Here is a 72,089-nt window from a genome sequence, read left to right as displayed (position 1 = left end):
CTTGTGTTATTTTTCAAAACTTATTACAATAGGAAGAAGTTAAGCTAATTCAATTTGGTACTCTTAAACCAAGCGAACATGCATTTATGTCTAGGAATTCAAATAATAATAATATTCGTTCAAATAATAATAATAATCATAATAATATCAACTCTAATCATTCCAATAATAAATCTAATGTCAAACATAGCAATAAGAACAATAATCACAATAATAATCGTAATAATTCCAACTATAATAAAAATAATCAAATGAATCATTCAAATTCCAAACCTCATTGTTCTTATTGTGGCAAAGATGGTCATGTTGTTAATAACTATTTAAAAAAGCAAAATGATAAAAAACCTATGAACAACAGTAATAACCATAAAAAATCCAATCATAAAAAGGTAACTCTAATGGTTCTCATTCTCGTCATGCTTTTACTTGTGGTTATAATGTTGGCAGACCATTAGAATGGATTGTGGATAGTGGTGCTTTGCAACATGTTACTTCTCATAAGTTTTTGACTCTCTGCAACCTGATCTTGCTAACATTCTTATTAGTTAGCTAATAATCATACTTGTAACATTGAAGGTTTAGGTGATGTAAATATTCCTAATAGTAAACTGCATGATGTGCTTTATGTCCCTAATTTGAAAACTAATCTACTATTACAAAGTTATGCCAGGACTATAAATTTGAATTCTATAAAGATGTGTGCTATGTGATTGATCTATTAAGGGGTTTTCTTTTCTTTCCCCTTTCAAATCCTTGTCTTCGTTGTTGAACTACCTTGATGTATGCTCTTGGATATTGTTTATCTCATGGTAACATTATTTCACTCTTAACTTACTTGGATTGTTTTCTTTCCTTGCTCTAGTTTATCATTTCTTACAAAGGTCAAACTTCCACGCAACTTTGAGTTGGAAAGGTTGACACAAAAAGAGGATGAGTACCTTATCACTATCCTTAACTAAAAAATAGAGGAAATACATAAAGAACTCATACAAGTGAAAAGAGGGAAAGAAAAATTCACCAGTTAGTACTCTTTAGTGGTTATATGCCCATTCCATTTTGACATGAGTCTACGTATGTAATTATTTCCCTTAATTGTAGAAATAAATGAATATGAAAGAAATAGTGGGCAACAAGACCATGTGAGGGAGTTATTCACCCTTTGCATGAAACTCATGCATGAGAAAACATACCTTTTGAGACTCTTTCCTTAGAATCTTGGAGGCCAAGCCATGAAGTGGTTCACAAAAATCACTCCAGGGATCAAAACATTTACAAAACTTATACAAAATTTTATCCAACAACACTTGTACAACATCTATTATAGTTACAATGCTTTGTCTATGCAATACTAAACAACATTGTGGTGAGACTTTCATCATATTTTGTCAAAGATGGATGTTCAAAGTATTTTGTCAATCTCCCAAAGAGATCCTCGAGTCTAAAAAGTGGACATATTTTCTAGCAACCTAGTATCTGGGATAAATTATGCATTATATATATATGAATGGAGAAGACCTTTAACAAAATGGTCAAATGTTCACTTAAAATTAAATATGCCCTTGTCCAAAAGGGGAAACATACCCTATCAAAGGATAATAAATCATCTAATTGGTCCAACAACAATGGAAATAAGGACAAGAGTAAATATTGGAACAAAAATAAGAATATGGTTATAGACAGAGTCATTGAGTCTTCTCACGTAAAACCAAAAGAGCAAATATTTAACTTATCTAGTAGTATTAAAGTTGCCAAGAATAATAATAATTTAGAAATAAATTTTTTAAACATCAAATGATACAAACAAGGGTAGACCAACTTTGGCACCAAGAGCCACTAGTACTTTCACACCCCCAAGGGAATCTCTAGATGTTGTCTTGAAAACACTTTTGTTTAACAAGAATATATCATTACTAGACAACTCAAAACCTCGAGAACTAGATATTAAACCAAAGTAGTGGAACAATAGCCACTATTGTGATTATCAAATAAATATAAAAGCAAAGCTAAGGTCACTATAAAGCCAAGCAAAGACAAGCCAAGCAAAGCCAAGGTGCATGAGAAAGGGACATACAATAAGTCAGTAGATGCCTTAAGAAAAATGATACTTGCAATACAAGAGGTTCAATTACTATGCGTGAGAATTGAATCCCTTAAGGAGATGCATAAAGACAATATTGAATTTAAGAATATATATGAGGTATGCTCAAAATTTTCAAGTTCTTGTCATTATAATATTTTTGAGTATATTTTGTAGGAAGGATTGCATGGAGGAGAAAATAATACACCAACCCTAAAGGTAGGATTAGGCCTTCAGGGGATGTGTGACTCCCTTCTAACCACCTCACTTTGACAACTAGGACTGTCAAGAAGACTCTAATTTATTGATGATAAGTGACTGGAAATGAAACATATGGATGATTAATGTAAAAAAATGATCTAATTTACAAATAAGTTAAATAAAGTTAGGAATTTCTATCTATGCCTACATAACTTCAAAAACAAAATATAAATTAGTTATGGATATTTTTACTCCATATATAGTAAGTAAATACAACATGTAATACCCCTCTAATCCTGACAATTATAAGTAGAGTTGGAGATAGTATAAGTACACTTGGAATATGTTGGAAGATAATATTACTTCTGGTACTCTTTGATTTGACAACTTGCTTAAGTAAAAACTATAAAATTACATTCAACTAGTGGTACTATAATATTCAAGCACAATGATTCCTATCCACAAGACAACCTACTACGAGAAATAAAATTAACTAGACTCTAATGATATTAAATTTTTTTGAGACATTTTGATCCCTATCATACACATCCTTGCAACTCTACGTAGAGCTTGTTTAAAATGTCTACAACTTGATTGGCATTATATATTTGATCATGCTCTATATTATGTTCTTAGGAAATTGATTATATGGTTTATTATTTAAATTGTACATTGGATCATCCTTTATAGGTTGCTTAGAATTATAATTCAATATCATGCTTTCAATACCTTGCGTGGACATATTGTTTATGATTTCTTTTAGTTCATGATTATGATTTGTTATTAATCTAACCCCACTAGCTCATTGTACTTTATGTATATGTGTGTGTTTAATCTACTTGGGATGTCTTTTGGATGAGGAGAGGTAGTCATAGTCACTCCTATGAGAGATCTACATGATGTCACACTCCTCCTTCCTTGCCTATCATTGTTTGTATACATGCATATATGTATTGTACCTAGTCGGTCAATGATGCAAGTGTGTGTAGGTACAAAACATTTACTCCATCTAGCTATACTGGTCTAAGCATGCCTCAAAATCCTCAAACCAGTTGTTGTTAAAAGGGATATGGAACCATGATCCATATAAGCATACTTATATCTTTAGCAATCTAATAGGAAGTCGATAACCTAGTCGGAGGATTATGTTTTTTTATTGTTTCTTTTGATTGTGTGATCAATAGATGATAGTGTTTTAAATTATGTGTTCATAATCTAGACATTTGATTTTCATGATAATTATCTATGATATATGCTTATATATTTATATTAGCATATATGGGCGCACACATGTATGTCTTTATAAATATATATTGACATAATTAGTGTATTTGATTATTTTTGTATGTTGTTAATTGTATGTGCATGATTAATTAATACACTTAGATAATAAAGAGAAATTTAATAGAATACAACAATAAAGAAATTAAAATAGATAAAATAAAATGAATGAGTATTTAAAAAAGGAGTAAATTTCCTAACATACAAAGGATGGCTATAAAATGCATTCAAAGAGCAAAATGTATATGCAATATGTGTTGCCCATGTGGAAGAATATGAGAAAAGAACATAAATATAATGACAAACATTAGAAAAATAGGTTAAAAAGCACTAGAAAGGGTATTTACATCATTTTTGGATCATTTATCCATTATATACCCCTAAAAACAACCTCAATATACCTCTAAATAACTTGTTAAATGGTAATTAATTACATAAACTATGATAATTTTAGATTTTGAAAATCTTTTTATTTAAAACGGTGGTGCCTTTTCACCTAAACGGGTATGCAAGTTATTTGAGAACATATATATGCGGTGTAAAATGTAAATATGAAGCAGAAGGGTGACTGAAAGGTAGACAAGCAATTGGTTGTATTTTTCATGGATATTTTTATGGAGAAAAATTAATGATATGTGAGTGAGGGTTTTGAGTATAATTTTGCAAGGATTTGTAAGTTTCTTTTTATTTTGGAGAGAGAATTATATATGAAATTTCTAAGGGCCAGAAGAGGGAGTTATTGTTGTAGAATTGTTTCTTCTTCTTCTACCATGGAGATTTGTGAAAATTAGAGTGGGTTTGAATGATACGTCTCAAGTTGGATTTATTTTTCTCTTTGTCTCCTTGTTGTTGCTTCCGTTGAATCTTTGTAGAACTTGAGGTATGGATTAAACTTATTGATTGGATTATTTATTTGATAAAATATAGATCTATTTATATGTTCACATGATGCATTGCATTTGTACATTCAATTCCTATCGATATTTAAAGTTTTTGAGTTCCTTTTGTGAAATAACTATGTATTTTCCTATGGTATTTAGCCATTAATCTTTTGGAGATATATTATTTTCTACTAGAGGGTTGTTGGTAACTAGAGACATGGAATTTTGTATTATGATATATTCCTTGTATTCTTATCTATGCTTTCATGTACATACTATATGTTTTTGTTATAAGTTTTAGAATTATACATGCCCAATTTAGGGGTTTTTAACCAATTTGACCTATTGATAGAATAGAATTAAGAATAGACTGGCAGTCTTTTTTTTCCAGATCCGAGACTATATTTATTTTTCTGACTTCCTCTTGTTGTGGAGTACTTCTGTCTTGATCGTAGATGAATGGAAGTTCAAGGACTGCAAAAGACAGTGGGCCCAAATAGGCATGACAAATGTCGAGGATATGAGTTTAGCCAAATTGAATACTATGTAATGTTTTCATTTATAGAGGTTAAATTTTTGGCCGTTACTTTATTATAATTATTAATTTTATTTTATTGAGTTTTAATCAGATGAATGTATTTTTAAATTATGACATTCAATTTTTCAATATATATGAATAGTTGTTTAATTATTTTTAATATTTTTTTAATGACAAAGATAAAATTATTTAATTTGTTTTCAAAAATTTTAAAAATCTTGTTTTGTTTATGGTATGTTGATTTCAATTTGGTTTTATCGCTTTTAGTACTTTGTTGGATCTTAGAATACAGTCTCTCTTTTTTTAGTTATTTTATTTTCAATTTGAAATTGTCAAAGCAACCTTAAATTACAATTTAAAATTTATTATTAGCTTTTTGAGTTGACTTTAAAAATAAAATAAAAATTAAACTTTTGTCGCAATCTTCACATTATGAATGAGACTTAGTGTTGTCAATCAGGATTTGCGCCTTTAGCGAGATGTAAAATCAAGCTATCCTGTGAAACAACTGAAACTCTCTCGGGTGGTGGGTTGTCCTAAAATGAGAGAAGAATCTCCGGAAGCTAGGCCAGTTCCTAAGTTGTGATCACCTAATCCTAAATTGTACTTGAGATAAGGGTAATAAATGAATGAATGAATAATTAAAACTAATCTAAGTGAGGTGATACACCGATGGTTATTTATGTAATTTTGATTACTTCAACAGAAACTACGAAAAGACAATTGTTTCACAATATCAGACAATCACGTAATCACAACAGTGTTTCTATGTAAGGATTGGGATCTCCTGCTTTAAAAGGGATACCTAAGTTTCACAAATTTTCTGCAAGAAAACAATAGTCACAAACATAGACCTGCAATCACATGTATCACGATTCAAATCTACAACTAGGAACGTAACTATAATGAAGGCGAACACAACATTAAAGCAAGGAATTCACAAAATTACACAAGAATCTATGATAAGGAATCGCTGTATCTCTATAATCAATGCTGGAAGAATAATCTCTGTCACAAGTGTCCTTACAATCAACTCAAAATCTACAATTTGCAAAAAATCTGAATCCGAAAGAAGGTCCCTCATAATGAGGTGAAAGTACAATATATAGAAGAATAAACCTAACTCGGATTCCAAAATCATGCTTAAGAAAAATCACCAAAAAATGATGAAAACTATGAAGGAGTCACTGAAAACTGCACTTAACCATCTGCCCAACTGCTGGATAACTCAAAACTGCCTCTAGCTCTGGAGAATCATGCACAAAAAGGCTCAAACTTGGATATACTGAATAACCCTCAAAAATATCATGTGAAAATGCTGCAAATTATGCAATATATGCATAAAATAAGCCCTCCATCTGAACAGTATGCATAACTGATCATAACTGCCCCATAGGATGCTAAAATATGTCATCAAATGAGTCACAAACCTGTATGTGGAACTGAAACTTAACTTAGCCTCAATGAGTACTCCTTGTTAATTGAATGTCCACCTGTTCCAAAAATAGAGTTCCCATTTTCTCTCCTTGCATTTAGGCATTTTAGCTCATATAATTCCCTTTAAATAATAAAATCAATGATTTTATAATTATAATCTTTTGATTTATCATTTTTACAATTAAATCTTTTATTACATTTAATATTAATGTGTTTACTTTTTATTTATCAATTTTTTTATTATTTATAAACACATTAGTATCGAATATAATAAAGGAAAATAGTTCTTCTATTTTTATTAATATTAATGTGTTTATTATTTATAAAATTGATAAATATATTAGTAATAATAAAAATAGAAGAACTTAATAGTTTATTAAAACTTTGTTAGTAATGTATGTATGAAATTATAATTGATATTAATGTGTTTATTTCATACATATAAAACTAAACATAGAGTCTTCTTAAAAAACACATGCCTATAGAGTTTTTGGCATGGACCCAAAATTTTATAGAATATGGCAAAGGGCAAAGATGAAATACGTCCAAGGTAAAAAGTTGAGTTATTTGTTTCATTTTGCTCATTCATGCATTAGAAGAAAGGGCTGAGGGTTTTCAAACCCTAGCCGACTGCATATTGTTGTTGTTGTGATGGTTGTAATGCGAAGCTTTTTTTTTTTTTTTTGCATTCTTGGACGCCATGTTGAGCTTTGGCGGCGGATTCTTATGGGCTATTGTTTGTTGGATAGATGTTTCATTCTGGGCATGAATATTGAGTATTTTTGCTAGACGCCATGTCTGCTCCATCTTTGACTGCAAGTTTTTTGGCTGTGGGTTTGTTGGACTCCATGATCTGAGCGGGTTATTGGTTTCATTCTCCATATGCTAGATGTGAGTTTCTTCCATCTTCTCATGAATTGTTTTATGGTTGCTATACTACTTTGTTTTCATCTGTTACACACATGGCCCCTTCATATTTGTGTGCCATTATGGAGCACCTTTATATTCAATAGCTGCCTCTTGTACTCATGGACATGTTTAGCCTGTATATCGAACATAGTATTTGGATTAATTACATGTCCAGTTTTCTCCTTAATGTACGAGACAAGCTTGATTTTGTTGGCTCTTTCTATAGCTATCCACTCTTTGTGTAGATTTCTGTTTTCAGCAAACTTCTGCAGCTCTGCTAATTGTTCAGTTTGAAGAACCCAATCTTCTGTTCCAATCCACTTAGCAAGAATTTGTCTCAATTTTGGGTTGCAAAATCGAATCTATCTCTTGGGAGTCACTCCATTGGTCTTGTTTTTTTTGGAATTTCTCAGGCCACATTTGATAAAACTTATTGAAGACCTCCTCCTTCACAATTTCACTGTAGATTCCAGCAACTCCATTGACAGCATGGCCAACAATAACACATAAATTAGCCATGCACACTAATTTAGGTGGTTTGGCAACCACATCTTCAAACGTGTTCTTAGACTCTCTTACTTCATTATCTAATTTAAGCTTAGCAAGTCCAGGATCTACTTTTTGTAGATTTTTCTTTAGAAGCTTTTTCCTTGAGAGCAGCTTCTGCCTCTGCTTTTCATAGGTCAGCAAATACTAGCACCATTGATTCTAGAAAATATTCATTTTCAAGGATTCTCATTTCCTTGATCTTCTTCTCCAGTTCTTTAAGGTCCGTAGAGCCCCTCTTTGCAATGACTTCCTTAATGGACTTGAATTTGCTTCTTTAGGAGCTTTTGCTGTAATTGAATTATCCTTTCATGATTTTATCTTTTGTCATTTTATTGGCTTCAATATCTTTGTCTTCAAGCTGTTTTCTTCACTGTATTTACCAATTAGTTTGATTTGTCAACTCCTTCCTCTAGCATTTCCATGTAGTCCAATAATTCTTGAATGTGGTGTCTCAGCTCAAGATTTTGATTCTTTTGCAGCTTAAGCTTCATACCAAGTTCATGTATCTTCCCCTCAAAAACCATCATTCCAATCTCATCGTTTTCTTCCTATAGAGTCCTTCATCAATAGCTTATCTATTATACTGCAAGGTTTTCTTCTAATTCCTTGATTTTCTCATCTTATTTCTTCCTTGGCACTCTTTAGTGAAGGAGGTTTTAGTTGTGACTTAAGATCCCGAACAGCTGCCTTTAATTTTGTGATCTCTTGTTCCCTTTATCATACTGTAGCTTTTATTATGATTTTTGATTCTGATATTTCTATTTCTTTTATTTATTTGGCACTGATAAGTAATTTTGATTGACCTTGTGACTGATTGCATATGTACCTTCCTGATATACACTGAAATATGCTTGTAAAAATAACTGAAATTCCTTTAAATTCAAACTTTGAAACTATACACATCCTCCATGATTTGACCGGAAGGTCCCATACTTGAATTTATGTATGCCCCCTCGACGGTCTCCTCTCGTCCTTTGTCGCTACATGATTCAACCAAAAGGTTCCATGCTTATAATGTATGCGTGTTCCTTCAATGATCTCCTCAATGTCTTCTGTCTTCGCCCCTCCTTGATTTGACCAGAAAGTTTCGTGCTTGTAACTTATGCCTGTCCTTTCTATGATCTCCTCAATGTCTTCAATATCTTCTATCTTTGCCCGAACAATCTCAATCAAAAGGCTTCATGCATGTAACTTACGCATGATCCTTCTATAGCCTCAAGTCTTCATACCTGTATCTGCACATGGAACAAACTAATTAGTAAAAACAGGTTTTATCTTCTTTGGATTGTTCTTGGTTCCTTGCCTTTTATCATAGTTATCTGGATAACCATGTTGTATAAACAACAGAGTATAGATGATAGGAAAGTTTTCCATTGCTCAGTTCGTATGAACTGATCCATTTCTTTACTCATTTTTTGCAGATTTTACTCCCAGATGGAGATGTGGGATTAGCCCTTCAGCGTTCAATGCAACAACCTTCCATTCAGGCAATGGATGCCTTTCCTTTCTATCTCTTTTTCAGTACTTTTTTGTTTGTACAATGTGTTTAATTCAGATATTTATGTTAGGGGCTGAGAGCACTAGTAATATCTGAATGCATTGTATTCAAGTACAGTGTAAACATGAACACTTTGTAAAAATATTTTTTGGATACTTTGAATATTATTTTAGTACTTGTATCCTGAAAAAGTGATCAATTCTCTTTCTTATGCTCCCTGTACTTTGTTTGCTGCATTCTTTTCGTTCTGTACTATATACTCTCAATAACTAAACACATTTAGTCAACAGTTTAAAACATAATCAGTTTAGCGTAAAACATAACAATTTAAAAGGCATGTTAAATTGGTAACATTTTTGGCGACCTCTCAGGGTTGTTTGCCTGCTAAACAGTAACAGACTAGTTGTCTTGTCAAATCCATTGGGCATAGAGTCATCTTCAGCACTTAGAAAACTGAACCTTTTCAAAACTTTAAAAAAAAGTCGAAACTATGAAAACTGAAACACACTTGCTGAAATAAACACGCCTTACTGAATTGAAAACTAAAAATTGAAACTGAAAAAAACTTTTTTCCAATGGATCTGTTAGCTGCCATAGGATCTTGTAGCTATTCGTTTTGATAACATGGATAGAATTGTATCACAGTAAAGGGGAAAATGTGTTTCTTTTATGATCCCTTTTCTGTGATAGTAATTGTATTATGGTTGTGAAGATTGCTAGCTGCTGGCTGTTATGACACCTTTTAGATTTGATTGAAAATTTATTGAAAAAACTACCATAAAACTTGAACTATCAGCTTGAATGTGTACCTTACATCGTAACAACAATGTGGTATGATATTCATGATTTGTACTAGGGTGGTATGCCGGCTGTCTTGGAGCGACCATTCCTCCTTTTTTTTAGTATTTCTATGTTATACACAGCGGTATATCAGTCTAGTATGATGGTGGATAGCCCATCATCTTGCTGCTATGAGGTAAGGTATTATTCAAGCCAACCAATAGTAAAAACCAGAATTTATGATTGTTGTTTTTCTGAAAAATATTCTGAAAAGACCTATACCAGCAATGTGCTTGAGTGCTTTCTGATTTCTTTACGGCTGAATGGCTGGGAATTACATCATGTTATCATGAGCCTGTCATGAACCCGTGAGGCATGTATGATTAAGAGCATTGGAATTCATTCCATGCTTTGTATGATATGTATCTCATGTGTTGATGGCAGATTGATAATAATGTGGTGTAGTTTCCAGCTTTATTACTAACCATTAACATACTGAAATTTGAATCTAGATGTGTTGGAACCGCACTTATTAAAATCTGAAATAAATCACACCTCTACTCTACTGTGCCAAAGCACTTATTATAATATGAAAAAATACCTCAAAAGCATCGCTTGAGGTGAATCCCATTAACCGGGATTTTCAACTCTTCTCCTTCAAGTGTAGACAAATGGAAAGCATTATTTTGTGTGGTTTCGATTATGATGTATAGGCCAGCCCACATGGCATCAAATTTTGAATGCTTTCCAGGCTTGCTTTTCAATTCATCCCATTTTAGTACTAAGTCTCCCAACTGGAAATCCTTTGGAGATGCCTTTTTGTCAAATGTCCTCTTCATTTGAGCTTGATGATTCTCAATGGTTCATAAAGCATCTTTTATTTTCTCTTCTAGTTCATTGAGTTGGGCCAACCTTACCATCATTGGTTCTTCATCAATCATATCTAACTGATGCATAAAATATAATGCTGGAAACTCAACTGAAACTGGTAGTCTAGCTTCTTTACCATAAACCAACATGTAAGGAGACATACCAGTTGACCTTTTGGAAGTTATCCGATCAGCCCATAGTGCTGATTTCAACTTCTCGTGCCAAGAACGTTGATTCCCTTCTAATGTTCTCTTTATGATGCGAATCAGATTCTTGTTGGTGGATTCAGCTTGCCCATTACCCTGTGGGTAATAATTTGATGAAGTATTCAGATACATGCCATTCTTAACAACCCATTCAACAATCTTATTTCGTGTAAAAGCAAGTGTGTTATCTGAAATAATTGAATCTGGTACACCAAATCTGCAAATTAAATCCTCGTAAAAATTTAAAACAGCAGTTTCATTTGCATCTTTAAGGGCCACTGCTTCAGTCCATTTTGTAAAATAATCTGTGGCTGTCAATACCCATTTATGACTTGCACTTGAAGGTGGGTTAATGACGCCAATGAAGTCTAGACCCCATTTCATGAATGGTTGGTCCGCTTGAATAGGTTTTAAAGGCATTGTTGATAACTTCTCTTTACCTGCAAAAATTGCACATTGTTTGCATCTTCTTACACAAAGATCTGCGTCTTTGAATATGCTTGGCCAATAGTAGCCTGCCTTCATCATCTTAAGAGCTGTGGCTCTTGGTGAGAAGTGACCTCCAACTGGTCCTTCATGAAATTGATGCAAAATGTGCTCAATCTGATCTGGTTTTATACATCTCAACAATACACCCTGCAGATCTCTCTTAAATAAAATACCATTCATCAAGCAATAAGGAATGGCTTGCAGCCTGTAATACCTCTATTTGGCTCTATGTAAACCTTCAGGACAGCGTCCAGTTTGTAAGAAATTGACCATATCATCTATCCAATCATTCTGATCACTTAGAACAGCAGGCTGTTCTTCATCCTTCTGAACTAGGATAGCATTTGAACCTTTGTTTAACTCATCCTTTCTTGTTTCAGCAAGCTGTTCACATAGCCCTTTACCTCTTACTAGCTTGGTGACCTTGATTTCAATATTGTATTCCATTGCTTTGGTAATCCAGCCAGCCCTCTTGGTATTCAGGTCCTTATTCAGCAAGAAATCTTTAACTGAAGGGTGTGCAACCATTAGCTGTATTTTATTATTTGAAAGCATATGTCTAAATTTTTTTAGACTTCTTATGACAGCAAGGACGTGCTTCTCTACAAATGAGTAATGCAATTCATAATCTTTCAGTCCTTGGCTGAAAAAGGCTAATGGTTGTTCAAAGCCTTCATCGTTTTGTTGTACTAACATGGCAGCGATGCTATCATTATTCCCGTAAGCATATAGAATGAAATCCTTTGAAAAATTGGGATTTAACAATGTGGGAGCTAAAGCCAATGCTTCCTTTATCTGTTCAAAACTTCGCTTACCTTCTTTAGTCCTACTGAAAACCATGCCTTTTCTAAGCATAGCTGTTAATGGAATCAATAATTCAGCAATATTTGGAATGAATCTTCTCACAAAATTGATCTTACTTAAGAAACTTTGCAATCCTTTCTTATGAGCTGGCAACGGTAAGTCTAAGATAGCACTTACCTGTTCTGGTTCAACGGTGACACCTTCCTTGGAAACAATAAATCCTAATAGTTTGCCTTCATGAACTGAAAAAACACTCTTTTTGGGATTTAATGAAATACCGTATTCCCTACATCTTTCAAATATTATCCTTAGATGCTGAAAGTGATCTACTGCATTTTTAGAGAAAACAGTAATGTCATCAAGGTAAACAAGAACAAACCTGTACATCAGATTCAAAAAGGCTTTATCCATGGCTTTTTGAAATGTTGCACTAGCATTTGACAAACCAAATTGCATCTTGAAATAAGCCATAGTGCCCCATTTAGTGGTAAAGGTTGTTTTAAATCTGTCTTCTTCTTTGACTAATATTTGGTTGTAACCAGAAAAACCATCCAGCAATGAGAATCTCTCCGAACCTGAAACAACTTGCAAGATTTGCTCCATTAAAGGTAAAGGATGCCTATCCTTCAAGGAAGCTCGGTTCAAGTCACGAAAATCAACACATAACCTGATTTCACCATTTTTCTTTCTTACTGGAACCAAGTTTGAAACCCAAGAAGTATGCTTGATTGGAATAAAATTACAAATAGATCAATCCTTCTAAAAGGAGATCAAAACCCTAATAGCTAAAACATAGGTTGCATGATAATAATTAACAAAATAGTTATTATTATATGCCTAAAGTTTAGCTTAAGTAAACTATAGATAATAAGTGACTTAATAATTAAATTAAAATGATTTAATTAACAAAACAATATCTTGTTACTCTAAAAATAACTAATGATGAGAAATATAAACTTATGAAAAAATGAGATTGGTGAGATAATGCTTGAACCTCCTCGTATGAATAGGGGACATTTTGTGATAGATGAAATGATCAAGATAAATATTCCATATGAGGCCATTTCCTCATGTCATTTTGATGCAAATTTGTTTATTTTGATAGTTGACATATATGTAATATTGTCTACAAATTGTTATATACTCAACATTGATGGTTCTTGCATTTGTTTGTTTGTTCATCCTTTAGGCAAATTACAACTATAGGAAACTTTGCTTCACAGTAAATAGAGTTATCCAATATATTTCAAGATAATGAAATATTGGTTTTGTGGTTGTGCTTTGGAGAAAATGTAATTATTTATTTGCTATGGTCTTGTAGAATTTTACCAATGCTTCCTTCATAGGAAGAGCACTGTCTGCTCATAGGTTTTATGATATGGATATTTGATACAGATTTTGAAGCACAAAAATTGGGAAAAAGCTCAGGCCCCTTGTTGATTTTGGAATTTTATTTCATTTTGGACATTTTCATATAATCTCTAAAACATTCATGTATTTGGCCTCACTTGTTTTAAATTCAAAAAAGTAGTTTGGTTTGTAGTATGGTTTCCTTTTTCATTTTCTTTCTCAAATTGGGAAAGTTTTATCCTTGAAATTTTTCTACTCAAGTTTACACGAAGGAAAATATTTTAACATGTTGCTCTTGGAATTTTGCAAAGTACATAATTCATGGGTTTGAAGTATAGGGGAAACTTGGTAGGACAATTAATTTTATTAATTCACAATTCATGTCATATTGATAAAAACGAGCCCTATCAACTCTAACATAATTTCTTACAAATTTTCCCTAAAAATTTATTGCAAGTTTCATTTCTTGACCTTAGTTTTCTTTATGATTAGTTTGGTAGCTAAAAGTTACTTCTATTTTCATAGCATAATAGTGTTCCATTTGCTACCAATTCAAGGCCACTCTTTCTAATCATTCATCATGACATTACAAGAGAAATACTGACTCATCTAGAGAGGCTGCAATATACTTATTTTTCTACCTGACTAGTTATGGATTTCATAAACAATTTAAATAATTTCAACAATATTATCTTACATTTTTTTAAGTACTTTTAGTTTCTTATGAATGTTAACTTGTTTGTCGCTGAAGTGGATGTGAGATCATTGCTCTTTCACACCATTCTTATTGGAAAATAATATCAATTTCTATATAAATGTAGAAAAGAAGGTGGAATAATACAATGAAATCATTTTCCCTTTAGGTGTGTGCTCACCAAGATACTATGAAACACTCTAATGAGGTGGAAGAAATATCCTTAGATTGATGTTAAGAATTAGAATATTTAATATGGTAAGAGGAATCTTATCCTTCCTTATCGAGCTAAGCTTAGTTTTCCTTTGCTAGGATTAAGGAAATATAATTGGTGAGTGCACCCTTGTTATTTATGTAGCATATTACTGTATTCCTATAGTGGTTGTTGTTTCAGATAGTTGTTAATTGTGGGATGATTTGTGCAACATGTTGTTGTATTCCAATAATGGTCACTCTTTCACAAAGATGTCAATTATGAGAAGATTTGTGCAACATATTGTTGTATTTTTGTAATGGACGGTGTTTCATATATTTTATTAATTTTGGGATGATATATGCAACCTATTCTATTTTTGATACAGTTGTTGTTTTGCAATGTTGTAAATTGTGGCATATTTATGCAGGGTATGGTTGTATTCATTTATGAATAAATACCTAACATCATCTTTCAAAAAAGAATGGATTTTAGAAGAAAACTATGCAAGACATTAATTTTTTCCATGGAACAATTATGAACAGATGGAGCCAAAACATTCTTCCAAACAAACAAACTCAACAACCTCCAAACACTAAGAAATACATATAGAAGTGTACTCGTAAGGGAAATGGCTATACAATAGCAAAACCAATAAAGTCACAAATAAAAATGAACAATAAATAAACCCAAATCATAATCCTTCTAAATACACCAAGATGTCCTATATATAGGGAGTAGTGGGACATCTACAAGACATACACAATTGTAGCAGTTTCTCTACAATGACATAGTAAATGACAAACAAAAAGGGAACACAAATAGGATAGTGTTATAGTTCCATTTCTTTTCTAGGAAAAAATGCCTTGATGAAACATGTTTAACAATTATGTCAAGCAAAGCAAAGGCATGGCCTATGAATAAAATAATATAAGATTAAAAGCAAATCAATCCATGTGATCAAAAGAAAGTTGCAAAGTATATCTTATCGGAGCATGAAATAGGTGAAAAGTAGGGCTACCAATATGAGAATGTAGGCGACTCCTAGATCGGTGGTGCTCCTTACATTCAGTAAAAGTATTAAAAAATAACACAAATAAAGTATTTTCTAGGATATTTTATTAGAAGTTTGGTAGACCTCGTGTAAGATGGAAAAAAAATCCATTTGTCCATTATGACAACTGTTACTATTATTGTTATTCCATTTTCCCTTGTACACATGTGGCAGTTCAAGGTTGAAAGAGAGATGGATACATTAAAGGATACATGTAACATGTAGCAGAATGAGAAATATGTGGTGGGAAGATGGATTGATAGGTTGTAGAGGGTGAACCAATAACTATGTGGAAAGAGCAAGAGATGTTGGGAACATCAATTGGAAGGTGTTTGTTGTGTTGTTTCTCCAATTTTTGGACTAGGCTTATGTTCCCATTTTTTTGAATTTCTCCACATCGAATCATTGTCAAATGGCTGAAGTAATGAGTACACAGTATTGGTTGCATCAGTGCAACCAAATGATCATGCCAATTATTGGAGATAAAACTTGCACCTCACACCATTGAAGATTAAGGGTTTGTTTTACTTTTTAATTTGTAGGGAGGTAAAATTTATGTTGTGATCACATATATCTCCTCTCCAGGGTAGAGATACGATGTAATGACCACCACAATGTTCCTTTGTGTTCTTTTATCATTTCGCATTTCATGAAGAATTAATGTGTGGAAAAAATAATTTCCCAACTTAGTTTGTTGGTGTTAGATTTGATTATTAGGCTTATAAGATTAAGATTGTCCCCGAAAAAAGAAGTATAGTGAACTTTTGATGATTTGAATACTATTGATGTTTTTTATTTACAATTAAGGTTAAAAGATGATACGGTCTACAGTTAAAGTTTTTGGTAATAGACTACGATTATATTCCTAGAGGATTTCCATTTTTTTCAACTAACCTCTTTGGCGACCCCATTACACCCTAAGGTATGATTGCTAGTTTAGTATGTTGATTACACATGTAGATTGCTTCTTTTATGAAGAATGAAGATGTAAAGCTTAGAACACTTATGATTAAAATTTACAAAGATAGTACATTTGGATATGTATTTATAGCTTTAAAGTATCAATATATTGACATGATGGTGAAAGGAAATTTAATAATATATTTTTGGTGTAAATTATTTATTAATTAAAATAAATTTTTCTTTCAAAATCTTAATTTGTTTTCTTTTTAAATAACTCACTCATTTATCTTTAAAAAACATTCTAATAATGCTTTTTCACGATAGACAAGGACTCGAGCTCTAACATAGCTCTTGTCAATTAAGTGTATTTGTATTTTTCCTAATAAATGTGGTTTATGATTCAAAAAGAAGTTTTGTTTTAGTATGATATATTTTGACATCAAAATTGTAGTAACTTAGAAAAATCTCTTTCTATACAAGTTCCTTTCTTTTTTGTGTGTAAGATAGATGATGGATTCCATAAATAGTTATTGATAGAGAAGAAAGAGAACTACAATTTGTATTTTGTCGAAATGTTCTTTTTATCACGATAATCTCTATGATGTGCAGATGTCTAGGGATGAGAATTTTAAATATGCAATTGAGATGTATAAACCCTTTTAATTTTTTTTTGTAACTAATGGTTACACAAAATATCAACCTTTTCCATTATAATAGTAAATGCAAACATTATTTTGTCTTAATTTATTTTTTCACTCATTCATCACAATGTTGATATACTATATAAAACATGGATGAGCTAAATTGAACCATGAATGGTTATTATCATCTACAGAGAATGGATGACTATGTAAATTATCCTTACTATCCAATTTTTACCAGTTGTGATCTCCTTTCAATTTGCATCTTCACTTTTTTCACCATTGTCTTGTTTGGAAGCATGTGAAACAATTGTTGGACACATTTTGAATAGTAAGCATGCATCCAAAGGGCAAGAAGAAAGAGTTTTAGAATGAAAAATTACAGAGCTCAAAGAGATGTTATGGGGATTCGATTGTAATGTTGACAACCACCTGATGTCGTTGGAGCTTGACACACTTTTAAAGTCTTTAGGGCTCGAACAAACTGACCAATAGTTAGATTTGGTGCTTGTGAGTGTCAATGCCAAAAATAAATGACCATCTGCCAAAAATAAACAACCAAATAGCTAACAAATATGGAGATTTCCAATAACCAAAGATATTTAAATCAGTAAAAGTGTTATTGTTACCAAGTTTTATTATTTTGCTAAAATTTGGCAGACCTATGGAGCAATATAGCTAAGCTAAAGTGTCATAATTCAAAACTTTTAAAGGGGCCATATTTGGTGTTGTAATTGGAGTTATTCATGAGGGTAATAAAGGTACACAACATTGCATTATGAAAATGCTTTACATTTACAAATGAAATTCAATAAATGGAATACCATAAAATAGATTTTGCAAGGAAAATTGAATTCTTTCATCTATCTTTACAAAAAGAGTGTACAAATATTTTGCATGATCTCATGATACAAAATAGGAAAATGTATATATAATCTCATACAAGCTATGTAAAAGCTCTCAAAAGTAGTACATATAAACAAGCGTGAATAGAAGTCAAGATGAGAGATTGGATGAAGATCCACCATTGTCTAGGGGCGATGGTATTAAAATTGAGATTGCATGTATGGTGGTCAACATTTAAGATATGATTAAGATCCTCATTGCTCAGTCCTCAAACTAACACCATTCTTATCATCTGATGCAGGTACTTGAAGATATAGGAGCTCTTATGGAAGCAATTTCCATATTCAGATTTATCACAATTGAGAAGGAATATCATAATGCATATGCAACTATATTATTAAATAAATCATGCATGAAGAAGTACAATTTGAAAGGAGTATCAAGTTACATGTTTTATTTAACATATTTTCTTAATATGCAGACACACGTGGACAATTATTTGCAAGAATATACAACAAGACATAAAAAATAGAGATTCATTCAACATTGTAAAGGTATCTACAAAGTAAAAAGGAAAGGATCATTTCAACAATAGAGATGGATAATAAGCACAAGTTTTGTTTATCGAATATTTGACATGAAGGCTTTCTCAAGAATTAAAATAACATACATGACAAAGAAAATAACATGAGATTCGTATGGAATCACATATTCATGAAAGATGCATACAACCACGGCCTTCAAAAATAAATTCATTATGGAGATCTTCATCAACATAGAAGAAAATTACAATGTGGAGTTTTAAAAAAAATGGAATAAAAGAGCTTCCTTCATTAAACAATGGAACAAAAAGGCAATATTTTGAGGCCCTATTTTTTTGAGGTAAAAATCCAAAATTTACTCAGAATGCTACAACCAAACAGAAATGGACCAAATTTTGTAAAGAACTTTTAAAAATAAAAGTTGCAAAATATTTTGATAGTTCTATATTAGAAGAAAATTAACTTTTATACCATCAACAATTTTATAAAGCTATGGTGGTGTTGGAGCTTGAGAGTCATCAAAGAATAGCAAAACCAGTTTGATCAATGAAGAGTCACAGTCCATGTCAAAACTTTAGAACCATGACTTGCAAACACATTCAGATTCTTAACCTCAACGACAATTATGGTAGAGCATTGCAAGAATTAAAAGAATAGAGCCAATTTTAAAAATGATTTGTAGTGAAAGATTTTTATCATAAACCCTCATTCCAAATAAAAGTTGCAAGACTTGTCAAGGGTCAAAGGTTAAAGACTATTTTCTATCAAAAGAATCTCCTTTTTCTAAAGGAAGGTTTTATTATTTTCATACAAAGCAGCTACGATAGCTAGTCAATTTATAGTCACCCATGTGAAGGATAAAATCTACGAATAAAGAGCAGGTCCAATTTCAGAGGAGGGGCGTTGTAGAGGAGATATAAATGAAATGAAAAAATGCATCCCTCTAAATGGAGCGATCCCAAATCACGGTGGCCACTATCAAAAGGCATAACGTATTTTAGTTTCACATTCCAAAAAAAAAGAGCAACATTTCATACAAAAAAAGAGGTAAAAACCCCATTCTCAAACATTCATGATGTTGATTTTTGAATAAATATTTAAAAGAGAGGTAAAAACCCCATTCTCAAACATTCATGATGTTGATTTTTGAATAAATATTTAAAAGCTCACTGCGTTATGAAAGGAACCACATACATATAAAAGCAGAGTTACAAATTTCTCCAAATTCTCCATGCAACAATCAATAAATCTATGACTCAAATAACATAGATTGCATACATAAAATGAAATAGCAGTAATTAAATCATTTAGTATACTCTTGGTTGAAAGTCAAAACGCATGATTAATTGCACAAGGATCGCTAAAATAGAGCACGATAACCCATAATATCAAAGCATTCAAAGCCAAAAAAGTAGGACACACCCATTTCACTGCATGAAAGAAGGCATCAAAAGTCACTATAGTCATAAGAAATCAAAGCAACGAGATGAACGCTCATTTTAAAATCCCAAATGAACAATGGTTTTTCTAAATAAAATATAAGAACAACATACAAAAAGAAGCCCTATACAACACATATGATCTCATAAAAGCCATGAAGAAAAAACCCTTCATTTTTGCTCAAAATGCCTTAGCCGAATTAGAACCCCTATTTCTTCCTTGTCGAGAAATTAGAGGCTTCAGAGGTTTCTAGAAAATAACAAAGCAAATATGGATTTAGGGTTGTATTTCCTTTTTATGTGATGGATGTCAAATGGAGTTTAAATAGGATTCATGGTATGGATTTTCCTTCAAGGTTCTTTAAGGAGGCTTTATTTATAAAACATTTAAAATTGAGGGCTACAAAAAGATAATATCTATTCATATTTAAATTAAATAAATTATATCGTTTTTCTAGGTACTATTTACTATATTTAATTTAATTATAAATATATTAATTTATTTTTTGATTAGTAAATTTTAAATTTCTATTGATTCATAAAAAGATTTATAATTGTTCCAGTACAAAATATTCTTCTACTATTTCAACTTTCTTGCCCCCCCATTCTACTACTATATCCTTTAGGCCACCTTCTAATTTTACTACACACACCACAAACATCTCCTACTATCCTTTATTGCCTACTATAGTGTTTGGAGAGTAGAAACAAAATCTCTCATCTACTCCAATATACCCTTGCCCTTTACATATGTAATTGCTAATCATAGCATACTATACTTCCAACTTAAAATATTCATACTATGCTTAGTAACAAACAAAATGTAACAACAAGTTACCGTGCCACCTGCTATAGCATGAAACCTCTACTCCTTCCTCCTTACTGAACAAACTAATTCAATCACCGAGCTCTATATTTTTGAAATCCTCCAATAATTCCTATTGATCTTCTTCCATTCTTTGTACTCCTACATTCGATAGATGGTCTGCTAAGGAATTGGTCTCTCTGTATACATGCTGTGAACCTCCTCAAAGGTCTCAAGTATCTTCCGAATGCATTTGAGATAGCAATCTAATTGCCAATCCATCATCTCCCCATTCCTAATGTCGTTGATTGTCAATAATGAATGACCTTCCATAATTATTCGATGAATACCCAAGTTCTTTGCCATCGTAACTCCACCCAATGCACCCTAGCATTCAGCTTGATTGTTAGAGCCATCCTTCAACCTGATTGCCCCAAGTGCCCGGATGTTGCCATGATCGTCTCGTGCTACATATCCTGCCCCTGACAGGCCTATATTTCCTTTCTATGCTCCATCGTAATTGACTTTGACCCATCCAATTGGTGGTGCTTTCCATGCCTCTTCTCTTCTCCTGCAATCAAGACAATCATCTCCCTTGGGCCCATTAATGGGCCTATACTTTATGCTGGGCCAAGGTCTCTGAATTTGCATATCTTGACTTCCAAATTGTACCTTCCCTTGGACTTGTGATGCTGCATTAGAAACTAGTTCTGAAATTGCCCTCTCCAATTTACCACAAAGTCTACCAGGTTTTGTCTCATTGTTTTCAAAAATTCATTTATTGTGCTCTTTCCATATCATCCATAAAGTTGTTGATGGCAAGATGTTCCATATGACAGAAAAAGACTAACTTTCTAGAACTAGAACAACATGCTTCCAACCATTTCTTTAAGGTATTTGGGAAGGGGCCTTGCCATCCTAGTTTGCTCAATCCAAATCTCCAAATCTCTTCAGATTATTCACAGTTGAGGAGCAAATGATCCACTGTTTCCTCCTTTTTAAAAAGGCAACATTTGAATGGTCCTGAGAATCCCATTTTCATCAGTCTATCTCCAGAAATAATTTTGTTATTTCTTGCCAACCATGTAAACATTCCCACCTTTGGTAGGCAAAAGTTATTCTAGCAAAGCCTTCTTTCCCAACTAATCTCCTCATGTTTTGCTGCCAGGAGGGAGTATCCTATTTTGACTGAGTATTTCCCACTCTTGGATCCACTCCAAATTATTTGGTCCTCTTCTTCTAACCAAAATGTGTCTCTATCTGCAAAAAATTCTCTAAGTTGAGCCACTTCCTGCTCAGCTAGACCCATCTGAGAACAATCCTTCCATGTTACCTTGTTTCCTATACTTCTCTATTGTTCCATAAAATATTGGACTTTGCTGCCCCACACTTAGATGTTACATCCATGATGTTAGGTTGAACATGTAGTTTGCTAAGGGCTTCCTAACCATTCCAGGAATCACCCCAAAAGTCTGCCCTACCTCCATTCGCTATCTTCCATGACAAGTGGTCTGTAATAAAAAATTGGCATTACATCATGAAATTCCATATGGCCGACCCATTTGGGGGGTTTCTTATAGTCAGTATTCTGTCCCTCCCTTGACTGTCCAAGTACTCAGCTTTGAGAAGTCTTACCCATCTTTGGTTGGGGGATTCAAACATTTCCCAAACTAACCTAGCTCCTATAGCTGTATTCAAAAGGTTCCAATCTCTTAGCCCTACTTCACCATATCCTTTAGGTGCACATAGATTCTTCCATGTAGCGAGAGGGATCTTATCTTGGTCATGCTTCCCATTCCAGAGAAACTTTTACATCTTTTGTTGAATCTTCTTAATAATTCTTGGAGTGATTCTGAAACAGGACATGGAGTACAAAGGCATGGCTGAGATCACTAATTTTAATTAAAAAACTCTACCTGGAAGGGTCAACCACTTGCTTCTCCAACCTTCCATCCGACTAATACAATTCTCCACTAACCATTGCCAATGTGTTGGTATAGATGCACCTGAGAAGAGTGGAGTCCCCAAGAATTTCCCTAGGAGCTTGTCAATTCTTACCCCAAAAATTTTGGCTATAGATCTTTGAGACTCTTCCTCTGTGTTGAAAAAATAGATCTCTGATTTGTCCCAATTGATGCTCTGCCTTGAAGCTTGGCTATGCTCATCCAGGACTCTCATCATTGTCACAGCCTCCTGCAAACTAGCCTGCCCCAAAAAACACGTGTCATTTGCAAACTGAGAATGTGAGATAGGTTCCATCCCATCTGCAATATGAATCCCTTTCTAGAGACCTTGTACTCTTTTCTTTGCTATTACTCTCCTCAATGCTTTAGCCAAAATGATAAAGAGGAAAGGCAAGATTGGATCTCCCTGTCTCAACCCTTTCTCCGTAGAGAAAAAGCCCTATGGGCTCCCATTCACCAAAATTGATGCCCTAAATGAAGCGATCATACTTCCAATCCAAGCCACCCATTCAAGCGCAAACCCGAATTTGCCAAGCACTTCTAGCAGAAACTTCCTATTAACTTGATCATAAGCCTTCCTGATATCCAACTTCAACATCATTTTCCTATGTCTAGAAACTTTTGATGAATGGATCACCTCATGAGCAATGATAATGCCATCCACTATATTCCTATTGGGTGTAAATCCACTCTGCTAAGGGGAGATTATCTTGTTCAACACTTTCTTGAGCCTATTGGTTGCCACTTTGGAGATGACCTTGTATATGGTGTTACAAAGCAAGATCGGTTTGAAATCTTCAAAGGACATAGGATTGTCTTTCTTGGATATTAGTGCTACCATTGTGTTATTAAAGTCCTACATAGTCAAATGGTTTCTTCTTGACTCCTCTACCACTTGGAGAAGCTCATCTTTGATCATGAACAAAAATTTATGGTAAAAAAAGGCTTGATAGCCATCTGGCCTCAGGGCCTTGTCTCCCCCAAGACTGAAAATGACAACTTTCAATTCATTAAGAGTTACTAAAGCCATCAACATTGCATTCTCTTCTTCTGATATCATAGCTGGAATGTTTTTTAGTAAATTCTGTTGAGTGACTATCATTTTCCCTACTTTGACTCCATAGACTCTTAAAGTATCTAATAGCCTCCTCATTGATTTGTTTTTCATCCTCCACCTTATTTCCATCATGCTTACAAATTGCTCAAATTTTGTTTATACTTCTACGAACTTTGACTGAGCAGTGGAAGAACTTGGTGTTTCTATCTCCCTCCCTGATCCATTGTTCCCTAGATTTTTGTTTCCAGAAGATCTCTTCCCTTAGAAGAATTTCATTGTATTTACTGAGCAACTCCTCTTCCACTTGCCTCATCCATGTCCACCTCTAAAACTTTGTTATTCAAGGCAGCCAACGGACCTTCTAACTTTTTTTTTTCTCTGCAAAAATGTCCCCAAAGTACAATCTGTTCCACTCCTTCAGTTTTCTCTTGATCCATTGTAATTTTTTAAAAAATTGGTAAGAGTGGTGTCCCTCTATCTGTGGGGCTTCTTGCCACCACTATGCCACCAAATCCATAAAACCTTTAGCTCTAAACCACATCTTTTCTAACTTGAAGGGACTTCTTTTGGGGACACAATCTTTGGATACTATCAAAGCAACTGATTAGTGATCTGACCCCGAAATGCCCATAATTTTTGAGTCGAAGTTCAAATGGGTCTCATCCCATTTCCCCCTAGAAAAGACCTATATAATTTCTCCGCTATGTTGAGAAAACCTTTTATCCTGTTGGTCCAAGTGAAAGTTCCCCCTCTTGCCTGGATTTCAAATAAAGCATTGTTTGTAACAAGGTTTTGGAAGTCTACTTGAGTTCTACCAAAGCTTACAACACCACCTCTCTTTTCCGATGGTTGTAATGTAGTGTTGAAATCTCCCGCAACCACTATCAGGGACTCCTCAAATCTCTTGATAACTGTTGAGATTTCTTCCTAGACTTCTCTTTTCTCTTCAGGGTTGAAGGGCCATAAGTGTTAATTAGCTAAACTAAAAAATTTAAAGTGAGAGGATTTACTTGGACCTCCTGCAAATTCCTTGCTTGTGAAATTGCCTCCATCCGTATACTCCTTGGGTTCCAAATGACACCTAAGCCTCCCCATGCACCAATCGAGTCAACAAAAACACTTGACCATCTCTGTCTCGCCCTAAGAAAATATGTTGCTTTCTCTTGCCATATCTTAGTTTCTTGTATACAAATCACATCTAGGTTTGCTTGATCAAAGGCTCTTTTGATAAAGCATCTTTTGTCGGGGGCATTATAGCCCCTGGCATTTCATGTTAATATTTTCATTGCTATCTGGGAAAGAATATATCTCTCCTAGATCTGAGCTTCCTTTGCCCTTTCTTGTTGCTAGCATCCTCCAACAGTTCATGAACCGATTTCCTGCCTCTAGACTGTTGCCCACCCTTCCTAGCCTTTTAATTCTTTTGTTTGGAGTGCAAGATGGTTCTTTGGTCAGGAATGCCTACTTCTTCCTACAAACTCAAGGAGTCTTCTGATTCTCTGTCCTCTTTCGAAACTAGATTAGGATCAGAGCCCAACTCTTTGGATAATTTGGATGGAGACATGTGAATGTCTTTGAAGGGAGCTCCAGACGACACATGTATGTGCATCTATTGGATCATATCATGCTCGACCTCTTCCAGTGGGAAGGATGCTTGATCTTTTAAGATTAGCTCTGCTTCTCTCGGGCATGGGAATATGAAAGGATCTTCCTGCAGGATCCCAAGCTTGCCTATGTGATCATTGGCCTCTACTAGTCTTCCTATTTCCTCTGTAGTCAGAGTCACCAATCTAGTTTGAGTCTCATAAATAGTATGATCCTGATTTTCTCCATACTCCACATGCCTCTGACAGTCTTGCTCTTGCATGATAAAAGGCTCAACTGGTCTTCCTGTGGCCTCTTCAAGTGCGTCACTATTGACTATCCGCTCCTCTAGAATGGTTTCCTCTTTATTTTTTCCTTTTTTGTTTGACATGCATTCCAAGTCAGAGTGCCCCCATTCTTTGCATTTCTTGCATTTCTCCAATACCTCTTCGATTTGAATCTCCTAAAGCCAATATCTCTCATTTGTCCTAATCTCGACATCTATAGGTAGAGCCAGATGTGGCTTCCACAAGATACATATCCTTGCACACATGCAGTGTTTATCTTTCGTGATTGCTTCATCTGCCTCAATGAAAGTTCCCAATTTGTTTCCTCTGACTTTAGAGTTTCCTCATTCCAATATTCAAACGGTAGGTTATATAGTCGAAGCCAGATCAACATTTCTTCTATCGATGCTTGCTTAGAATTGAAATTAGGGATCCAGTCTTTAAGATACATACCTATGCCATTCATGAGGAATGGGGCCAATGTTCAAAACTCTCTGCTTCTCCCATTCCGATCCCACGATGACCAAGTAGAAGGCGTTTGATAGGGACTTAATAACAAAATGCTCACCCCACTTCTCGTCCACCCATCACCATATTTAGGTGAATGCTGGCTAGTCACCACCCCATTTCATAAGGAATGCCCTTTCTCTCAACATCTGCACCGACAATTTTCATTCCTCATTCTCGATCCGCACACTAAGCACACTATTACTTGAGGTCTCTAGCAAATCCTTCTTGCTTTGCTCTCCCCTGCTTGGCTTTTGTTGTTCATCCTCCTATTCCTTCCTCGGTCTCCAAACTTTCTTCTCGATCCTCTTGAAGCCCTCATTAAGGCTTGCATAAATCCTCAAAAAGCCTCCATTGTTCTGCCTTTCTTTGAAGCTGCCATTATTTTGCTGCCATCCTCTATTCCCCATTCTCCTTGGCAGCCAAGCTCTGGGTGGGATCCAAGGAGCCTGTGCTTGTCTGCCCTGAAACTGGGGCTCAAAAACCCTAGTTTTACTCCTTGGTTTCCTCCTGTGCTCCATTTCAAGTATAAATATATCATTATTTTATTTATAAGATATAATTTAAAATATATTTAGTATCAATAGAAAATAAATGTTCTATCATTTGATATGTACTAAATATATTATATATCATGAATAAAATAAAATATTCTTTATGATTGTTTTAAAATTGCATGATGACTTATAGTATAAATAATAATATTTAATTGTCATCATTATACTTGATAATTATTTTTCATTCAAATATGAATACTTTCACTTTTAGACTCAGAGTCTTTTCATGGCTTCCTTGCCCGATGAAGATAAAGGTCTATTCTTGTATAGGAGAGGATATACTTATTGCATGACATGATGCACGATTCAGTGGATTTTAATCATTTTGAGTGAGTTTTTACAAGGTTGGAGGCATTTTTCTTTTCTCTCACATGTAGTTGACCTAAGAGAGGTGTTTTGAATTTCACATGCACATATATTAGAGGAGGTTTTTTTTCAATTTTTTAGTAGTTAGAGAACAATTATGACTTGCTTATCAGACAAAGACAATTTTTGAGAGTTAGGCATCAGTTATCGACAGTTCACCTCTTGATTTTGATGAGTTTATTCCTACATACGAATCTCACCAGTTTTGCATATTTTTGGAGCTTTTGAGGCATCTATGAGCAGTTCTACATGATTTCAAGGTACTACATTAGTTCCACTTGGGTATGTGGGAGATTTGAGGTGGTCAACTACATGTTTATGGTAGTTTGACCCCTCTTATATCTAAATTCCATTGTATATCCAACCCTAGGAGATTAGATGCCTATTTATTGTATTTTCACCCCATTGTCAAGGGTCCCAAAATTTGGTCATGATTTTACACCTCACAAATCATGCTTGACTGCTTGGGAATGGAGATTGTAGCAAATTTCTTGATTATTCATATACAAAGAGATTGATTCCTTCTCAATTATTCTTCTGTGTTCAACGTTTATTTGTAAAATTTTGATTAAATATTTTGTTCTAAACCTTTATTTAGTCAATTTGCTTATGAATTTTGCATGCAGATTCAATATCCCATAGCGCAGATTTATGATTGTTTTTCTTGTTTGGATTATGAATTTGTGAAAAACACAAGTGTTTTCCTCTTTAGATATCAACATAATGAATCTTTTCATAGAGTTACTTTTGCAGGGTTGTCCGATTGATTTGTGAATTTGTGGTGTTCTTTAATGAGTAGTATTAAGTTGTGGTTACAAGATTATCAAATTCAATGATGCATCACCATATTAGTTTAAGTTTGTGTTTCATAAGCACGTCCTTCTTTGCCTAGGGGGAACCAACCCTTCACCTGGAGATTCACTCTCATCTTAGGTTCACCCATAGCCTAAGAGTATTTCCATGTTCCAATAGGATAGCTTGACACTGCATCAAGCTATAGGTGCAATCCTGATTAACAACAATTACTATTACATAATCATATGTGAAAGACCTTGCACTCTTAACAAAATGTTTTACATGTATTTCTATAGCAATGCTATAAATGAGCTATAATGATATAAAATCCATTAAAAATGACATCCAATTAATAAATGCAATCTCCAAGACTCTTATATTCCTTGAAATTACCACTAATAATTATTTAAACAAAAAAATTCTAATGAAATATTAAAAACATATTGAATAGCTAATGACAAATTCGATATACACATTACACACTAACCCCATGTCCCCATGTGGTTGCTTAAGTGTGCTTTGTGCTTATATTTAAGCAGCCATAGTGTTCCCATGCCATTTTCCAATCGGAAAGGGATAATTTGGAATCTATCCCTACTTTTGTGGAGTAGCCATGACTTAAAATTTAAAAATAAGCATTGAAAAAGGGGGCGAGGGTGGGGGCTGGAATAATCAGCCATTGCTTATTGCAAAAAAAGATAGAGGGCTCCACAAATTATTTTCCCTCTCATTTATCTCTCTTTTTTCCCTCAAAACATTTTTCTATAAGATTTATAATTAAAATTTTATTTAAACTTTGTGACAAAATAAATAGAAACAAAAATCAATAAGCATAGGGCTACCCGTTCCACAATTGTTAGAAATATTGAACAAGTGCTACTAGCTAACGGCATGGAGACCTCCCTAACGAAGACAAATTGAGACCTAATACATTCAACTAGGCTTGTTCCCCGACGAACAACTTCCAACTTCCCGAACGGACCAAGCCCATTTGACTTCTTTATACGTTGGACCAACGAGAGAAAAAAAAGAAACGAATGCTGCAGCAACCTTATTTAACGAAAAAATGTACGGGAGGCTGAAGTCCGGGTTCGAATCTCTATTGCCTTCATTCGAAGTTTGACTCTTTCTATTTCTTGCTTCTAGGGAGAAACAGAGGCGGTGTTAAAAGCTGGAGAGGAATGGCGTTGCAGTGGGTGATGTTGGGTTACGTGGTGGTGGCAGAGGCGCTGCTTGCTTTGGCTCTGACGATCCCTTGGCCGCGGGCGTGGATATCTCCTATTGCCACCAGCGTTTCCCAATTGCTCCAACCGTCCATCGGCATCATTCCCTTCGCTGCCTTTCAACTCCTGGACATCTACTGGAAAAATGAACATCGACTTCTCTGTACCTCTCACGATTGCACTGACGAGGAAATGAATCGATATGAAAGATCCGTGAGTGTTTGACAATAACCTTGTTCATATTCATTTATGAAATTTTTTTGTTTGACATAAATTGTATCTAGGGTTTATGCTTTATGAACTGTCTCGACCACAGCATTAAAGCTCTTTCGTCTGGGCGCCCTGCAGAAATGTTCGCTATATTTTTTCTGCTTAGGGAGCTATTTTAAATTTTAATTTTAACCTATTTACGACCTAGTTTGTTTGAATTACTAGGTTTATGCTGCTTATATAAGATGGTCATATGTAATGGTTTGGAAAAGTGGCCTAAATCAGGTGGAATCACATGCAAAAGATGCAATAGACAAAGTGTTGTTGACTATGTAATATGCTCGCAAGAATATGTCGCAAAGATTATTAACTTTGAGATAGAGGACTGACCCATGGAGCTAAAATCTGATCATAACCCCATCTTGATAAGGGTGGCCACTCACTTTAAAGATCAACATATTGTCCCAAAACCTTTACAAAAGAGGAAGATGATTCTGATTGGCAAAGTTTTAATGACACAAGAAAACTTTGTTACCTTCCAAAACTCTCTTTTGCGGCTGTCTAGGTTTCCAGGAAACCATCCTGAGTCTGATAAACGTCATTTCATGGACAAGGATAATCTTGTTCTTACTATCATTAAAGCACTGGAGGAGTGTAAAAGATCTAGGGCCACAAGAGAAGCCAAGAACACTTTTCTGGCCAATCCGTGGTTTGATGAGGAATGCAAAACAACAAAAAGAAATTGGAAAAAGAACATAAATAAAGAAAGTAGAAAGGAGTATGATCAACGGATTAAAAAGAAGAAAGGAGAGTATGTAAACAAGAGAAGAATCGAGTTGATCAATCTTGGTAAAAACAACCCCAGAAAGTTTTGGAAAGAACTTCAGCAGAGAAAAACTTAGATAGAGAACAACATAACAGGAACCAAATGGTTGGAATATGCCAAGACTCTCTACGAGTGTGATCTAGGAGAACGTAGAACTATGGAAACAGAGACTACAGGGGAGTTATTTAGCGAAAAGGATACTATCCAAGGCATAAGGAGGTTAGCTGCCGGTAAAGCGCAAGATATAGATGGGCTTCAAGCTGAATACTTAAAATGGGGTGCTGAAACCCTCACACCACACATCACTAAAATTTTCAACAGTGTCAATAGAGAAGGTTTCCCTGTAAAATGGACAGCAAGTGTGGTGATCCCACTCCACAAAAGTGGAGATATAAATAATCCTTCTAATTACCAAACCATCATGATCAATCCACTATTTGGCAAGTTATTTGGTAGCTTGGTAGAACAAAAAATCAGCAACTGGGCTGAAACAGAAGGCAAATGTGCAATAGGGCAAGCAGGCTTTAGACCAAAACACTCTACTATAGATCATGGCATCACTCTTAGACACTTGATTGAGAAAGCTTGGGAGACTCCGGGGAACGAGGCTTTTTGTTGTTTCGTGGACTTTAAAAAAGCATTCGACACAGTGCCACGTAATGAATTATGGGATAGAATGGAAGAGTTGGAAGTTCCTAAAGAACTTAGGTCAGCGGTTTACAGATTATATAAGCAGGTCAAAGCTAAAATCAGAACGACAAAAGGGCTATCAGAAAATTTTGACAGCAACATCGGGGTTAAGCAAGGGTGTCCACTATCTCCAACATTGTTCGGGCTCTATATTGACAAGTTAGAAGAGTGGATAAACAAGACCAATGGTGAGGGGGTGCAGCTGGCCCACTTTGTGATAAGATTGCTCTTTTATGTAGATGATCTCGTAATTCTTGCTAGAACAGCTAAAGGTTTGAAAGAGCACTTGACAGCACTAGAAATTTTTTGTCATGAAGTAGGAATGCAAGTTAACACTAGCAAAACCAAAATTATGATCTTCTCGCTGAAGAAGAATAGGAGCATACAAAACGAGTTTCTATTTGAAAATAGACCACTTGAGATTGTGGAAGAGTACAAATACTTGGGCATCGATTTTCATAACAAACTCAATTGGGATACTTGCAGATCAAAAAGGATCCAAGGGGGCTGGAAGGCGTTATACTCTTTACAAAACAAGTGTAGGAATGCAGAATTATGGGATTGGACGACCGTGAAAACTCTTTTTGGTTTGCTGGTCACTCCGGTTATTCTATACGGATGTGAAGTGTGGGGAGGTAGTATGTCCGAACAGAAATGGCGGCAAGTAGAAAGAATTCAAAAACACTTCATCACATGCAATCTTAAAGTTTCATCACATGCAATCTTAAAGTCAAGACCACAGTTCCGTATGAGATCCTTTTGGCGGAGGTGGGTTCCTTTCCATTAGAAGCCGTTGCTTTGGTCCGGATGATAAGCTACTTAAAGAAAACTGAAGGGCTGGAAACACATCGTTGGCCCAAGTTGATCATAGAGGAAAAACTTGTGAGGCGGAAAAGCACATGGATGAAGCAAAATGACAAATGGATGCGAAAATGGGATATCAACATCCAAACTTGCCCGGATAACATTATAGAAATAAAAAAGTTTGTCAGTGAAAAATTTTGCAATATTCTGTGGACAAGACGCATAGGGCGAAAAAAATCTTATTACATTAAAGAATTTAATCCCACTTCTAGTCATAATGAAAAGGCCTATATAAGAGCACCTATTAACTGGAAAGCAAAAATGTTGATGGCACAACTTCGAACTAGTTCACATCGGTTGCGATGTGAAACTGGTCGGTGGCAAGTTCCAAAGGAAGAGTGGGCAGACAGAACATGTTTATTTTGTAATATGGGAATAGTTGAAACAGAGCAGCACTTTGTCAAAGATTGCCTGGCTTACAATGACATCAGATCTGGTTATACAAAAATACTGCAGGAACAAGGACTTCAATTATTTATTCGAAGAAGATCAAGTGAAGAGAGCAGCGGATTTGATTACCAAACTTCAGAGAAGGAGAGACAAGTTAACCAAAACTTTACAACTGACTAGTTCCGCTCCTGACTCAGGAGGGTGATTGCATGGGTCCCATAGACTACTTTAGTCTCGTGGACGTCATTAAAATCTATCATATCATATCATATCATTTCTAATACAACATAGAAATTTTCGTTTTAATTTTATAAAGGTATTTTGTTATTTATCAAATAGCTTTGCTCAGTTTTCATAGAGTAGGTGTGTTTATTGTCATTTGGTAAATACTAGCTTACATCTTCAAGGAACCTTGGGGTTTATTGCCATGACTGATTTCTTTTTGGATTTGGTTAGTTCTCAGAAAGTAGCAACCTCCCCATTGGTTTAGTTGCCACAACCAAGTAGGGCCGCAGTTTTGATTTTTCCCAATATATTATTGCTATAAACATGTTTTTGCACATATTATATACATCGCAGTAGCAGAAGTTGTAATCAAAGTGAGACTATTCATATTTAACACGTTCTTAGTCTTGTTGTTGCCTACTTATGACATTCTTCTTTGCACGATGATCAAACCTTGGGAAAAATTACCAATCTGCTTATGAATTAAAAAGTAGATAAAAACCTCATATGATAAGAAAGAAAGTGTAAATTAAAAACTGGGTAGTTGAATAACATTGAAAAGGATGGGAAAAGGAAATCGAAAGACTGATAAAGATGTTCTATTGCTATTTACAAAACTTGCATGCATGTGCGCATATATCCTGTGTCTAGTATTTTCAATCATGGGGCTCTAGGTTCAAGATCTATATGTTAATGTGTCTAGTATAGGAAAGATCTATGGTTAAGAAAAAACTAATTCCACGAGGAAAATAAAAAACTACATGTGGTTATTGATCTAGATTACCGACACTAATATAAACCATTTTATCTAGGATTACAACCAATCTAAATAAATTGAAAATGAAGCCTAGAAGACGGCTTATATCTCCCTATCCACATGTGAAATCTATGTGTACTTTATTATCTCAGAATCTAGCAATGAGACTTAACAAGATGCAATGTAGAACGGAAGATTCAAAGAGGAGTGATCAAATGAGCATGCAAAACCCTCAAGAACCGTAACATGCAAATGAGGATCTGAGCTAGAATGAGAAGCTAGAAGCTACACTAAAATAAGATAGATTTCCAGCTATTATGATTAATCTATGTGATTTAAGCTAACATGCAATGCAACAAGCTAAATAGATTAAACAAAGATCATGTGCTAAATGCTCAAAATGACAACATAACAGTATGTAAAAATCAAGGTATTTAAACTAAGCAGAGGCCTCAGTTTATAGACTTGAGAAAGTCGGATGAACTGTGAAGATGCAAAACTGAGCAACGGTGGAGTTGTTCCTGTTCTTGATCTGCATGCTCTCGGTTTTAGAAGTTTCCAAAAGGCATGTCCACTATGAGTGGAGTTTAATTTCTTTTATTTTTAGGTGGGGACTTTATTTAATTAAAAGGTGAATGTTCTTTTAATTAAATAAGAAATAGACTTAGGTGGTCAAACTTTAGGATATAATTGATTTACAGTTTTACTGATGATCTAATTATGCTTAATTAGGTCCAGCACTAATTTTATTTAATTATACCAGAGCAGGGGCACATAGTTTACCAGACCAAAATTGGGCGATTACACTAACAACCCCCTCAACCCACTTCACCCCAAAATAGAGAGAAGAATTGGAAGGATGGATGGTCCATGAATGTCAAACAACATTCTTCTGCTTAGTAAGAAATACAACCAAAGGCTTCAGTTGAGAATTGATATGTAAACAAAGGAGAGGAATACTCCAAAAATAAGAGAGTACAAAATACCATTTTGTAAATGAAATGATTGAGAACTGAAGGCATAAAGGAAGTTACTAAAAACTAATTAATGTCTTGCATGACAATTATAAGCTAAATATAGAAATATTACTTTAATATCCTCCCTTATTTACTAACTACACCAATTTATCCTTTTTTTTTTACAATCAACTGATGCAACCCATGATCTTTGATGCCAACCGCAATGGTTTTCTTGGACTTTGTTCAGTAGGAGATCTCTAAGACAGGAACATCCTATTGAACATTTGGAACTAAATTAAAAAGAAACAAAACCAAATAGAATAAAAACATACACCAAGTTGCAGTCCTCAAACAATTGAATGGACAGGAGCAGAGTTGCTGGAAACTCCTACATCCATCCTTGGGCGCGCATATCCCCGTATCCAATTTGGAAACGTATCCAATACTGCCTGGATACACGTCGAATATTGTACCCATGTCTGCCTAATAAACTTGATTTTTGAACCATACCAAATACTATGGGATTTGTTTATTTTAAAAAAATTTGATGTAGATCTTCCTTTTAATGTAAAAAAAACTATATTAAAGCAATTTTTTATTAAAAATAGTATAAACAAAACCTCCATTGAAGGAGAAAGTCAAATAAAATGTTTTTCTATTTCAGGAACCTGTTTTTGGGTTATCTTTTAATTCAACTCTACTATGTTTACATAATGTAAAGCGTTAAATTAACTTCTAAATGTTTATGTAGCATTTATGTGTCAATATTACCTTTAAAGTAATGAAAATCTCCTACAACAACTTAGAAAACTATGTTAAATATATGTATATGTGTTATTTATTAATGTCGTGTCCAGCTGTATCCATATTGGGGGTCTTAAAAAATGGTCGTATCTGTACCCAGTACCGTATTTGTATTTGTACCCGTATACATATCCATGCAACTTTGGACAGGAGATTTCAAGATAGAGAGAATGGGCAGTGCAAGCTCTTCAATGATGAAGATGGTTTTCCTATGCAATGTGAACAAAATACTTAGAAAGTAATAAAGGAGGAAATGGGTTTGCCTCATGCTAATAAGGCCTATAATGAAAGAATGCACATAAATCAATAGGAGGAATCTTGTCATAATTCTAGTAGACAAAGGACTTTAAATGCCCCTCCTGGCTTCACTTCTCCAGGAACATCAAGCAGGAACTCAGAGGATACTCATATAAACGCACCTAACCTAGATGAATAAAGAGGGCACACTAAACAACAATTACTTGATCAATTGTAAGATTTAGATGACACAGTTATAAACTAAAAATGGCTGGGCAAAATGAAGGATTAGCACAAGAAGCATTGAATATTAGATAACTAGGGTGAATCAGCAAATAACAGGAATGTTGGTCTTATGCATCAGCAACAAGAACATAATCCTCAAAGATCTGATAGGTATAAAGGAAGGCCTGCCTGTGTAGAAATGCCAAGATATCTGAAGTTCCTCACCCGCCCATAAATAATATGGATCCACCGAGGGAAGTGATGAATGGAAATAATCAAGTTTTCAATAGATCTCATTACAACCCCTTATAGCATCCAAACAATGTGCAGCATGGATACCCACAATACCAACCAAATCTATGGACTGCTTATATGATCCTAATTGTCAACCATATCCTCCAATGCATTACCGACCACACTATCCACAAATGCCCCCTTGTAATCATGAATACAATGACATGAATCAAAACTGTTATCAATATGATCTGCAAAACCAAGGACAACAATACCAACCACATCAACTTGTAATGATGAATACAATGACATGAATCAAAACTGTTATCAATATGATCTACAAAACCAAGGACAACAATACCAACCACATCAAAGATAGAATTTCCTTACAAGAGGCCATGTGAATGTAGACATATATAGACAAATGGATTTCATAGGGATACAAGGGTATCCCCATGACATAACAAATGAATTAAGGAACAATGTCCGTAAGTTAACTGGAAATAGTGCTGTGAGAGGAGAGAGTCATTTCAAAGCATTTGTAAAATATGTTGGATAACTTTCACATTGAACATGACGACATATTAATGAAGCTGTTTATGCAATCTCTCACAGAAGATGCAAACGACTGGTTATAAAGTTTACCAGATGCCTTAATCATTTCTTGGCCTGAATTTATGAAGATTCCTTGAAGAATATGGAGATCATACAGATCCAAAGATTTCTCCACATGAGATTACAAGTATCCAAAAAGGATCAAATGAATCAGTAGCAAATTTAACATAAAGTTCAACAGGCTGCATAATAAAATTCCTCCACACCTTAAGCCCACTTATGAAATGAGTTTAATATCTTACGTTGATGCTTTTGAACATAAGACATAATACAAATTAAGAAACAAGAACCTTCCTACTTTAACATATGCTTTTTAAATAACTCGTAACATCGAAAAAAAAAGGTGGGCTTCAAGCAAGGTAGGAAGAAGAGATGATGTGCAACTGTTTCAAAATCCTACCTAAAAAGGACGAATAACTTGACAAGTTTATGAGTTCCCTAAAAGATTTCTCATAGAGAGTGGGCAGAACCTATGTTCCCCGAGTTTCCGGGATAGGGATGACAGGGGACGTTGTGATGGGTTTTTGAGACGACAATTTTATTTGCCGATTTTGTGGATGTGAGGGGACGACAAAGGGGGACGACTATACAAATATAGGGAAATTTCAAAATATACACTGAAATTTGCAAATATACATGTCATTCATATAAAACTAAGCACAAAGCATGCCATTTAAACATTATAGAACCTTAACATACACTGTTTGAATGCCATCCATGAAATAATAATTGATTTGGTACTCAATTGTCAATATGCATATCTATATATGAACACAAATATAAGTTTAGTAGTAAAAAAACAATATGCTAGAGGGCTGTCATAAAGTTTCATCTTCGTGTTCAAGTTCAACATAAAAGAACAAAATAAAAATGAAGCAAACTGCTGCTTCTGCCACCACGGGAAGGTCTGCATAGTATGGTGGTCAAAGGGAAGAAAAAGGGGTAATTAGCCAAGACGAGAAGACTTAGTAGTGCAACCAAAATACAATAACTTTGGCTTAAACAGATTGTAAAGGGACCTCATAGAAGGAAAAAATGACCAAGTGGTGTGGGCATTGGCCAAAAGAGGCATCGGCCAAGTAGAAGAGGAGAGGAGAAATTGGGGTTGAAGAAACCAAAAAAACTGTGTGAGACTGCATAAAGAAAAAAGACAAAGCTTAAGAGAAAGGAAGATACATTGAGCAATAGTAGAGGATTGTGTAGAACAAAGAAATATGAGAGAGAGTAGAAGGCCATTTTTGATAGCATGGTATTGTTATGTGTTGAGAGCTTAATTGAATGATGAGTGTATTCCAGTATATTCCAATCTTACTCTGTGACTGTGAGTTGAAATAGAAACCGGAGAGCCTTTGCAATGTCAATTGAGATTGTGTTTGAGTTTCATGTTCTGGAAGCAAGAGAAGTTTTGTATTCCATCAACAAAACTTTGAAGGTTAACTTTAATAAAAAGTTTGTTTCATGTCACTAACATGTAAAATGTAACAAATCAATCTTAAATGAGCAACCTCAAGAAAAGATCATAATTGGTTACATGATGGTAGATATAAGATGCAATGCAAATGTTGACATTGTCAAGAAGACTCACAAGAAACTTCGTTTATCCTCAGGAGGTTTGTGACATCCTCTTCCATCCCAGGGACGTCTGTACGTCCCCAAAAATTTACTCAAAAACGTCCTTATGTCTTCGCGATGTTTCTTGTCAATTTTGGAAATTTGGGGACGGAGTATCGGGGATGTCCTTGTTTTCGAAACTTGGTGTTTTTGGGCATCCCACGCGTCCTTTGAAGGCTGCTTGACAAGCATTGCAACGCAAATTGGAAAGATAAAACTAGGACAAAATCAAAGGGAAAACATAAATGGAGATCCGCTCGACCCACTCAAGAAGCATAGAAATCACATGGTTGAAGACACTTGTTAGTGTCCAGCTTGTAACCTGCCCTATTCCCCATTACAGTGTGTGGTGGCACAAGCTTTACAAGACGAAAGAGAAAAATATGAAGAATACTATCAAGATTAAAAAATTTGCTGTCAACAAACTCCTTTTGTGCCAATGATGATTATGATTCCTTCGAAGATGGATATGAATATGATGTCAATTCTAGCAGGGGTTGATAGTACTACACCCAAGAAGTGTTTTAAATTATGAGGATGACAATCAGGCAAATAGGAACATTATTCCAAGTGAAACTAGATTAAGACAACCTACAAATGAAGACATCAAGCTCTTACTATCGCAATAGAGGCACATGCTAGAAGCATTTATGGCCTCTGAAATAGAGTGGTAAACCCAGACTAGGGCAACCTGCAAGTGTCTTTATGAAAGAAACAAATTGTATGCAGAAGGAACTTGTAGCCGCAAACAATAAACAGTCCAATGCAATACCAACACAACCAAACTTGATAGTACCATGCCAAGAAAAGCACCAAGAAATGATGTAAATGAAAAAATTGAGCTCGTCAAAGCAATACATTTAAATGCAACACCATCATTTGACATTACCAATGTATTATGATGAAATTTTTTGTTCCCTCGCTAGAGATGATGAATTTCTTAGAGTATTGGCACTGTGCTATATCACTTCTCTCAAATGTTGTGGAAACCAAAGTCAAAACGATATAAGAAATGAGACATGTAATAAGGATGAAGTAATTATTAGAATATTGTAGTGTTTCTTTAATGGTCATCTTAGTTAATCTCTTACTTATTAAGTAGATTGTAGTTTTGTCTTTGGTTTATGATTGTTTCATAACAAAAACATTAAATCATCATCTTTGTAAATCTATTTAAGGAGCTTTCATCTCCTCTATTTAATACAACATCAATTTACCATAGCGTGGTATTTGATTTGGATTTTTTTTTCCGCAAATTTGTTTTTTGATTTCTTAAAACAAATACTATTGGAGGTATTTTTATGAAAATTTTGTGATTCGTCTTTATAGGTTTTTGCTGAATATCATGGGCTTGGTCGAGGGTCATTGAGTGATTTCCTAGTACTTGCATGCTCTTGCATGTGCATTTTGTGAGTTGCATGTTGTTTGCATGTGCTTTTTGTAAGTTACATGTTTATATTCTTTTAGGGATCGATTGTGTAAATAATATTTTAGAACCAACATTTCAGATCATACTACATGATCCATCATCAGGATGTGGAAGAGCAAAGGAACATGAAAATATTTTGTAAATATTTTTTAGCACGAACGTTTTGGATCATACTACATGATCCATCATAACAAATGCAGGAGAGCAAAGGAACATGAAAATGATCATTTTCATGTTCCTTTGCTCTCCTGCATTTGTGATCATTTTCATGTTCCTTTGCTCTCCTACATTTGTGATGATGGATCATGTGGTATGATCCAAAATGTTGGTGCTAAAAAATATTTACACAGTCGATCCTAGAAAGAATCATTTTCATGTTCCTTTGCTCTCCTACATCTTGATGATGGATCATGTAGTATGATCCAACACGTTGGTGCTATAAAGCATTTACACAATCGATCCTAGAAAGAATATATACATTGATATGTATTGTGGAAATCTGATAGAATTAAGTTGCATGTTGCTGGCATATGTTGACTATGTGAAGTCTCGTGTTTTGACGCATGAAGGTTTCTCTGATGGGTTTCCATAGTTTTTCCCCTTAAAAAACTTTTCACGGCTTTTCATAATTTTGTCTTCAATTTTTTTTTGTGATGTGTTTGCAGAATTTTTTCCCTTCCGTTTTTTTTGGTGGGTTTTAATAATTTTGTCCTTTGAAAGGTTTTTGGTGGGTTTTAATAATGGGTTTATAATTTTTCCCTCAAAAATCAAGGGTTTGCTTCTATCAGGAGGGCTCTCTGGTTTCTAGAAAGATTTTACACTTTTTTCCTTAGAACAATGTTTTGTATGTTGATCCATGTCTTAGATTTTTGCTAGCTATTTATTTGTTTTTTTGATTTTATCGTAAATTAACGTTTCTAGATATTGTAATTTGCAAAGTTGTGCGTGATTCCTTTGTGGGTTCTTACAATTTTTTTTGTTTTGAAAAATATGACTTGTAATCTTTGGTTTGGTGATGTTTCCTTAAAAAATTGTGACATTTTGTAGTTTGTTTTGGGGCATCATTCACTTCTGCAAAAATTTGGAGGGTTTGCCAATTTTTTCTCAAAATTGTTCCGGTTGTTCTTGGTGCATGTCTTTGGCTATAGGGAGGGGAAGCTTTGTTATCCAACACTAGGTTGAATGTGTTGTGATGATTTTTGGTCAGAAGTTTGGTAGATTCTAGGAGGGTTGGAGGTAGAGTCAAGGGTAGGCTCTTGTCTCTTGATGCAATTATCTAATTTTATATAAATTTGCTTAATATTTATTGTTGACATATTGTTATTAACTTAGGTTGTTCAGACCTGATTTGCATTTCATATTCTTTAAGGAGACGGCTTCTCAAGGTGCAAGGGGCATTGAGGCAAATGGTTATTTCCAACCAATGGGGTGTATGGAAAGCTTCACATTCAAAGAAGGCCCAAAAGCTCAAGACATTGGTCTTGGATGACAATTGGTGGGCTTGTGTGCAATATATATTGAAATTCACCAAGCCTATTATGAGTATGCTTCGAATTTTCGAATTTTCGATATAGATGCACCTTGTGTGGGTGATGTCTATGATGGTATGGATACGATGCCAGAGAAGGTAAAATTTGTAATACAAAGTACATTAGGACCCCACAGAATGTGAAACCTTATGCAATAAGGTGGAATCAGCTGTTCATCATCATTGGGAAAAAATGACTTCCCCATTGCACCTCCTGCCATATGCCCTATCTCTGAGGTACTTTCTATGCCAGGGAGATTAGCGCCATACAAAGATGAAGAAGTTGCTAATGGTACAAGTGAGCATTTGATAGACAAGCTAGGACAAAATTTGGCTTGTTGCCTCAAGAAGAAGTCATTCTCCAATAATTATTAGTGACCAATACGACATGGAAGCTGTTACAAGGTGATACCTCTGTTGGATCATAGAACTGCAGTTTGAAAAACCCTTTAAAAGACCACAACTCCAAAGTTGCAATTCAGGCCAACGAACAGGTTTGACATATTAAGGAATCAAAACCTCTACTCTTTAGGTCTTGCATGACCAGGGTGGGTGTGCCCTAAGTTTTTTTCCAATGAACCTCCAACTAATCTTCAAAACACAATGCAGATTATACTACAAAATTATCTGTCATGCTTTTTAAACAAATTTTTATATTAGACCAGTCCTTATCCAGTTTTGGGCATAGAGTCAGTTCGATTCAAAACTTGGTACATTTTCACAGGACAATTCAAATTTTTATGAATAATCAGTTACTCAGTTCTATTAATGTAAATGTGTTAAATATGCTGAACCAACTTGTATAATTGTCTTTAATTCCTTCTAGGAAAGCAATCATATAAGAAGTTACTTGACAACACTTCATAATAACTCCTTTTTTCTTCAAGTTACTTTGCAAAATCTTAACACACTCACACAAGATTTAAAAGTAGCAATCAAACTCAAAGTTCAATTATTGTGAAAAGATCAGCATTGGGAGGAAACATAGCACATGACACTCAAAAAGTGTAACAAAGGATCTGTATTTCTGTATATTTACGTCGCTATATTACATTTTATATAACTATCTATACCCCCAATGACCATTGCATACATACATATATATACTAGTAAAAATTGGTACTGGTTTTCCTCAACAAGGGAAGCAACAAGCTTCCAACTGTCACAATTTAAATTTTCAATAATTACATTTCAAAATGAACCATCAACCGTTGATTCTTGCGAAACAGTTCTTTACCCTTCACAACATCCCAAAATTGTTGAGGTCCCAATTTTCCTCGAAGTCCTCAAAATCCATTTAAAAATCGATGAATAGAGCACGGAGCTTTGCTTTCTCTTTTTCCTTTTCCAGCATTGTCATGACTTTCCTAGGGTTGGTAGAAAGTTGCTGCGTGGCTATCATAAGCCAGTCAAAATATCACTCTGTTCCTCATCTTCTTCCTCAGTCAAATCTAGTTGGACAATAGGACTTGGATTTTCATTCAAAGATCCCTCTTCCATGGGCAGTCCTATTTTTTACAATCAACGTAGTTTCTTGAAGTATCAAGCAGCATGTTTGCATTTTATGGAATGTTTTTCAACCAACTTCCAATTTACCATAAATGCACACAGACATTTTACACGAGGTATGTCTTCGGGAATGATATCATAAGTCTACCACCTTCGAGTGTCATTCTCTTAACATTCTGTTCATTTACCAATGGCACATGTGTAATTAATACACCCCTGTTTATGGATGTTATATCGTGCATGATATTGCAAGAATCCAACAATCTCTGAATTTCAAACAATATGGTGGCCAATGACCAACAAATGCAACATTTCAGTCTTCCCCTGTGAAATACTTTGTTCTGCATATATTTCCAAAGGATGATAAAATGTGTGTTCATTGAAAGTAGAATGTCAAAGCACTTTGCTACAAGATTTTGGCTTCTGTAATTTTTTTCAAAGTGAGCAAAATCAAAACTGCAACCGCAGAGGAGATCGAACCTTGATGTTCATTCTGCATTCCGTCCTTATTTTGAGGAGAACAATTCCTTGCTGCTGGTAGACCATCCTGTTCCCTTTTGATCCATAGATTGTGAAGTTCACGAGAACTTTCAACATTATTATTTAAATTGAGATGAGAGTAGCTCTCAGACTCATTCTTGACCTGGTCTCTTTCTTTTTGTTCCACACCCTGGTATTCCTCATACAACGGGTTTGCGTAGAATCACATATTGCTTTTTTATAACCCCACACAAAATCCCTGATTTACATCCTCCTCCTCTCAATCAAACAGAGGATTTACTACATCAAGCACTTCTACTTGCTCTTCCTCTATTTCATCATCAAATATAGAGTCAAGATCATTGTCATCATTGTCACAAACAGGCGACTCTGTTTTTCTTCATCCTGGTTTGAACGAGTGTGATAAGACCAACTTATAGGACTTGAATGACCCACCTCATCGTATGATATAGGTGGGTATCGCAATGCTCTCTGCTCAAGCTTAAGTCTTATGACTCACCCAATTTCTCAACCTTCTCAATGTTTCCAGCAATTAAGAATGCCTCTTGTAAATCTGTTGGTTCCTCCATTCTAATCTAAAACTCGTATCTTCATCAAAAGCATCTAATTAGATGACTAAGGCCCAAGGCCCATGCCTCGTTTGGTTTCATTCTCTCTGGCAAACACTGAATAGCCTTTAAAAATCTAATGTTGAAGAAGAGTACTGTCTCATTATTCATCTTGTGAATATCCACAAATTTTCTCAGTAAAACAAAATAAATCTCCCTGTCACCAATTTTTTTAAAAAACTGACTTTAATTTGGCCAAGAATCAATTGATTGCGGGGCAAATTACACAACGATTCTCTGGCATCCCTGACTAGGGTCATTATGCATGAAAACATCTGCATAATACACTTTAGAATCCTTGTTCAAATATTCAAAATTTTGAACATGCCTTTCTGCATCGTCCTTCTCTGTGCCTCTAAATTTGGGAAGAGTATTTCTGATTCCAAAAAGTATAGGGTTTGGAAAACCCCTAATCCTAGTGAAGCCCATCATCTTATATAGTCTGATTGACACAATCTTTTCTTAAAATAGAGCCACCACCTTCAAAAAGGGAAAAAAATAAAACTAAAATGTCCCCAGCAGAGTCGCCAATTTGTTGGATTACAAAATTGCAGTTTGAAAAAACCCCTTAAAAGACCACAGCTTCAAAGATGCAATTTAGGCCCACGAACAGGTTTGACATTTTAAGTAATCATAATCTCTACTGTTTAGGTCTTGCATGACCAGAGTGGGTGTGCCCTAAGTTTAACCCTAATGATCCTCTAACTAAAATTTAAAACACAACGCAGATTATACTACAACATTATCTTTCATGCTTTGTAAACAAAATTTTATATCAGACCAGTCCTTTTCCATTTTTGGGCATATAGTCGGTTCAATCCAAAACTTGGTATATCTTCATAGGACAATTCAAATTGTTATGAATTATCAGTTACTCAATCCCATTAATGTAAATTTGTTAAATATGTTGAACCAACTTGTCTAATTGTCTTTAATTCCTTCTAGGAAACCAATCAGATAAGAAGTTACCAGACAACAGTTCATAATAACTCCTTATTTCTTCAAGTTACTTTGCAAAATGTTAACACACTTACACAAGTTTTAAAAGTAACACACACACACACACACCAGCATTGGGAGGAAATAAAGCAAATAACACCCAAAAAGTGTAACAAAGGATCTGTATTTCTATTTATTCATGTTGCTGTATTACGTTTTATCTATATATATATATATATATATATCTTCCCAAAGACCACTGCATACATAAATATATATACTAGTAGAAAATGGTTGTGGTTTCCCTTAAAAAGGGAAACAACAACCTTCCAACCATCACAATTTAAATTTTTAATAATTACATTTCATAATGAACCATCAACAGTCGATTCTTGTGAAACAGTTCTTTACCCTTCAAAACATCCAGAAATCGTTGAGGTTCCAATTTATAACCACATCTGCAATCTGTTCCTCAAATTCCACAGGATCGATTCAAAAGTTGATAAACAAAGCACGGAGGTCTGCTTTCTGTTGTACTTTTACGAATGCTGTCATGGCTTCCCTAGGGTTGGTAGAAAGTTGTTGCGTGGCTATCAAAAGCCCAGTCAAAATATCGCTCTGTTCCTCACCTTCTTCCCCAGTCAAATCTGCTTGGACAGCAGGACTTGGACTTTCTTTCATAGATCCTTCTTCTATGGAAGTCCTATTTTTGGCAGTCAGCCTAGTTTCTTGAAGTATCAAGCAGCATGTCTGCATTTTATGGAAAGTTTTTCGACCAACTTCCAATTTACCATAAATGCACGCAGACATTTTACACGAGGTATATGTTTTTGAGAATGATATCATATGTCTACCACCTTTACGTGTCATTCTCTTAACATTCCGTACATTTACCAATGGCAAATGTAATTAATACGCCCTGTTTAACCTTGATTGTAATCTTTTGAGAATATTATAGTCGATTTCTAAACCATAAGACTCGTTTTGAACTGTTGATATGTCCAGTAATCCCATGCCACCTGCAAGTGGTGATTGTCCTCGTTGTAGTGCAATACCCATACGTCCTTTCCCTGCGACAACCATCAAGTCGCTGTTTTCCAGAAGTCGGAAAATGTACCACATTTTGCAAATTCCTTATTGTATCGACTCTGAAATAGCGCTGGTCGCTATTTCAGAAACCCTTTAGAATTCCTTCTGTGAAATAGTGCACTGTTTATGAGTAAAATTTTGGATAAGTTCACAAAGTTCCACCAACCTCTATGGTCAACCATTTTTGTAACTACAACCTCTTGTAATCAAGATCCTCTCACAAGCAAGGTTTTTTTACCACTTGTATCCTACAACTGAGTACTTGACATTATTTAATTTACTTTGCTTTTTAATTTTTAATTTTGTGAAAACTATCCAGGTTGCAAGTTCTTTTGTCATTGAACGGAATTGGAGTACACACTCCTTTATCCACTCTGGACAGCATTACTGATTGGTTTCAAATTAAAAGGTGAAGGCTTGGTTTATATTCATACCAGCTTACATCTTCTGTCATCTAAGAATCCAAACTACAAGGATGGGTTAGGCAAAGCTTTTGGATGTAGCCCTTGAGTATGCCAACTTGGATGCTACTGTTTAGGATCTTACTAGACTCACTACAACCTATGAAGATGAAGATTACATCCCGACACTTGGTGCATCTAGTGCAATTGGAACCGCTTTGGGTTCAAATGATCCTGAACTTGCAGGAGCTGAAGTTGAAGATGATTTTTGTGATAATCTTTATGATTCTGATTGATGAATCATGAACTACATTTTGTAATTGTAATTATTTTCTGATTTTCATTGGAATCGTGAACATGGACATATATGATCTGGCTTATTTGAATATTTGTGGACTATCAATTGACATTTAATATTTACCTTTGGCATTTGGCATTGATGAGTAATGATGTACCATGCTATCAAATGATTTCTGTATATTTCTTGCATTTATATATATATATATATATATATACAGCCCAACGCACCAAAAACCCCAAAAGTATTTTTTCGTATCCACGTACTAGGTTCTCTTACCTGCATCTGCATCCGAATTTTAACCGGTAACTTAATTATGATAATTTTGTTTGTATTGGTAGTCAATTTTTCACAAGATTTACCTTAGTGAAAAATTCTGTTGGCTTTCTTAAAACATTTCATCATGAATTTTAAAGCCTTCTTAGAGCACTAGTAAATTTTAATGTCTTATGGTGTTTTTTTATATCAAGTCTTAAATGATGTTATGTGGTATTCTGAATTTAATTCCTTATTTTAGGCTGCAAATATGTATATACTTAAGATTTTATATGCTTTTGTATGGACAAATATAAAACAAACCCAAATCCATTCTTCTTTTTCCTGTATCAGCATACTCAAACCAAAATCTGAACTGGTAACTTTGTCCTGAACACGAATGACAGGAAGCCGCAACTGGTAGCAGTGTACTTTTTAAAACATGTAGCAATAAACATTCTTGTTCTTACAGAAACCAACGGCTCAGGAACTGTTTTAGACTTTTAGGCCGTGGGAAGCCTTGGGCCTAAAAACACCATTTCTTGGAAAGCAGATACTGAATTTTCAGAAGCCTCACAGGACAATTTTTTTCTTAATTTATTCTTCAGGAGAATCTCAACCTGAGAAAGAAATAAGAGAATAAAATTTTCAAGGTGGACAAAGAAAGTTAACACGGAATCGACCTTTACAAAATGACCTGGTTTGTAATGACATCTACATTTTTTTCATTTGAAAAAACGGTAGCTTCCTTTACTTGATTTGTACAGTAAAAATGTCATGATCTCAGGGAAAAAAAAGGTGCCCCAACTCCATATGGGCATGCTCAGAAGTATTTCCCTATAATGGAAGGTGCTTTCCATGCTGATGGATGCCAGGCATCAGAGTCTTCCTATATTTTTTAATATAATTTTGGCAAGTTTCTTATTGCCGTGTTGTACTTGCTTAGATGGTCTTTGTCCTCAATATTAAATTTGGTTAAAGATAAATTACTGAATAGTGATAATTTTTTGTTTATTGCTATTATTCTTTTTGTTGTATTATATGGATTAAAATCATGGGATGAGAGAATGTCAATGAACCATTGACCAATTTTCAAAAATCAGAATACACAGCAGATTCATCAAAATTTTCAGCGTCAATTCTTCATGATCTGCATATTTTATGGTGGAAAACAACAAAAAAATTGCAAAACATCACTGCCTTTTTGCAGATCTGAGAAAAAAAATCACATTGTTTTTGTCTTATGTGTGTTTCGGTTGGGAGCTTAGCCTGCGCCATTGGCAAATGCTCATATGTGATGTGCCCTTTTAGAAATGGGATTCAATGAAAAATAAGTAATCTATAATATAATATAAGTAAGATTAATATTATCAAGCAGACTAGTAAAAATGAACAATTACTTCTGCCATTGTGGAAAGGCTAATCGAAATAATCAAGCAATGATTAATGTCCAACATGGTAAGTAACAGCAACTAATATATGTCATTGGTAATAACAGTATTAATTGACCAACGTATATGTCACTGTGCTACAGCAGTCAAATAATTAAGTGGAGACAAAGCCAGAGACAGCACGATTGCATGGACAGCAACCTGTGTTATGACAGCAATACTAAATATGATCTTTCAGAGATACCGCTGGAAAAGACCAATGTCAATGATTAGTCATTGTCGGTAAAACAGCAGGGCCAAATAAGATTAATGAGGAACTGTCATGAGCCCAAATGGACAGAATGGAGTAGCGGTTAAGGGAATATTATAAGACTCCACAATGGCAGCTGTTCTTATTAGACTCAAGAGATGAGCCAATGCACACACATGATTCAGAAATTAGATGGCAGCTAGGCATAACAATTGACCAAGTTCTGTAGATAAGTAATTCAGCAAGTCAGATAAGTGTCAACAAATGAGGATTACTTCAGCATCACTAGCACTAATCAATATCTCCAAACAAAGTCACAAAGCCACCTGATTCCTATAACGAGTCAATTGGTTATGGAAGGGTGTGATTTATTCAAGCGGTATAAGCACGATAAGTCATGCCTATTAGAAAGCAACCCCTTAACCGGGTGAAGATATATATAGGACTATGTTTGTATTCAAAGCAGGCATTAAAGGATTAGAGAATTGGATTAAATATATTGGGCATAAGAGGAAATCAAGTGTTAAACCTGGCACAGACTGATTGGTATAGCATATTTGAACTTTGTGTTATTTGAAAAATTGCATGATAAGTAATGAGCAATACATAAATTCATTCATTTATTTATGAATATATATTCAAATCAGAATAAGTTACATATGTGAGATTTATGTTAGCAAGATTTATAATCACTTAAACATACATGCATATATACTTGAGATTTTATATATATATATATATTCTAAGTTGCCGGTTCGGATTCTGGTATGGATGCAGGTTCAGGATTTGGGTTCTAAATTTGTCCAAAATAATTTTGGGTTAGGTTTGGATTCATTTTTGGTTTGCCCATAAAAGATATATATATATATATATATATCTATGTCTATGTATGTATGTATATAGATATGTATGCATAAACTGGTTTAGATAATATTCTCTCTCTCTCTCTCTCTCTCTCTCTCTCTCTCTCTCTCTCTCTCCATATATAAGAACAAATTATATAAATTGCCTTGATTACATTTTCTTAAACTATTTATATATGGTGTATGTGTCTTACCTCATAAGCAATCAAGTTGAATGGAGGAAGTAAGTGAATTTTAGTTACCGGTTCTCCCAAGCTAAGTAGGTCACACCCAAATTTATAGAATTGTCATAGTGGGGTCGTTCCTTCCTCTTGTGGGCCGAGAGGCGAGTTGTCATAGTGGGACACTGCATGCTCTTGGGCTTAGTTGGGTTGAGCAGTCTATAGGCACCCCCCTGAGACTTTCCTACCAAACCAAACTTTGATTGGTTATGGGTAGAAAGACACATTTATCATTCTTTCAAATAATATATTGCCTTTAATCCATGTATTTATTTGTCTATCCGTGAATTTCCTTACATATTAAAAGAACGATGGACTAAATTGTGGCATTACTAAGGAGAAAAATTCAGGTAATCAGTAGTCATGAACATTACATCATATGCTTCTGTATCTTGCATTTTGGTGTTGTGGCATTTGACGTCCTTGTAAATATTATTAGTGATTTTGGTACGATTCGTGCATTGATTCGTACCAGTTGGAACCTAAATTTCCATATTGTTGTAAGTCCAAGATGAACTAAAATACTAAAACTGAAACTGATCAAGATGCAGAAATGCATCTGTTGGAAAACCTTGCACTGAAATATCTGGAAAAACTGAAATCCTGCAAAATCTGCAGTTCGATTTTTTTGAGCCAGTTGCTCAAAAGCCACACAAATATGTTGGTTTTTGTGTCATTCAGGAAGATCATTGTTTACATTGTCCCATGCATCCAAGATCACTTCCTTTTTTCTATATTGAAATGATTTTATCATGGTAGTGTCCAGAACCACTAATGGTCAAATCATTTTCACATGAATCTTTTTGAATGTTAATTGTTATGTGATTGTTAATTTTTTCCAGCAAATTTCATTTGAAGAAGCTTCTGAAGAGTGAATTTGCTAACAATTCCTTTTGTTATATCCTGCAGATCTATAAGGCTCAAAGAAATGCTATACTTTCAGTAAACGCATGCTTTCTTTATTGGTAAGCAATATAATCAATGCTGTTTGATTAAATGTATATCAAACATATAGATTCTGGATGGATATCAAGTTTAGAAGATTCCTTTCCTCATTTACGATACAACTTGAGTTTCTCGTATATTCTTTTTGAATGATCAACAGATTTAATATGAACAGTCTCTTTTGTTAACAACAAATGTTTACATTTTTACACTTAATTTTATTTCAAAGAAAGCATTGAATAATATATTTTACATATAATATTTTGCCTTTTGTACACTATTCCTAGCTTTCAGTCAGTACTGAAAGAGAGGAATATGAAAATATCAAAATGACATTTCAATAGCCTTAAAGCTCCCCTAGAAGGACTAGATAGTATATCAAATTGAAAATTATCATTTCATTTTTACTAACCCTTTTAACCTGGTTATGCTTATTTATATTTTAATGGTCTGGGAGTATCATACTTATATTCATGATATATTTCAAAACAGTGTATGAATGCAGAAAGCATACATTGAGAAAAACCATAGTTGCCAAAATTCCTCTTCCCAATTTTAAAAACCTTCATTAATGCAAAATTTTTAGTAAAAAAATTGGTATAAACAAAACCTGCACCAAATGAGAAGGACAAATAAAATGTTTTTCTGTTTTAATGCAACTCTAGTATTTTTGCATATTGTAAAGTGTGAAATTAACTTATAAATATTTGTGTAGCATTATGTGTCTATATTGCTTTTGAAGTAATTGAAATCTCCTCTAATAACTCAGAAAACTGTGTTAAATATTTGTATATTTGTTTTTGATTAATGTCGTATCCATCCATATCCATATTGGAGGTCTTAAAAAATGGCCATATCCATACCCAATACTGTATCCGTATCCATGCAACTTTGAGAAAATCAAGATTTCTCCCTCCAAAATTTATTTGAGCATTGCCTAGGTTGACAACTGTATATTCTTCACCACCATCAGATATTACTGAATCTGAGAAAGCCATATTCTCCATGAATCAGTCTCTTTCTATTTTTAAAATGCTGAGTTGCACTATAATCGATATACTGTGCATAAGAGTTGACATGATTTACTTGTTGTTTTGCCATGAATGCATAAAAGGACAACACTTCAGAATGCTATGAAGTGTGAGCGTTCTTTTGAGACCCTCCTTAGTTGGATATTTGGTCAACCAACTGCTTTTTGGAGAACTTCGTATGACCAAGTTTACCACGATAGTGATGTGTGATAGATTTTGGGTTCTTTGAAGAATCATCAAGTTTTTGTTCTCCTTTTTGCTAAGTGTACCTGCCTTTGCCTTTTTGCTTGGTAAGAGCCTGTTCCACACACTATATGCTGCTGCTACCAAACTGTTTCTTCCATATCAATTTTCACAGATTCAGAAACAAGCAATCAAAACATTTGTTCACTTAACCAAAACAGACGTAAAATATGAAAGAGCACACACAAGAAGCATGCACCAAGAACACCAGATTTTTTTGTGGAAAACCCCTTACAGGAAAAACCAGAGAGAAGTTTAATTCTAATGAATAAAATGCCCGTTAAGGTGATTTTAACAATGGGCAGCTCATTGCCAGAATGCTCACTGCGGGTGGGCTCATGCCTTGAGAAAGAAGAGAGTAAAGGGAAATCCACCATTGTAGTAGAATTGCTAGAAGAAACCCTTGGCTCATTGCCTCTGGTATCTGACAGCAACACACAGGCTCTGCTCATAACCCAACTTCACACTTTCGCCAATCCTTTGTACTGGATCTGACAGATTATCTTTCCAAATCAACTTCCTCACCGATACATCACAAACACCCATTTACTTATACCAATCTTACAAATATAAAATCACCAAATTAGCCACAAAAACATAATTTGAAATAGGCCCAGACTAAACATTTCGGAGGTGGAGAGGAATGAAAAGTAACACTGCCTCAACCAAGTAACTCATCACCCTAATGCCATAATAACCATAGCCCAATAAGCAATAACACATTAGCAATTATGTCTTTGGGCCACATCAACACAACTCAAAACAGGAAATCAACGAAGTCATGATGCCACAAACCATATCTGGATCAACAGAGAATACCAGACCATTGTTAAGCATGAACATCACAGATACAATACCAGAACACATTTGCTAGAGCACCAACCATTGAATCAACAGAACTTCAAATTCTTATTACCATAACCAGAAAACTCAGCACAAAACCAACCACCAAAGCAGTATGTTGTCATCAATGACAACCACATGACAAAACAACAGATCTGCAACATAATGAGCGACATCAACAGCATTATCAACTCTGCATCAACAAGCTCTGCAACATCAGCACTGCAATATTAACAATAAACTCCCATTGTCAACAGCCTCTGCTAATGGTGGGTCCACATATTTTCTAGGAACCATGCAAATTCCAAGTTAAAGGATGGTGGCTTTGAAATCTAATTATCTATTAAATATTTGTGATAAATCAAAATTAGAATTATCATAATAAATTGATCTTATCTTATCATGCACATTGACCTGGATCTTTGCTCTAAATGTTGGCAGTTCAACAATTTCCACTAGTTATTTTAAGATCTTTGAGAATGGTGTTACTTTCCCATGGGTGACGGGGCATTTTTGTCATCTAGAGTAATGGTGCAATGAACCTAAAAAGTGTTGGATTGCAAGGCATCCCGAGTTGAGAGAGCTCTGCAGGTAATCAAGCTAAAAAGTGTTGGATTGCTAGACATCCCTAGTTGAGAGAGCTCTGCAGGTAACCAAGAGTTCTTGATCAAATCATTTCAATTTGAGTACAGTTTCCCAAATACTTTCATTTGTGTATCAAAAGTATTCACTGAAAGTTAATTCTATTTACGAAGGCTGCCATACCTCCTCCGAAGACTTGTCTTATTCTTTTTTATATCATTAAATACTTTATTTTAATAATCTCCATCTAAGCAATCCTAGAAAATCATTCCATAGCAATGGACAAGAATTCCTTTGGATCTTTGCCAGGGTAATAAAAAGGACTTCCAGCATTCATGAATATAACTGAGTTTTTATAAAATCACGACCTAGTGGAAGTGCTTGAAATGGAGGATACTTAAAGAATTCACTTGAACAAAGGTTTAGGTTGTTTTATTTTAACTGGAATTACCAAGTATTCAGTTTTCCTTTTTTACCATGCAAGAATAATTAAGCTGTAAAATGTTTTGTCTTGACTTAAAATGTATTTCTCATTGTCATCCATTTTCTCAGAAGCCACACAGCTACTAGAAGACTTAAAACGTATAATTTGTCAATGCAGGATTATTTACCGTGTATGCTTATATTACAAGGAAATTCGGAAGCTTGAAGATGAAATTAAAAGAAGAAAAGATGACTAGTGGTCCAGATATCTTCTATTGGCTCTTTGAAAGTGGTGTTTTTGCGAAATTCACCATTTATCTTGTGTATATATAAAAATTCGTTTTCAATTATTTCTCTACGATGTCGTAAGCTTGCTCTGTACCAACACCATATTGTGCACATTGCGATCCCTTGGGCTTATGGATGTTATGGATTATATGATTGTATTTTGGTATGACTCACACTAAGGCCACTCATACTCCAGAGGACTATTTTCAATAATCATTTATTCTGAGTGATGTCATATTTTCTGTGTTTCGTTAGTTTATTTTGAGAAGATACATATTTTCATTGTTGAATGCTTTGTGCTCTTAATTTCCTCAAACTGTATGTCAGTCGATGTATGAGGGGGCATCTGTTGTTTGGGGTCCATGCGTTGTGACAAAATTTGAAATTGAGGGTCATTCATTAGTGCAAATGTGCTCTTTGATACGACTCTCAAATTTATGTTTTAACATAAATTTGTTATCGAACAGTCAACAAAAAATGCAAAAGATTTCATGACACAGGTTCAGGATATTTACATAGTTTAAGGCTCAAGGCTCATGGAATGGACGGACTATATTTCGTAATGGCTAGTTTCATCACCTATGTCCTTGAATTTTTATTACGCCGAAGGCGTCCCTATACTGAAGTGAACAACTTGACTTATTATATTAAAGGTTCATAGCGTACAAGGAGAGTGCAAGACGATTGAAACAGCCCTCGCAGTCGGATTTCAGTCATCATTTGCAGCATTTTGTCTTTCTGATTGTTGTTATTTTAATAGCAATTTCGTATTTCTTGTCTTGCAGTTTCTCCACGTTGTATAACCTTGCGAGAGCCTTCCGCAGCAAGCAGACTTAAATTGAAAGGATGCAAGTACTCGTAGTTAGTTTGAGGGGCGTGACATGTTTAAAAAAATGGACTAGTATTCTGTCTCGTATCATTCTGAACACCCTATTTGTTTGTTTTTTATATTTAAGAATTTAGGGGGTCTCCAAGAAGGTATTTGTTTTCTTATATATTTAAGAAGTTTGTGGGTTTCAAAGATACGACCAATTGTTCACCCATTGTTGGTCATTCATATTGAGGGTATCGTTAGGGGTGCACCTTACATGCCTTAAGAAGGTAAATGTGCCATCATTGATGGGACTCAATTCTATTCTATCATTAGAAATAAATGACATTTATATGAGGTAATTTATTTATCTATTTATAAATTTATTTATTAGAAGTTATTTTATTCTTTTTCTTTGAATATATTTGTTTTAGAATTTTTAAATGTTAACATTATTTCTAGTGTGTTTATATGTATGTTTTTAATTAAAAGACATAAAATAGAAGTGCAATTATGTAAGCAAATTTTAAATTAAACAAATAATAATATGTATAAGTAGGAGGTATTTTTTAGGGTAAGCTAAATTGTGATATTGTTTTGATTAAGTAAAAACAGGTTTTGAAAATATCCAAAATCTATATAGAGAGACAAGAAAGATATAACAATGAGAATCTTAAAACAACTGTGGAGAACCACCTAACAAACTAGAGGGACACACAAATGTTCCCAACACGAGGGCAAACAACCCAAGTCAAACATAGACCATCAAGATTAACATTTTGGTCCCTTCTTTTGAGATTGTTAAGCCATATCAAAAGAAGGTTTGGAGGACTTTCTTTTTTTCCCTTTAACTGAAGTCCAACCATCCTCCACCTTCTTCGCAACTTTCTGCCAATCCCCACTAACCCCCAAAAACCTCCTAGTCGAAGAGCCAACAACAATGTTTTGGAAAGAGTCAGCAGCAAAGGGACAACAACAAAATTCTGACTCAAAGTAGGCAAAGGGTCTGAAACCCCAGAGTCAGCAGGAGACGGATCATCAACAACACTTTGAGTCAAAATTGTGGAAGGGACAACATGCACAGCATCAGAGATATCCACAAAATCCTCATCCAAAGTGAGATAAGTATGCGAAGAACTATCCAACCCATCCACAATCGAAGCAACTTTCTGAACCATATAATGATCATCTGAAACCCCCAACCACCAAGAATGTGATTTCTTCAATCTAACCTTATCAGAGGAGCATTGAACAACAAGATGTCTAGTATTATGACACTTCCTACATTTGAAGGGAATACCTTCATAATTGAGAAGTTGTATCTAGGAACCACTTGAAGAAGCCAGCTCAATCATAATAGGGAGCCCTTTAGAGATATCCATTTCCACAAGGATGTGAGCATACATTGTCCTAAAGACATTGGAGGAAATCAAATAAACCATTAAAAAATTCCTAAGGCCATCCCCCACAACCTCTAAGACTGAGTCCTGCCATAGGTAAAGGGGAAGATTCAGTAATCTAACCCAAAGAGGAATCATATCTAAGGACTTTGTAGTTGGGTTAAATGCCGGATACCAAGGTTTGGCCATTAGGGGGAATTGTTCCTCCCAAGAGAAACCACGACACAGGATTGAATCCCTATCATCAACATTAGCAAATTTCACAATTAAAAAAACCTCTTGCTACAGGGTAGATCTGAAATGATTGGTTCCCAAAGTTTGGAGATCCAAGCATGAAGAACCGAGAAAGAGGGCCAAAAACCCTTAAAACAAAAGATAGTAGTAGTAGTAGAGAAATCATCCACATATCTATTAATCTCATCAACAATGTTAGATTCAAGCTTAAGCAAAAGCGACTTACATACAAGAACAGGCATAGCCTCACGGCTAGCCACAGTTGAACAAGACCCCTTCCTCAAAGCTGGAGAAATACCTACTTCAAAGGTTGCCACATCTGCATAAAGGAGCAGATCAACCTCCAACCATGCAAGAAATGGTAGGAGAGGTGACCACATCAGGAACAACAACATTAGATCCAGTAGCAACCACAACAAGAGGGGGCCCAAGAACCCTAACAGAGGAAGCCGTAACAACATTTGTTGTAGGGAACTTGGCCGCAACAGAGGCAGCCACCACACCACAAGCCTCCTGCACACCATCACACGAACAGTGAGTGGAGCAAAAGCGCCACGGGCGGGAGGCGAAATTTCAAAAACGTCACAGGCGGGAGCCATTTTTCTAAAATGGCATAAAAATTTCTACAAATGATTCTACTTTTAGTAAAAATTGTGATATTGTTATTCAAGTGTGTAGTTTTTAGTCAAACTCATTGACACATGTTTCAAGAGGAGTGATTAAAAAGAACTTATTGACACATTTAATTTTATTAAATTAATGAATTACTTCTATTTTATTTTAGTTTCTTAATTTTTTTATTTATAAATTTAGTATTTATCATTAATTTTTTGGCATATTTTTATATTAAAATACTTAATTTCTTTATTGAGATTCAATTTAAAATTCATTTGAACTAATTTTTATAAAGTTACAATATTTTGAATTTCCTTTCGACAAACGAAAAATAATATGAATTTATTTTTATTTTTTTGGGGGCATTCAATTGTTATAGATTAAATTATGTGGATAATAATGATGGTCTTTTTTATAGTGTCAACAATATGTTTGTTTAATTATCACAATTACTCCCAGTAGTCAATGAACTTGAACTTTAGCTAGAATTGATTTTGTATTAATTATTTAATACTGATCATTGTGTAGTAGATCTACATGTAGCCTAATATTCAGACAACTAATGTTGAGTCGAAAACTTTTTGTTTTAATTTGGAAACAGTATTGATCTGTTCTTGTCTACATAGGCCTGAAGCTATAGGGTTGTCTACAAACATAGCATTGCATATTAATTATTCATGTTTCCATTTTTACAAGGTACATAAACTATATTGGGATAATTGGTCAGATATATTTACTTCATAAATATTATGTTTTTTAATTGTTAGTAGAATATTACATATAGTAGAAGAGTTAATACTTTCATTCTATGATATTTCTTTCACTATAACAAATTTCACCAATATAATTGCCTTTTTAATCAAATTGTTGATGTATTATTCAAACTATATTGCAACATGGCTTGGTTATGAGTATTTTACTTTAAATTCAATTGTCTAATATATTCACTCACTTGAAAAATATATTCACTGATTCTATGAGAACTTCAACAAAAACAAATATAGCTTAGAAATCATTTCTATAATGAAATTCATTTTCTAAAATCATTCCTAACTAAATTATAAATAATCACGCAATATTAATATTTGTTAGTAAAATTATATCATATTTTATTACAATTCGATGTACTTATTGAACCCTTAGGAGCGATTACTAATTTAGTAAACAATTTTCTTCTTGTTCATGGAATTAGATTGATGTTAATCAATATGAGCATGGAAGGTCCCTTAACCAGATCCTACCGTTTGAAGTTCCCTTAGAAATCATAGATATCTTCTATGCTGCTCATGGATTCATATTTGGGGTCTATAATTAGCCATCCAAAAGGCAAGGGCAACTTGCCGTTTCTATAAAGATATTCAACGACATTGACCCATTCAAAGCTCTCAAATTTCCTATTAGTTATCAACCAATTATAATGCACAATATTGCTAGAATAAGTCATAATTCGTATTGGAGAAATGATTATAGGTTTTGTAATTTTTTTTTGTAATATTTACCATAAATGGACAAGTCCGTGCCTCAATTTGCATTAGCTTTTTCTTTTAAATAATCATCAACTAGTTGGTTTTCCAATTAGTTGATGAATTTTTTTCCTTAATCTCTTAATGTTTTCATCTTATGAAAGAACAAATATGAGCATTTTTTAGGCATGAATCACAGTGGAAGGAAAAGCACGTGCAATTGTGCAAGTTCATAACCTGAAAAATAAAGCAAGTTTATTATACACACAAACTAGTAAAATGTGTGAATTCAGTTTTATATTAAATGAAACGGAGGCATAAATTCAGTTTTATGTTAAATGAAATGGAAGCATAAATGTATCCCACGATTTTAAAAAGGTTTCAATTTATTAAAAAACAAATTATATTGATATAAACCAGTCATATTACATTCAACATGACTTGGTAAGTGTATAATTAATTTGAGATGGATAATAAGCAAAACAAGCTTTAAAAAAGTGGGTGTAACTTTTAAAAAATTAGCTCTAGAAGTGCACAAAGTAAAGCTAATATACCAATTCCAATTTAATAAATTGTCATCCTTAAAGGATTACATAGAAAGACTTGTAATTACATACAAATTAATTTGTGGAGAGTCCTAATTTGAGTGCTTCAACTATTAGGAGACAAACCAAAAAGGTCATAATAGGAACATTGAAGATAAGGTGCTGATGTTGAGCCTTAGTACTATAACATCAAGAAGACCAACTTATATTCTAATCAATTAAACAATCTAAGCATCTACTTGTTATGCTAGCTTCATTAGTGTAATATATGTTACACCATGCGTATAAGACGTGTATTTGCTATGCAACATTGTCAATGTGTAATGTGTGCATTATTCATTGCTACACATGGTGGTATATTCTTGTGCTTAGTCCATGATCTTGTACATTACTAACTTGTACACAAAATAGTGCATTGAGTCTCCTCAAAATAAGATGAATGATATGGAGACTAAGCACAATCTTCATGCCTATTTAAACACACAATAATTAATAGTATGGTATATTTGAATTAGTTTTTGATAATTTAGATGAACATTGAAGATAGAGCAAAATAGATTGATGCATGTCTACCAAGGCTGTACTAGACATTTAAAAAGTGGTCGACATTATTTTGAAACTAGTGCCAAGAACTCTTGGGATAGTTCTTCAATTTTCGTGAATTGATTTGGGGCTAGTGTATGTCATGTTCCATTTTTATAATAATATTTATGAACCAAATTGACTATTTTCTATTTCTCGTATCTCTTTTAGTATAACAAAGTGTATTCTTCTTTCTCTTGTGTTTGTAAAAGGTCCTTAAAGTCACTCAGTTTAAATGCCCATCCAATCTTTGAAGAGTTGTTGGTTGTCATAGTTCCATACTTTTTTTGATGTAGGAGTACCCCAAGTGTAAGAGCAATCTTGTATAATCCAAAAATATTGTTTAAATTTTTAATAAGGGCTTATTTTTTATAGGGTTACTATTTTAACTATTCAAATTTGTATGAAATCTTGCACAAGTCTCTAAATGTTGAAATGAAGCCAACGGTATGAGAGATATTTTGAGTTTTCTAGGAAATTTCTCCAACACAATTTCAAATTCAATTTTGAGGGTCTTTAAGGCCTCAATTAGTGTCAATAGTTTCTCAATGCCATAGATTTTCTTATAAGCTTTCAATTAATATATGATAATTCAAAATTCAATAACATATTTGAAAGTTATGGCTCGTAGAATTTTGATTATTGAAAGTCCAATGAATATTTTCTAGAACATGTGGGAACGCTGCTTTCTAGAACATTCTAGGGTAGTTATACATCCCAAGGAAGACAATGAAGACAACTAGAGGTTACAAAAGATAGTTTTGGTAGTGCAGGTGACGGTTCTAGCTTTCAAATTATTATGAAGGAGATGCACATATGGTTGTAGCATGTTATTTTTTGAATAAGTGTTCTCTTCTTGCATTTTAGATTTTTTCCTCTATTTTTGTGCATATTTGGGATTTTAAAAGGAGTGACCTTCATCATCTTCATTCATGCACACTTTCTTGTCTAATTTCAACCTATCCTTAGTTATTGTTGGACTTCTAAACTTTCCCATCTCATCATGCATTTCCTCCCAACTTCACTTATCTTATGCTTCTTGAAGAGTTGGACTTCATCTAGGAATAGATTATGTCCATCCCTTGGCTCCATTGATTTACATGCTTTTTTTGTGGTTTGAGATCAAAGTTAAAGAATTTGTTTGTCATTTATTGTCGTAGAATCAAGTGGTGGACTTGAGGCAGGGTTTGTAAACCTTTGAAAATATTTCCTTTTGAAAAAATTGTCTTCCTTGTGCCTACCAAGTTGTGCATGTAATTGAGTCTTGAAAAATTTGAATCATTCTTTTTTGTGAATTATAGGAAAAGGAAGTAATTTGGGTTTTCCTTGTTTTTGAAAAATTGGGGGAAAATAATTGTCTAGTCTTCTTTTGTGGAGAATTCTATTTTAAAAATCCAGATGTGGAAACCCTTGTGTTCAAATAAGGAAAAACTATGTAAACATGAGACCCGTCAAAAACCCTATATTCTCTTGAGAAAACATACAGGAAAGTAATTAGAATATATGAATTTACTAATTAGGATTTGGACAAAATTCTAATTGAAAAATTCATGACTAGTAATGATCTTTCAAAATAAAATAAAATATATAAAATATAATTTATTTGGAAAAAGTTATATATATACACACACACACACATATACATACACACACACACACACACACACATATACACACACACACATATACACGCACACATATATACATATGTATACACACACACACACACACACACACACGTGTGTGTGTGTGTGTGTGTGTGTGTGTGTGTGTGTACATATGTATATAAGTATGCATATTTATGTATGTATATATATGTATATGTATATGTATGTGTGTATATGTATATGTGTATATATGTATGTGTATATGTATATATATGTATATACCTATATATATTTATATTTATATTTATGTACACACACACACATGAAAATAAATGGAGATATGCATGTAAAAGGTGACATTTGCTACTTGCATCATTTAATACTCTTGTCTAAGAAGGTGACTAAGAAGGTGACCTTTGCTAATTTTAATGTGATAGTTTCAAATTAATTTGATCCTGTTGCTACCTCTCTAATAAGACATTTAGAGATCACATAAAATACTCCTCCATGCTTCTTGGGTACATCCAATCACATGTGGTGTAATTTCAACAATTTTGGTATTAGAGATTTAATGGTGGTTTATCTTTGCTTCATTAGATCTATGATTTGGAGTAGGTTATTAAATCTCCAATAGAGCAATTACAACTTTGTGCTAATATTGTACTATTGTGGACTATGTAGTTTAGTTGTAATTTGTTATTGAATTTGGCCAACCATTCTTGTTTTTATTTTATCTATTGTCAAGCAAAGCAAGGCAATGTTTACGTTTGGGTACTCAAAATATTAGTTTGCAAGTGAAGACGGATTCTAGGTCTTTTCACATCTTATTGAAAATCTAAAAGTAATTCAAATAATTGCATTTAGGTGTCAAGGAGATCAAGACAATGTTTACAAATTAAGATTTTTATTTATGGTATATATTAATTTTATTGTATATCTTATTTATGGAACTACTTTATAATATTGGGATTTTAATGTTTTTGATTAAGGAAAATAGGTTTTGAAGGGTGCTTGAAACCCTTTACAAATCTTGTAATTTTCAAAGAAGTCGAAACTTAAAAACAACAAACCTTAGATGAAATAGGTCGCTCGAAAAAACAAGGTGACCAGGGTGGCCTCATAGATAACACAGTGCTCTACTACCACCTAAACAGGTTTTAAATGGGAACTTGAAACCCCATGGTTACAAAAGAAGACATTTAATCCCAAACCATGTAAAACTACAAGAGAACAGGCCAAAGTGACCAGGATAACCAAAACAAAAAGGGACAACCTCAAAAAAGACCAAGCAAGTAGCTAGAAAAGAAAATCGAGCCTCAGGATTTACTTTTAGATCCTATCTTTTGAGAACGTAAAGGCATATGACGAAAAAGAGGGCTTGACCTTTTTGCTTTTTTACTTTTGTCCATCCATCCTCCACCATCCCAATAGCCTTTTGCCAAGCAAAGTCATCCAAACCACAAGCATCCCTTAAAGTCCTCTTAGCCAGGGAAGAAGTACCACCACCACACGAAAGAGGGGCAATAGCTCCCCCTGGAGCCAGAGCCACATGAGGAGCAACAATCGAATATGAAATAACAAAATTTGAAGGAGGGACAATAGTATTGGCCACCATCGTTGGGGAAACATTTAAATCATAAGGAGCAACAATAGAATCCACCTCCAAAGAATCCCAAGAAGAATCAACCAACCCATCCCCAACAGAGGGAGCTTTCTGAATAGTGTAGTGATCATCCAAAACCCCCATCCACCAAGAAGGTGACTTTTTAGATCTAACCTTTCCAGAGGAGCATCACACTGCAAGGTGGACGGTCTTATGAAATTTTTGACATCTAAATGGAATGCCCTCATAATCAAGAAGCTAAATCCAAGAGCCATTGGGAGAGGCCAATTTAATCATTTCTGGGAGACCCTTAGAGACGTCTATCTCCACAAGAATGCAAGCATATGTCGTCTGAAACACATTGGAAGACATAGAATCAACCAAAAAAAAAACCCCTAGGGCCTCCCCCATTGCCTCCAAGACTGAATCCAACCATAAGTGAAGGGGAAGATTAGAAAACCTTACCCACAGAGAAATCTTGTTAAAAGATTCAATCGACGGATCAAAATCCACATACCAAGGCTTGGCCATCAAGGGGAACCTCTCCTCCCAAGAGAAACCACGCCTAAGGATGGCATTTTGATCCTCCTTAGAAACAAATTTCACAATGAAAAAGCCCCTTACCATAGGGAAAATCTGGACAACATCTGAAACTATTGGCTCCCCAAATTTGGAAATCTAGGCATGCAGATCCAAAGATAGGGCCAGAAACCCCCAAAATGAAAAATTGCAGCACTAGAGGAGAAGTTCTCCACATAAGTAGAAATCTCATCGACAAGATCAAACTTTAGATTGATTACAATAGGGTTACTTACTGCAATAGGCACAACAACATGGGGCCCTGGACGAACAACCTGACCACCAAGACCAGTCTCATAGGTGGCCACATTAGCATAGGAAATGGCCGAACCACCCATAGCTCATGGGGAATGAATATCCCCACCAAGATTAGGAGAAGCCCTCGATTGAAAAGTAGTAGAGGGGCCATCCCCTGCCTTGGGCAAAGAAAAAAACCCTCCCTCAAAGATCGCATGAGAAAGGGTAGGAGAAGCTTGGAAAAAGGGAACGGTCAAAGTAGGAGCAGAAATCGGGGTAGATGTGGTCACAGGAGCAGAAGCCGAAGGAGGAATGGAAGTTAGAATGAACACCATGAAGCCAAATGTAGGAGCAAAAGCTAGATGTAGAAGCCAGACACAAAAGCCAAATGTAGAAGCCAGACGCAGAAGCCAGATGCTTGAAAAAAAGTTTGCATATATTGGAATTTTAATGTTATCATGCAAATGTGGAGATAAATTTGTGTTTGTGCTAAACTTGGGTAAATAATTTAAATAATGAAAATTGATGAGAAATTTACAATTTATAAGTTGTTTGTTGAAAGTATTAGCTTTATTAAATATTTTCTCTAAAATATTCATATATGATACTAAAGTGAATGAGAGCCAATGATTTAAATTACTATTTGTAAAGGGATTTAAATAATCATGCAAATAATTATAAGGGACATCAAATCATGACAACATTACACTCAATACATTCTCTTGTGACATTGCAATCTTTTAAACTTCAAGTGAATATAAACATCGCTACATAGGCAAAATTGATGCTTTACCTATTAGATATCTGGATCAACAACTTGAAATTTTTTTTGTCCATAATTTTAGTATATTAAGAAGATTTACTTTGTAATTTTAAAATGCTAATATAAAGTCCCCTTTTTGTTAAGCACTCATTGCATAGTGCAATAGGGATCGCTAGAATTGGGCCTCATTTTTTTGCTTATGCTTTATACAAAGAAGTTTACTCCATTAGACATTAATAAAAAGGGTAAATTATTAAGTTATAGTAGATGTGCTAGCACAATGAGTTCTTAGTGAAATGACACACCAATAAGTACCATGATTACTCGTGTTTACACAAGAACCTTCTTCAACACTACATAGTGTGCAAATACATTGATAGACTACTAACTTCTATGTACAATAAGACATAGTTCTTTCCTCTAGATACCTTAAGAAAATTATTTTGTAATGCATTTGAGAATGAAGTCAATGCCAAGCTTGAACAAATTCTTTCCTCAATGCAAAACAAGCTTGCACAAGAAACTAGCTACAAGCCTATTGTATAGAAGTTGAGTTATCCTTTGCAAAATTAGTTGCAATATTATAAACTACATGAACCAAGCTTAATGAAATATTCATCATTTTCATTAGAAAGGAGAAAGTTTAAGAGGTTGCAACAAGAGGCTATTGTGCCATTTTCCTTGCACTGGATCCCACATCAACACTAAATGTTGTACTCAATAGTTTTTGTTAGCATGAGAGACATTAGATTTTAATAAAGTTAAAGACATTGTGAATAAAGTTGTGTCTTAAAACTAGTGTCGAGACCTCTAATACTTGAAAGAAATGCAAGTGCCTCTTCCACATCGAGGCTAGTTCAATGGACTTGCCCATGCTATCATTGATGACAATCAAGAAAACATCACACATGATGTAGTCAAACACTTAGGTATTTCCACCATCACACCTAACTCCAATTATTTAGATTAATATACAACATAGTCAATTATGCAATCAAAACTTCGTAAGATATTATTACTACACTTATGTCTTTGTGTCTTTGGTAGTCTATGATACTATTTTTTGAAGATAGTGTATATTGGAATGGCATATACCATTTCAAGAAATAAAAATGGATAATGTGTGTTGACAACTAGTATTTTAAACTTTCACAAGTCAACATTACTAGCCAAAGTAGATATGGTATTTTCTAAATAATATTGTTAAAACATTACCCATGCACAAAAAATTATCCTCATGGTTCCTCCAAAGGTGCTTATGCAAAAAAGCACACAAAAAGTAGCAATACACTTGAGTGTACTTTACAAGGTTATTTAACAATAAGAAGATGTATAAGGAATATAGAGATCTTCACTTGAATTCCCTCTTGTACTTGTCCTCTATGCCATAGATTTGATTGGTGTTATACTAGTTATCTATATCATTATTGTGCACATTCATGCTATTAATGTCATAAGGAAGATTTATTCAAGTTATTATTCATTCAAGCAAGCTTTCAAGGTGTATTCAAGTGTTTAACCCGTCAAGCGTTCAAGAGAATACTTACATTCATAGATCTATGATATGACACATGTCTATTTATTGACCAAAACAACAAATTCAAATCCCAAAACTAGGGGTTTTGCTTGTAGGTGGAGCTTTTGATCTTAGAAATTCATCCAAGCTATGTCTACTTTGTATGAATTTATATCCTCTCTCGCATTAGACCTTTGCTACATTGGTAGTTTATCTCTTTGTACATGAGCTTTATCACTTTGAGTCCCATGCGTAACATTTTGGTTAGAAGAGACTCATGAGTACTTTTGATGCTGATTCCTCGTTTCCTTGGAATATTAATGAGACCAATACGATCCCTCACTATCCTAATCCTAAAATAGAAAATAATTATTTTCATTCTGTCCGTGATGATGATGATGCTTCACACCTTGCTCCCACTCAAGTCCAAAATTTTACTAATGAATTGTAAAATTGGTTAGTTCAATAAAATTACAATCTCGACACCATTTCCACTAAAAAAGTTGTAAGGAGACTCATTCAAAATGATGAAGATGGCATTACCCTCTTACATAGAATTTCCCATCTTCTTGATTTCAATATTAAATCTTTAGTGGATAATGCTCAAGATATAAGATGTGTGCCTCCTTCTATATGTCTTAAAATTTATGATCTACTAATTTCCACTTCTATTCCTAGTGCTCCTACTTATGTGACACCTCTTGTTACCACTTCAAAAGCTTCCAATCCTACCACTGCAAGTCTCCTTAACCCCACTCTTCCTGTGAGTGTCCCACCTATTTCATTGTCTTTATCTATGCCTTCCTAGCCATTGTGTTCCCTCTACATATTCCAATCCCCCCGCCCCGCAACTGATTCTACTATTCTCTATGCTTCTTACATTTCTTCTATCTCTCATAACTTTTCTAATGCATCAAGTGAATCTCTTCTTATAATTTCCTCTACTAATTCCACCCTTAAAGCTCAAATAATTTCTTCCTTTCCACAAGAACTTGCTTCATTGACTCAACCCAACTTCAACATTTCAACATGTCCTTTTTCCTTAGACATCATTTGAGATGTTATTCATCAACTTATTGAGATCCCTCATCTTGAGACTTATAATGCTAAGGGTGATCCTATGACACATATTAAAACTTCTCAAACCTTGTGTAGTGAATTTTCTCATGACTATAGGTTCATGACTAAGTTGTTCACTAGGACCTTTCGAGACAAACATTTTTATCGGTATTGCTTATTGCCTTCTTATTCCATTGATTCCTTTCAAAAAACTTGCCAATAGTTTTATTTAATAGTTCCAAAATAATATTGGTCCTCAAATTTATTTGACTAACTTAATGCATTCTAACAAGGAGCTAAAGAAAAAGTTTGTAGATTTAAACATTTGCATTCTCAAATTTCTTATTCTATTCTTGATATTGATATACAATGGTTATTTATGTTTAATATGCAAAAATACATTAGAGATAAGATTCTCCTTAGTGACTTCTTTCTCACAATTATCTGCAATGCTTCACCATTATCAACTAAAAGTTAGTCAGTTTGAGAGAAAAATTCAATGTCTCTTATTCTCATTGATAAGAACGATGCCGTATCTTATCCTAAAATATCTCATAAGTCCAAAAACTAGATAGAAATTAACAAATCATCTAATACAATATATGATCAAATGTTAGCCACATCTAAAGGAGTGTCTCCCCTATCCTAACCTAATCACACTCATACTCCATTATCTAAATATTTGCATAATATAATGATGAAGTTAATTAATTCTAACATAGTTAAGATTCCTACCAACTGACCATTTGACCCAAGAAAACCTCTTCCTATATCATTTGATTCTAATGCTTATTACAATGATCACCATCAACCTAGTCATGACACTGAAAGGTACCATTCTTTGAAAAATTCTATCTAGGATCTCATTGACTCTAATGCTATATTTGTTGATGTCAATGTTAATCATGGAAACAAGTGTTTTACATCTCACAATAAGAACTTACGAATTTATGCTAATCATTTACCATCTTACTCTACCAATACTATTACCCAACCCTCTTCTTCTATTACACATATTATTTATGATGACAAAGTTGAAGAATCCAACCATGTTCTTAAGCATGTTGAGCATGTCCAACTTGAACCTAAGCCTCAACCTAAATCTCAACCAAACCTATACCATGCATTAGATTTGATCATTTCAAGATGATTAAAGCACCCAATGGTCCTCTTAACATTATGAATAAGGTGGCTGATATTCCTTCCCATGGTATTTTAGTTGACCATTCGTCCATGGTGAATTCTATAATGAAAGAAAATATTTTTAATAAATAATTCAACAAGGTTTTACGTGATACATCTAATGTGTATATTCAAACTTGCAATGGTCTTTATCATCCTCATGATTCTATCTCTCATCCTATGGAACATTGTGGTAAAGTTGTACATAATACCTTCAATGTTATTACTACTTTCAATAAATTTAAAATAAGCTTAGTCTTCCTTGGCTCTTTCTATGTCTTAAGTTTCTCCATGTTGGTGTAATCAAGACCATTAGCCATAGTCTTTATTATCCTTCTATACCCAGAGACCGTGTTGAGCTTGATTTCTTTTGGCCTTCTATACCTCAAAAATTGTCAACTCGTCCTAATCATCTCTTTTGATCTTACCAAGTTTTCAAAATTTAGATGATTATTGAAATTAGTCAACCTAAGCTTGACCCAAGTACTAGTATTAATCCCATTCCACCTATTCCTCCTTTATCAAATTCTCTTGTTCAACATCCTCGAGTTTGTATCTCTCAAACTAGTGTGGCTCATTCTATTCTTCTATCATGAGGATAAAAGGACCTTATATTGATTGATATTATCCCACCCTAAGTATATATTTCCAAAACCAAATGTAACCGACATGCTTGTGATCATTGTAAGGAACCTCAAGCTCACGCTAAATCAATTGGCCTAAGTTTCTTAAAGATTGATTTTTAGATAGACCAGTTGACTTAGTCATCAAAGGTGTTGTCATTATTTGAAACACATGCAAAAGAATCATAAGTGGTAGAAGGACACAATCAAAAAAGAACACTAATGTACGAGTGTGCTACTCTAACTCACAAGGGTAGTTAGAGTAGATAAGATAAGATAAATCTATTAATGTCCAACAAAAGAGCACCAAGGTTCTAAGGGACTGAGAGAATACAAACAAAGAAGCAGCAAACTACAAGACACCAAACGATGTTTGGGAAAGAGCAAGTAGGAACAAAATAAACAAAGCAAAAAAGGATCCAACAAGGAGGCAAGAACTAGGAATCCTTCCTCTGCTGAAAGAACTCTGACATCGAACGAGATGAATCTAGGCAGGAAGGACCTCTGGTCTATCGCTATGAGTTGCGAGAGTGGTGCCACTAAAGAGTAAGAGTAGTAGAATTATTAAACATGGTGCGGGGTCTCATTGATCTAGAGTGGCCAGCCTTGGGAGTACTACTGGCACTGGATGTCTGCTTCACCCCCCTCATTAGAGACAATGGGGAGAAGAAGAAGGTGGTGATGAGGGGTTGAACCATGACCTTCAGGGTGGTTAAGCGCTGTAAATTGGAGTCCCAGAATGACATCGCCTCCTTGAGATAGAGTGCCAGGCATCTCTAGTCTATATACATAAAGAAAGTTGCAAAGGAAATACACTCTCTAAATAGACAATAAAATCTCCCTTTGATCTCATAGCAAGTTAGGCAGTGAAAGATGAAATGGGTTTTTGTCTCAGCCTCTGACAAGGAGCATAAGTGACAAATTTGGTCCTCTCTGCTCATATGACGATCAGTCTCGATTCGTAATTGGTGGGAGCCAACTCTAAAAGATCCAAGGGAGATGCATAAGGCATGACACCAATACTATGATAAGTAGCTAGGTTGTGTAATAATCTCATCAGTGATAACCAAGAAGTGCTCAACATAAAAGGTCATTCTAGGACATAGCCCCCCAACAAGGTTACTCTAGGTCATGGTGATATTCTATCTCTAAATATCTATCTTGACATGCCCATTTAGCTCCTGTGTTGATGGGAGGAGATGGGCAAGAGCATCCAATGAAAACTAGAAGGGAGAGAGGTGGTCAATATCAATCCCTATTAAGCTTAACAAAGAGGTTTCCTTAGTGTACCAACATCAACCTTTAGGGGAGAGATTTGAGGCAATGACACTAGACGAGCAATAGGCCAAGTAAGAATATCAGTGATGACTATCCCCTGAGTCTACAAGGCCACAAAGACGACGAAGAAAAGAAACCAAATAAAAAATAACACCTAGTCTGAAAGGACGAGCTTTGAATTTTGCCAAAATAATGTCATGGGGGGGTGAATCTATGGCATCTGGTAATGCATTTGAGAAGCAAAGTCTGAACACACTCAATAGAGGCCCAATTTGAGTTGAGAAGAGACGGTCTCCAAACCACTGAACCATAAAGCACTGTCAGTCTAACCAAGGAGCCTAGAAGGGACAAATTGGACATTTTGTCCTAGAAGTGGTGTTTGAAGTATTGTCTCTCTAGCATTGCAAGGGAGCACATCCCCTCGTTAACTCTAGGCTGGATGGTCGGTCTCATACTGAAGCAATGTCCTAAAAAATTGAGATTGAGGTATGTGTAAGAAGATGTGATCTCAATCTCCTATCCATGGAAATAAAATTGCATATCAAAGATCTTCAGTTGAACACCATAACTCGAGTCTTACTCAGGTTCACATTTAGCTATTGCAAGTAATAGAAAGAGCCCAGATCATCTAGGAGCCTCTGAAGACTCTCAAGAGAAGATGCTAAAAGGACCACATCATCAACATAGAGGAGAATGGAAATCAAAACCTTGTGTAAGTAGAAACCATCACCTAGGAGTGATGACTCTTTGAGGAAGATTTCAAGCTCATTAATATAAATTCCAAGTAGTGTGGGGGAAAGAGGGCAACCTTATTTCACCCCAATAGTGCTCTGGATAGAAGCTGAGAAATTCTCAGGAGTCCTGAATCTACCCACAATGTTCTCGTATAAGCTCATAATAGTCATCAATAAGATCTCTAAAATCCCAATGTCTCTGAGTTGCTGGAAAAGAGCCCCCTTCTGAACAACGTCAAAAGCCTTGTGAAAATCTATGAAAAAACAATAAAATTTTGCAGAGCAGTGTCGAGCCTCCTCAATAATAGCTCGTAATGTCATGATGTGGAACTTGGCCTCTAGCTCTACAATCTCTCCAGTTAAGCTCTCTAGTAAGAATATTGTTTAGTGTTGTGGCGTAGAGCTTGGAAAAGGTGTGTCCAATCATGATAGTCCTATGGTTGCTAGGGTCTGAAGTTAGCCTAGACTTGTGGATCAGATAGATCACATGCCTTGATTAGGAGTCTAGGAAGGCAGTGCATACCACTTTGTTAAAGACTGTGGGAAGAAAGGAGCACAACACTGAGGCACTAAGCTTGAGGAGCTCTGCCTGAAAACTCTCCTTGTTAGCTGCCCTACTACATCTCATGTATTTGATGGCCTCAATAATGCTGAAGGGGGTAAAAAGATGGTAGTAGTGGGGAGGCAGGGTGAGGTGAAGGTGGGGTTGGCCAAGGATGTCATGCGAAGTGGAGGCATGAGCGATAAAGGAGATGAAGTTGAGGGAGGAGAGTGGGGTGGTGGAACAATGGGGGAATAAAGTGCACTATAATAGTTTGGGATCTTGAGAAAGTGTGGCACACAAAGAGCAACATTTGGAATTAATGAACATTTCTTAGACAAAAGGAAATGATGGTAAGGATAACGAAGGCTGGTGAAAGCAGCGGAACAAGTCTCAAAGGTCCAATGCAAGTGGAGATGATAAGAGTTATAGTCATCATCTAACCATTGGTTAATAGATGCATTATGACACTTGAAGCTATGAAAAGGATGATGGAGGATGGAAAGCAGGACGAACTCCCATATCATAACTATCATCAAGTCAAACATAACAGTAACTTGGTCGATCTTGGAGAAGCTACCAAGGGGAAGAAGTCGCCTAATATGGAAGGTGAAGAGGGTAGGTCCATTCTTAGGGAAGCAAAAGTGAGCAGGGGTGCAAGATGGAACAAGAGGAGGGTGTGGAAGGGGAAGGGGGGGATGGAAGTTTAGGGTAGGGGGAAAAGCAAAGTGAAAGGTTGAGGAGAGCATGATCGGTCAAGGGAAGGCAGGAGATGGAGAAGTAGCGAACCAAAAAAATGAAGGAGGCTAAAGAAAGAGCGTAGTCTACAACACTCACACCACTTGAGTGTGGCCAACAAGTGAAGAGCTTGAAACTTGGGAAGCACAAGAGGCCATTTAGAATCACCATGTCAGTGGACTCACACATTTGGAGGAGGTGGTCCTTATAACTAGATAAAAGTCCACAACTATCTTTGGAGGTGCGCTACAACCCAAGACTAGTTGGATCAATCTTCAAAGTGCAAGACCAATCCAAACCACGATCATGTAAATATGTCTACAAGTCTCTGGTTTAGGCATTAAAGTCCCCTAAAATGATGATGTCAT

The 72,089-nt window shown here is 34.7% G+C and overlaps 1 protein-coding gene across 2 annotated transcripts; it reads left to right on the top strand.

Annotated features, from left to right (window-relative positions):
- The first annotated feature begins 29,102 nt into the window (after window positions 1-29,102).
- LOC149565688 (uncharacterized) lies at window positions 29,103-54,804 on the top strand. 2 transcript variants are annotated; one of them, XM_089819186.1, is made up of 3 exons: window positions 29,103-29,540; window positions 50,166-50,221; window positions 53,502-53,846. In XM_089819186.1, the coding sequence occupies exons 1-3, from the start codon at window positions 29,286-29,288 to the stop codon at window positions 53,578-53,580; spliced, it is 390 nt and encodes a 129-aa protein (XP_089675312.1). In that variant the 5' UTR covers window positions 29,103-29,285; the 3' UTR covers window positions 53,581-53,846. The 2 variants fall into 2 exon arrangements, with proteins under 2 accessions (XP_089675312.1, XP_089675313.1); XM_089819187.1 differs by lacking the exon at window positions 53,502-53,846 and adding an exon at window positions 54,397-54,804 and having other exon boundaries at window positions 29,109-29,540.
- Window positions 54,805-72,089: the final 17,285 nt, after the last annotated feature.

Source organism: Cupressus sempervirens, chromosome 3, assembly GCF_028749045.1.
Source record: "Cupressus sempervirens isolate cs-2001-9-10 chromosome 3, ASM2874904v1, whole genome shotgun sequence".
NCBI lineage: Eukaryota > Viridiplantae > Streptophyta > Pinopsida > Cupressales > Cupressaceae > Cupressus > Cupressus sempervirens.
Note: the sequence above shows the minus strand (reverse complement) of the source record. Positions and strands in the feature narration are given on the sequence as shown.

What these genes read in the sequence shown, in the direction of transcription:
- LOC149565688 (XM_089819186.1), top strand. Translation starts at nt 29,286, where the DNA reads ATGGCGTTGCAGTGGGTGATGTTGGGTTACGTGGTGGTGGCAGAGGCG. An exon ending in TGAATCGATATGAAAGATCC is followed by an intron (nt 29,541 to 50,165) that starts GTGAGTGTTTGA and finishes TATATCCTGCAG; the next exon opens with ATCTATAAGGCTCAAAGAAA. An exon ending in AACGCATGCTTTCTTTATTG is followed by an intron (nt 50,222 to 53,501) that starts GTAAGCAATATA and finishes TTGTCAATGCAG; the next exon opens with GATTATTTACCGTGTATGCT.